At 44.0% G+C, this 71705-nt stretch overlaps 1 protein-coding gene and 2 long non-coding RNA genes across 3 annotated transcripts; 1 reads left to right on the top strand and 2 right to left on the bottom strand.

The window, feature by feature from the left end:
- Window positions 1-31037: 31037 nt before the first annotated feature.
- Window positions 31038-32469, bottom strand: LOC131495439 (uncharacterized). The gene is made up of 2 exons (XR_009253946.1): window positions 32217-32469; window positions 31038-31266 (listed from the first exon to the last, which is right to left on the bottom strand). It is a non-coding gene; the product is annotated as an uncharacterized LOC131495439 (long non-coding RNA).
- Window positions 32426-43653, top strand: SERTAD4 (SERTA domain containing 4). The gene is made up of 4 exons (XM_058700363.1): window positions 32426-32540; window positions 37575-37766; window positions 38963-39078; window positions 41148-43653. Exons 2-4 carry the CDS (start codon window positions 37592-37594, stop codon window positions 41907-41909), a joined length of 1053 nt encoding a protein of 350 aa, XP_058556346.1. The 5' UTR covers window positions 32426-32540; window positions 37575-37591; the 3' UTR covers window positions 41910-43653.
- Window positions 43654-68059: 24406 nt separating this feature from the next.
- Window positions 68060-69326, bottom strand: LOC131496196 (uncharacterized). The gene is made up of 3 exons (XR_009254376.1): window positions 69251-69326; window positions 68625-68856; window positions 68060-68528 (listed from the first exon to the last, which is right to left on the bottom strand). It is a non-coding gene; the product is annotated as an uncharacterized LOC131496196 (long non-coding RNA).
- Between the last annotated feature and the right edge of the window lie 2379 nt (window positions 69327-71705).

The following is a 71705-nucleotide window of genomic DNA, read 5'->3' as shown; positions in this document are numbered from 1 at the left end:
AAAATATTTATAGTTTAGTGTAAATGAGTTTCAAGTACAGATCTTCCATAACTTACAATGGGGCTACATCCCAATGAACTCACTGTAAGTTAAAAATATCATAAGTGTGTTGGGGCACCTGGGTGGCTCAGTTGGTGGAACACCGACATTGGCTCAGGTCATGATCTCATGTTCGTGAGTTGGAGCCACGCGTTGGGCTCTGCGCTGGCAGCTCGGAGCCTGAGCCTGCTTCACATCTTGAGTCTCCCTCCCCCTCTGCCCCTCCCCTGCTCCACTCTGTCTCTCTCTCAAAAATAAAATAAAAACATCAAAAAAAGGTTTTTTTAATATCCTAAGTGGAAAATGTATCTAATACAGCTAATCTATTGAACATCACCGCTCAGCATAACCTGTCTTAAACATGCTCGGAAGACTCACATTAGGGTGAGTGTTCTTAGTCTAGAGTTGGGCAAAGTCATCTAACAGGAAGCCTGTTTTGTAATAAAGTTCAATATCTCGTGTAATTTATTGAGCACTGAACGCTGAAATACTGAAAGTGAGACACGGCATGGCTGTGTGAATACACAATGGTTGGATGCGTATTGGTTGCTCGCCCTTGGTACGCATGAGGCCGACCTGGAGCCGTGGCTCACTGCCACCGCCCGGCATCACAAGAGAGAAGTGCACAGCATAGCGCTAGCCTGGGCAAAGCACAAAATTCAAAACTTGAAGTATAGCTTCTACTGAATTCATATCACGTTCACACCATCATAACGTCCCAAAATCTCAAGTCCAACCATCCTAAGTCAGGATGCTCTGTACACAGCAATCAGCCCGACTCTGAACTACTACAGATGGTTAGTTACAGAGCTTACCCTCTTTGGTTTAGGAGGAGGAGGAGGAGGGGAGCAGAAGGGCTCCGAGGGAGGGGAGGAAAAAAGACGTGGGTCCCAGAGAGGCAGCTCTGCAGAAAGATTAAGAGCTTGGACAGCTAGATCTTGATTCGTGTCCTGGCTCTACCACTCACTGACAAGCATCGTGGGCGAGGTATTTCCCGTCTTTAAATCTCCACAGCCCCTCCGTGAAATGGTGCTTTAGGACTACAATAGAAAAAAAAAAAAAAATGAAACAAACAAAACAAGGAGCTAATCCATGTAAAGTACTTAGCAGAGTGCCCACAGCTGATTTAGAAAGCTTTAACATTACCTATTACTACTGTTAAAATAAGTTACAGAGAGGGAGGCAAACCATAAGAGAGTCAAATACAGGGAACAAACTGAGGGTTGATGGAGGTGGGAATCGGGGGACGGGGAAAATGGGTGACGGGCATTGAGAAGGGCACTTGTTGGGATGAGCACTGGGTGATGTATGTAAGTGATGAATCACAGGACTCTACTCCCGAAGCCAAGACTACACGGTATGTTAGCTAACTTGACAGTAAATTATTTTTTTAAAATAACAGTTTGAGAATAGAAGACAAAACTGGAAGGTGCCACGAACTTGCTGATGGTATTCCTTACTCTCAATTGAGAAGAGATGGAACTTTATCCTTCGTAACCCAAAGTGCACACCTGGCAGCTCTCAGTCTCTTTGGCCCCAACTGTAGTTGCCCTGGGGTTTCTGCAGCCTCACGTGTACAGAACACTGTACCGCTGAGGCACAGGAGTAGGATTGCTGGGTCCTTTCTCAGGGATCTCGGAGTATCACCACCCTAGTCTTGCACCTCCTGAATCTTCCTCCCTCCTCCGGTTCCATCCTTCACCCTTATTCATTCCTTCCCGGGGAAGGGAGACACAGCTTTGTTTCACAGTCCATGTTCGCTCATGCCAAACTTTATGTTCAGGTCTCCAAGCTTTTGTTTTGATAAATGAAGGGAGATCTTGAAACTTAGCTCTCAACCAAGTCTGGCTTTTAAAACTTTTCTCTCATTTCAAGATGCAAAAACCAAGCAAACAAAAACTTAGCAGTCAGAACCGAGCAATAAGTTTGTGTCTGTAGCTGGTATACACTCTCTCTCTCTAAAGCAACGAAATATTGACTCAGAGAGTCAAGACCTCAGTAAGCTTCACATGTTTAAAAGAAATGTAAAAGAACATTGGCTTAAATTTTTGAAAATTGTTACATCTGTGGCAAATGTACAAAGAAAAAACCATTTTAAATAAAAATCCAGGAATTTAAAATGACTTGATATTCTTGCTGAGAGTGAGGAGAAGTAGACCTTTTCATGCAGTTTTCACACATTGCTGGTGGCTGTGTACATTTGCTGATGAGTGACCGTAAGGGTCCAAGAGGACATCTGCCACTGTGTGTAACCTGTTCCCCTCTGCTCATGTCTCTCCTTCTCTCTTTCTCTGAAATCTGAGAGAAATGACAATAAATAGAAATCTCTAAACATGGGGAATATTGAGAAAGAAAGAAATTAATGAGCCAATTTTCTCTTTTATGAATAATTTAGATCACAAACTTATTTAGATACATCAAGGGCGTAACTTTCTGTTTCCAATTATTATCTCTTGAGATTTGGGAGAGATTAGCCAGTCCATCCATATCAAGAAGCATGTTGTTGTGAAATATATAAATTTCTTTTAATTTTGGCTATTTTGATTATATTTTTCATCTATTAATTTAGTGAATTTCTAATTTGCTGTAAATATTGATGCTTGAGGTCTTAAATGTCTATATCCTATATTCATGCACATATATTCTATATTCATATTTTGATTCCAATCTTCTGTTTTCTCAGTAGTAAGCTTTGCTTTCAGAAAATGTAACACTTCCATCTAGTTCAACCCCACAAGCCTAACAGGAAAAATGGTTTCCTATCCCATCCCTTAGAATGAAACTTAAGGAGCAAAAGAGACTTCTCATCAAACATGACAGATTGAACACCTACGTTCACCTCTACTTCCTTCCAGAATCTCACAACATGAAATAAATAGATTTCCTAAAAGACACAAATCAATAAAGGCAACAAGAAAGAGAAAGGAGAGGGCATTATAACCTGGTAGAATTTAGAAAGTAAACAGCTGAGTATAAAATACTTATCAGATAAGAGAAGCTGAAACTTTTAAACCAGCACAAGGCAAAGTAGGATAACCCAGAACAGCAAAGAACCCCAGAATGGTTTAGAAATAATTTAGAAGTTTCAGGTATTATATATCTCAAAGTGCTGGTCAGGTGGGGCTAAAAATGGAAGGATAGGGTAAGTCTGTATAGGAAGAACTTAGAACTCTCAGATCCCCTCCTTCACCCCACACAGTGACTACCTTTTTTCATCCCAGGGCAAGACTGGTTTGCTCTCAGAAGAAGCTCCATCAAGTGGCTCAGGACATAGGACATCAGGAAGCCAAGGGCAGAGATACTGCCTGATAATGGAAGTCTACATACAGAAGGTGAGAATTTCATTGCTTTTCTTTAATTTGGCTCCCTAGAATGCTGGCATCCATGCTGATACCCCCGAAAAGAAGACCAGAAGATTCTTCTCTGAGAAAATTGACCAAACCAAGAGCCTCACAGATACTGACTGCTGGGGGGCACTTATGACACTGTCCAGCGGGGTCCCCTCTAATGAAGACCACCGTTCCAGAAGTACCACAACTGCTCCACCACTCACACAAAGGCTCCCATACAATTTCTTAGTGCCTCGCTCCCAAACTCAATACACAATAGCAGAGAAAGATTGTGAGATAGGCTTAATCTCCTGGAAAGAAAAAAAAAGAGAGAGAGATGGACAACGGGGGAGAAAATTTAGAAGCTTAGAAGACCAGTGTAGAATGTCCAACATCCATGCAATAGGAAGCCCAAAAAGAATAAGTAGAGAAAATGAAGAGGAGGGTGCCATTATAGAAAAAATCCAAGAAAATATCCTAGAACTCAGTGACGTGAATTTCCAGATCACTCCCAAGACACATCATGAAATTTCAGAACCCTGGTAATAAAGAGAAGATCCTAAACGCTCCCAGCTTTTTTTTTTTAATTTTTTAATGTTTATTTATTTTTGAGAGAGACAGACAGAGACAGAGCGTGAGTTGGGGAGAGAGAGGAAGACACAGAATCTGAAGCAGGCTCCAGGCTCTGAGCTGTCAGCACAGAGCCTGACACGGGGCTTGAACCCGAACTGTGAGATCATGACCTGAGCTGAAGTCGGACGCCCAACCAACTGAACCACCCAGGTACCCCTCGCTTGTTTTAAATGTCCTATACAACAAGAACAGGAACCAGAATAGCATCAAACGTCTCAATAATAACAATGGAAACTAGAAATAAACGCAACTGTATTCAACCTGAAGGAAATTATTTTCAACCCAGAATTCTCTGCCCAACCAAGTGTTCAATCAAATAAGAAAATAAGAGGATAGAGACACTTTCAGATGTGCAAAGTGTATCTGTTAGATGCAGGGAAATTTTAATATGAAGAATTCTTAATTAGTAGAAGATGATTAACATGGTAAAAGAGAACCCTAAAGCATATAAGAATACTAAGTGTAGTGGCCGAGTACCCCAAAACAAAGAAGGAATAAACTTGAAAGACCCTCCTCTCCCGAAGGCTGAGGTCCGGACCTCCTCATACAGGGCGCCGCTGATGCCCGTGGGATGGTGGAGAAGTTCACTGGGGTGCCCTGGGCCAAAGCTAGTTCATGGGAAACTGCCCACTGTCGTGTGGCACACTGAAGCCAATGTGTAGGATGCCACCCACAGGAGTGAGCTGGATGGAGCTGGCTTACCAGAAGTCACCACTGGAAGAACTGGAGGCACCTGCTTGAGGGGAGAGGAGAAATTGCTGGAGGGCAGGTACCAATGAGTTCCTTGCACCCTTGTTGACAGCTACCCATGGGAACTAGGAAGAGAAGACCTTTTCTGTGCCCTGCCTTGCAGTGTCTTTCCAGAGCCTTCTGTGGATGAAACCTAACATTGCTTCAGCTGGCAAAGGAAAGGTGTTTCCAGGATCCAGCTCCAGCACCCTAAAAGAGGGACAATAATTGACCGCGGGCACACAAAGTCTCAGAAAATGTACTTCCTCTGTGCCTTTTCTTGGCAAGCGCTTAAAAATGTAATCCACCAGAAAGAAGGAAGTTAGAAGAATATATGGGATTTGAAAAACAAGGGAGAAGGGATTGATCACAGCAAGGAGGTAAAGGAACCCCAAGATGATGATAATGGAAAACCCAGGATGACAGCTGGAGACAGCAGGGTCTCTGATCAACTAGGGTCTAGGGATTGGAGAGCAACTAGGGTCTCTGATTGGATAAGAATGACATCCAGGAAGGATGCCTCACTCATGTGTGTGACAGAGCATAGGTGGGAGGTGGGGGCAGGAGTGAGGAGGAGAGGGAAGAAAAACAGAAAAGAAAAAAAAAGAGGCGAGAATATATTTGAGCATATTGAAAGGACATTTATACTCTGGCAGTGAATTTGCAGGTGCATTACTGACAGATACATAGAAAAGTAAGAAGAAAAAAATAACAAGCAATTATTAATCTAAGAGGGGGAAAAAGCTTTACAAACAAGGAAATGTAGGGGCACCTGGGTGGCTCAGTTGGTTGAGCGTCTGACTCTTGATTCCGACTCAGGTCATGATCTCACGGTTATGGGATTGAGCCCTGAGTTAAGATCAGCACTGAGCTGAAAGCCTGCTTAAGATTTTCTCTCTCTCCCTCTCTCTCTGCCCCTCCCGCACTCGTTCTCTCTGTCTCTCTCTCTCTCTCTCTCTCTCTCTCTCTGACTCTCTCTCTCAAAATAAATAAATAAACTTAAAAAAAAGAAATGTAATTATAGTTTACTACATGGCTAGTTTTGCAAGGTATTAACATAAGAATCTGAATGAATATTCCACTAACCAAAAAAATCATGATGTATTAAGAAAATGAGGTGAGAAGAGGGAAGAATATGGACACCTCAGAGAGAACCAAAGCCTCACCTTCCATGGTAGGCAGCCAAGAATAGATATAACTAAAATGAAAAATATAAGGAAGGAACATTTTAAAACATTATTTAGAGGGGTGACTGGGTGGCTCAGTCGGTTAAATTTCTGACTCTTGGTTTTGGTTCAGGTCATGATCGCATGATTTATGGGTTCAAACCCCCTGTTGGGCCCTATGCTGACAGCATGGAGCCTACTTGGGATTTTCTCTCTCTGCCTCTCTCCTGGTTATGCCCCCCATCTCAAAATAAATAAACATTAAAAAATATTATTTAGAAATGTCAAGGTAAGTACCAAAAGAAAGACCTAAAGTGTCACATGTGGTTGTTTCTGGGTAGCAATAATTGAAGATGGGTAGAGATGGGACAGAAATCATTGGTTTTAGTTGAGTCTTACAGAACTTTGACATTTTAAACTATGGATATTGGTATCTTCAATTAAAAGTAAAGGAAAACAAGTTAGTAAAAAAAAAAAGTTATTTCTTAAGTTTGAATTGGAATCTCAACCTGGGTTAAACATATTCCCTCAACTTATTTCAGTTAAAGGCTGGTCTATCTCCCTGCATTCGACATACTCTCAGAAGCATTAAGTCCTTAGGTGGTAGGGACCCCTTCCTCAAACTGTGTGATAACCAAAACCAATGTGTTCCAGAGGGAATGAGAAACTATAATGTAAGCATGACCCATCTTTACGGTAGAAAGTCAAGTTTACCCCAGGGTAACTCATGTAGATCTTTTTTAGATAAAACCCCAGGACACTGTTAGAGATACTTCAGAATAAAAATTAAAAACTACTGCTAGAAACTATCCATCCTGAAATAGAGGCCTGTATTGGTTTAGCTGCTGACTTATATACATAGTTACACTGTCATTGAAGCTTTACCCGTGTGTCTCATCTCAAGAAGTGATGCCCCTCTAGCTCTTCACAAGCATATTACCTTTAAACTTAGAGTGTCAAATATGTATTGAACACTTAGTGTGTGTGTTCCAAGATGAATTGCATCCCCTCCCAAAATCCGTATGTTAAATCACTAACCCCAGTATCTCAGAATGTGACCTAATTCAGAAATGGATTTTCTTTTTGTTGGAAGTATTTTCCAGCAAGTCAATTTAATTTCAGTATATCTTTTCAACATAATTGCATCATGAATCAAATTGAACCTATACATTTGTATTGGTTGTATATGACAAGTTGTAGGAAGAGATAGCAGAGAAAGAAAATGTGCTCATTTCTTTAGACTGTGTGAATGAACTTACTTTTATAGCAGAGGGTGGAAGGGATGAGACTCACTAAGATTTTCTAGTTGAATTCCTTACTTGATCTTCTGGCTAATTCAAAAGTGCTTTCAGTTTACAGTTTGGTTTGTAAATTTCCTTAAAGCATGACTGCACATAGTTGTGTATAGATTGCTTAGGATTCAGACACTGTAAAACAATGGTAGGCCGGCCTTTTCATTGAAAATGCTCCCCACTCACAAACTACTGAGGGTCTAAAAAGACAACATTATCCTAAGACATATGTATCATACAGAAGTCCAAGTGGTTTAGGGTCTGTGAATACATATGGAATTGAAAATGTTTACCTAAAACAGAAGAACTCTCTAAGCAATGATATGCATGTGTCCTGATGCACAAAGAACCATCAATTTTTATAAAACACATGAAGTATTTCAGTGTGCACATCTGGAGTAGTATCACTAGACTAGGGGACTGAAAGTAATTCTACTCCTCTTGGTATTAAGAAATTTCAATTTTGGCATTTCAATCTATACATTCAAAGTAGAGTTGAGAAATGTGATACAGCTATGCTGATAATTCGAGTTAAAACACATTTTCTTTGATTATCTGGATGTTGCAGGCAAATGTAGCAAACTATTAGCAAGAATTATTAGCCAGAGAATTGACTCAATTTTCCACTTCATTTTGCTCATGTAAGCATGGTCTAAGTCATTGAGTGGGAAATATTCCTAGCAATTAACTACATTTAAAACCTTGGTAAAAAGTCATTTTTATCTAATGGCCAAACATAATAATAACATTTATTCCTTACAAGTGCCTGGTTTTGCAATTTACAGGCGTTTCCCTATGTGGTATCTGATTTGATCTGCTCAGATTTGTTTTTAAGGTGGACAGTGGTGAAAAAAATGAGGAATCTAGAGGTCAAGAGATTTTATGGAGATAACACAATTCAGGATTCATGAGTCCTAGTTCAGAGTTCTTTCCACTATATCAAAGATTAATCTTTTTTTGTGCCATGAGCCTCTTTGGGAATTTACGGAAGCTTTTGGACCCCTTCTCAGAAAAAAAAAATTGTTTTTAATTGTATTTTTAAAGCTCCATAGAATTACAGAGGAAACCAATGATATGAAAATACAGTTATCAAAACATTTTTAAATGTTTGCTACCGTAATACATGTAGTTCTTTATGAATGCATTAAATATCAAGATACAGGAGCAAATCTAAGTCTACCATAATTTCAAAGTAGTGATGAGTGTAAATGATATTTTGAGATATCGACAGCAACTGTAACCCAATATGCAAATATCTGTGGTTTCTGTTGGTGACATAGTCACTGATATGGCTACGGTTAAGACATTGGGAGTTCCCAACAAATAGTAAGCTAAACGGGGTGTGGCATTAGAGTTTTGTTTTGTTTTGTTTTATGAAATTTATTGTCAAATTGGTTTCCGTACAACACCCAGTGCTCATCCCAAAAGGTGCCCTCCTCAGTACCCATCACCCACCCTCCCCTCCCCCCCCCATCAACCCTCAGTTTGTTCTCAGTTTTTAAGAGTCTCTTAGTGGCATTAGAGTTTGAATTGAATTAACTATGTGATCAGTTTCTGGAGTAATTCAGGAACTCTTGCTGGGTTCTGAATAGTGAACTAGGTGCAGGCAGGGTGACATTGAAAGGCCTGGAACCCAAGTTGAATTATCCTCATCCTAGAGGCAGTAAATCTCCCTAAGTGTCTGCTGCCATGTCATTTATTCACTGGAGGCATTTATTCATCCTTTCTTTAGATATTCAAAAGCTGGGGGGCGCCTGGGGGGCGTAGTCGGTTAAGCATCCGACTTCAGCCAGGTCACGATCTCGCGGTCCGTGAGTTCGAGCCCCGCGTCGGGCTCTGGGCTGATGGCTCGGAGCCTGGAGCCTGTTTCCGATTCTGTGTCTCCCTCTCTCTCTCTGCCCCTCCCCCGTTCATGCTCGGTCTCTCTCTGTCCCAAAAATAAATTTAAAAACGTTGAAAAAAAAAAAAGAAAAAAAAATTTAGATATTCAAAAGCTGGTAATAAAAAATCCAGGGACCAACTGGAAACTAAATTGCAGTTAATTCAAGGAAAAGCTCTCTATCTCAATTGTTGGGTCAGGTTTTTCAAGCCAGAGACATACATTCTACTTCTGGTCGTTCCATTGGTTCTGTCAATAATCTTGGTCAATTTGTGTGTGTGTGTGTGTGTGTGTGTGTGTGTGTGTGTGTGTCAATATTTTTATAGACTTTATTTTTTAGAACAGTTTCAGATTTGCAGAAAAATTGAGAAGGTAGCACAGAGTTCCCATATTCCCTGCACAGTTTCCCCTATTAGTAACACCTTATATTAGTATAACACATTTGTTACAATTAATGAACAAATTCTGATACATTATAATTAACTAGAGTCCATACTTTATTAACATTTCCTTAGTTTCCACTTACTGTCTTTTTTCTGTTCCAGGACACCACATAACATTTAGTCACCCTGTCTCCTTAGGCTCCTTTTGACTGACAGTTTCTTAGACTTTCCTTATTTTTGATGACCTACACAGTTTTAAGGACTCCTGGTGTGGTATTTCATATAATGTCACTTAATTGGAATTTTTCTGATGTTTTTCTCATGACTAGACTGAAGTTACAGGTTTTGGGGAGGAGGATCACAGAGGTGAAGTGCTATTTTCTTTTTTTTTTAATGTTTATTTATTTTTGAGAGAGAGAGAGAAAGAGCATGAGCAGGGGAGGGGCAGAGAGAGAGGGAGACACAGAATCAGAAGCAGGCTCCAGGCTCTGAGCTGTCAACCCAGAACTCAATGCAGGGCTCGAACTCACAAACTGTGAGATCATGACCTGAGCTGAAGTCATGTGCTTAACCAACACGGAGCCATCCAGGTGCCCCAACAAGTGCTATTTTCAATACAATGGATCAAGAATACATGCTATCAACATGACTTATTACTGTTGATGTTGACCTTGAACACCTGGCTGAAGTAGTATTTGCCAGATTACTCCCTGATAATGTTACCCTTTCTTCCTCCTGCCAGTTCACTTTTCACATTCATGTAAGTAATCACTGAATAGAAAGAATTCCCATAAACAAGAGTAATAGAGAAGCAAGTGTCTCTAGAAAAGGTTTTAGGAGATTAGTTAGCCCTGACTCTGGTTCCTGTATCCACACCTTCCTGCACAGATGGGTTTCTGGCTGGCCTACTTTTAAAGATAAAAAAGGAAGAGGACCCCACGTTGAAAGAACTCTAAACCCTTGGCAATTGATGTTGCATGGCTCAATCAACAAATACATAGACTGTCCTAACCATGTGCAAGCTGCTTAGATATGTACATAGCCCCGAGGCATTTACACCATCTTAAATCATTTCTGGAACAATGTGGTGTATTCATAAATAAATAAATATATGAGTGGAAAGACAAATGACCAAATAAAACGCAAGACATATGACACAGTGGAAGTCAGTCTGAAAAAATTATACTGGTATGAGCAGAGAATCTGGATTCATACCATCTGAGTTGATGATCCAGGTCTACCCAAATGACGCATACAACTTTAGACAAGCCTTTTAGCCTTTCTAAGCCTCAGTCTCCTCAACTGTAACATGGAGACAGTCATGCCCACTATTAAAAGTTGTATAGGGACACCTGGGTGGCTCAGTCAGTTGAGCGTCTGACTCTTGATTTCGGCTCAGGTCATTATCCCAGGGTCATGGGATCAAGCCCCGCATCGGGCTCCATGCTGAGTATGGAGCCTACTTAAGATTCCCTCTCAACATGGGGAAGGAAAACAAAAATAAGATAAAAACAGAGAAGGAGACAAACCAAAAGAGATACTTAAATACAAGGAGCAAACTGAGGGTTGCTGGTGGGTGTTGTGTAGGGAGATGGGCTACATGGGTGATGGGCATTAAGGAGGGCACTTGTTGGGATGAACACTGGGCGTTATATGTAAGTGATAAATCACTCAATTCTATTCCTGAAATCATTATTACACTGTATGTTAACTAACTTGGATTTAAACTTAAAGAATAAGTTTAAATGAGTTCCCCCACTCAAGTGCACATGTACATACATACACTCATTTGCTCACTCACGCTGCCTCTCACACTCTCTAAAATAAAATAAAAAAAATTAGGGGCACCTGGATTGCTCAGCCAGTTAAGTATCTGATTCTTGATTTCAGCTCAGGTCATGATTTCATAGTTTATGAGATTGAGCCCTGTCTTGGGCTCTGCACTGACAGCATGGAGCCTGCTTGGAATTCTCTCTCCCTCTCTGCCTCTCCCCTGCTCGCGCTTTCTCTCTCTCTCTCTCAAAATAAATAAACTTAAAAAAATGAAAAGTTGTATAAATCAAATAACATTTAGAAAGCATCTGGCATATAGTAAGCCCTCAGGACATATAGCTGTTGTTGCTAGATAGGGAATAATTACACAATCCTGCTTCAGAGTCACTGTAAATTAAATAAGATCTGTTTTAGATGGGTTTGCCTCTGCTGAAACTGAATTTCAGGAACACATTGTATTCTTAGTTTTCTTCCTGCTTCCCACCTTCCTCCACTCCTTTTTCCCTCCCTTGTTTTTCTCAGATTTCATTACCTCCTTTCTGTTTCCTTAGACTGTCTGTGCCTTCATTTCATTACCTACTGCCAAGCCCCTCTGTTCCACTGATATTTCTGAAGGAGCAGAGCTTCTGAGTGACTGATATATACTCCTTCTCCCCCAGGTAGTCAGAGAGAGAGGCAGAGAACTGGCAAGAAGGGGGGAAATGTTTCTGTGAGCAGACTTGGATTCCTGCATTTGTTTGTTTTGTTTTAAGTGGTTGCTTTGCTGATCCTATTACTGTAAAGGGTAATGATATTTGGGAATAAAAGTCTATGAATAAGTAATGATAATAGAAGTAAGAACCAGAACTGTGGGATATAAAGCTTGTGTTAAAAATAGTCTGTCGTTTTCAATTCTGCCTACTAAGCCTTTTCCTAGACTGAAAGACACAGAGCTCCAGTGAGAGGACCAGACAGCATGGGAGTTGTTCCACAACCAACAGGAAACCACGCTCCAGAGCAAACCAGCTTCTCTGTTGTGGTCAAACTCTATCTCCACCACCACCACTAGCTTTCTCTGATACAGGCAATGAAACTTTTTTTTCAAAGCCAAGTAACCAGAATAATGAATGTAAAATGTATTGATTTAAGAATGGAAGCTATCAAATGAGGGTCTGCTTTGGGAACTTTATATTTCTTGAGACACAGTTATTCTTCCACAGAGCATCCATTGTTATGTACATGGCTATAACAGGCAGGCCACCCAGGGAACCAATTAAAGCACAGAAATGAGCAAAGTCTGAACCATAAGGAAATATGAGAAGAGACTGTGGCTCCAGATGAGAATTCAAATCTTAGCATCTGAGACATCATTCATTTCATTATCTAGAAGACTGGTCAAAGTGAAGTCCTAAAACCTCAGCACAAATGACTGCCAAACCCTGGTTCTAGTGAACTAAGGCAAAACAGACAACTGTGTAAGCAAGGGCTCTGTGCTCAAAACAGCCAGCCATCGGTCCAAGAAGACCAGAGCCTTGGACTGTAAGCCAAGACATTACAACCGATGTGAGCAATTGCTCTGGTGCCAATCGTGGCCCCAGATTTATTTGCTTTAATGGGTAAGGTCACAGGCTCAGGCATTCTCCAGATTCTGCTATTGAACCCAGACACCACGGCCCCTCCTGCCTCCCCTCATCAAACACCAGGAGGATTCTGTTAGGGCAGAACTGCACAAATGGGAAACACCCATCAAATGCAGCAGGAATATTAACTTCACTAGGAAGCCTTTATATGCCATTACTTTAGAAAGGATTCCTTGTTAGTCCTACCATTAAACAATTAAATTGTCAGAAATGAATTCTGTGCATGTGTGTGCAGAGCGTGCGTGTGTGTGCGGGATGTGTAATTTCCCACTCAGGTGATGTCTGCGGCAGGTCTCCTCTCTCTCTGTCTCTTTCTCTGTCTCCCTCTCTCTCCACTCCAATTGTGTGCTTTTCCCTTTACACTGTTGAAAATAAATACGTCTTCCTAATGGCATAAGCAGTTTTTGTTATGAACTTTGATATGCCTGTACATTTTATACCACGCAGAAGACAGAAATACAAAATGAAGTGCTCAAACATGAATTTGTCTTTAAGCATTCCCCTGCCAGAACATGATTCCTTATTCCCTTTCCTGACACAGGTTACTGATACAGTCTGTTTACTCTATTAGCATTGTGTACATGGACATGATACGAAATAGCTCTAAATCAAATCAAGGCTAATGCCTACAGATGGGAAGAATGATCACCACATGCTGTATCTCTTTTATATTTTCCTCCTAATTAGAGCTTTATGTCTTCATAACACTGACTTACTTATCCTAGGTCTCTGTTTATAAATTGTGTGACCCACAATTCAAAATCAATTGATTTTCAAAATCAAACATGCTTATGAAAAGTACACACATTTCACTTAATCCCAGTATTGATTATTTTAGTAAAGAGACAGTATCCTACTTAAAACAAATTGAACAATATTTAATAAATGTAATTAGGATCACACTTAAATCTCTATAATTTTTACATAGCTTAAATTTTTACTTAGATTATATTCTTGCCTTTGTCAGCTATCAAAACTCTTTTTTGAGGCTTTAATCTTTTAAAAATGCAAAAAAAAAATAGAATATCTATTCACTAAGATGAAAAGAACTCTAGAAATTACACAGATATAAGGCAAAGGATGAGCCCAAGAAAATACTGCCAATACCTACAAACCTTCCAGCTCCTGAAACAACCATGTTAGATTAATTGTCCATGTGCCAATGCAACTGTTAGTCACTTAATAAATGCTTCTTGGGGTGATGGCATAGTATCATAAATATATCCTGCTATTCTAGCAGTAAGCCTCATAAAATGTTCAGCTTACCTGTTTTATAACAATGTACAGATAAGGCAAATAGGAAAGGGAAGGGATTTTGAAATCAAATTATAAGTGGCTACAGTTTCTCCACAAACTGCCCCTCTTTGGGGTCTCATTCTCCTTGGCTTATGTCTTTTTTAACAGGATGACAAAATTATGAATTTTGGAGCCCACCCTTGTTATATAGTGAAACTTACAAATAAGCTCAGTTGGTAGAACATATAACTCTTGATCTAGGGATCATGAGTTCTAGCCCCATGTTGGGCGCAGAGATTACTTAAAAAAACACATAAAATAAAATAAAATAAAACAATAAAACAGGCTTAAGATTAGCTGGGATACACTCTGCTGTCTAAGTCTGCATCCCCTTGCACAACTCTGCATAGCTTCTCTGGGACTTCACCAAAATCTGTGTTCAGGTTTTGGATGAAACACTACGTCTCCTTCCTTAACAAATCATACTTCTGAGCTAGTGCTCTGGCACAGTGTGGACCTATGTGTTTAGATTTGGGGTCAGGAAAAACTGTATAGGCCCTTCCTCCCAATGAAAGCAAATGGGTGGGGAAAATCTCTTTGGAAGAAAACGAAAATAGAACAAAAACAGGTGATATTCCTAGAAAATATTCATATCTTCATTTTTCTTATTTATTTATCTCAATTTATTTTGTAAGAAGTTTAAACCCACCCCCCAACGCACGCGCGCACACACACACACACACACACACACTGACCATCCCTTGCTCAGATGGAAGGCTCCTCCCTCCTCCTCTCTGGTTATCCAGGCCCACCCACCTTTTATACCAAACTGATGGACCATCTTTTCTCTGAAGCCTTGGGATAAATGTTGAGGTTGATATACATCCAATTACCACACTCTTTCAGCTAATACAATATTAACAGCATTAAAAGTATTTCAATAGAAATGTTTATAACTGCAAAAATTACCAACTATGTTAGAAAAACATCTCTTTAGAAATAATTGGTATGTTTGCTGTAAACTGTTCCTACCTATTCACTAATATAGGCCTCCAAAATAGTACCTTGAACAAGGGACCATATACGTTGTATGATTTCCATTCAGAAATAATATTTGTTGGCTTGTACTATATCTGAAATCTTGTCATTAATTATTAATCACTTCAATTAAGGTTTATGTCATATTTAGGAGACTCCTATTAAAACACAGATATCTCTGAGAGATACAACACTCCAAGCTCATTATCAATGATTTATATATTTTCAGAGATTATTTCAGGATTTTCTGGTGAATTATCAAATCCCTTTCCACCTGTAATGGTGAATGCATAGCTTCAACCACACCAAGAAGCACAGCATACAGGCATGATTGTATTATGACGTCAGGACACCTAGGAGAGACTGCTTGCTACCCCAAATCTACTATTCCATCCCAAATTTCTTCTTTCAAATTTAAGCCCAAAGGGTCTTTAAAGAAATTTTTTTAATGTTTATTTTTGAGAGAGAGAGAGAGAGAGAGAGCTAGCAGGGGAGGGGCAGAGAGAGAGAGAGACACAGAATCCAAATCAGGCTCCAGGCTCCGAGCTGTCAGCACAGAGCCCGACGCAGGGCTCAAACCTAGAAACCCCGAGATTATGACCCGAGCCAAAGTCGGATGCTTAACCAATTGAGCCACCCAGGCACCCTGCCAAAAGTCTTTTTATATCATTAATACAAATATCTCTGAGGAGTTCACACACTAAGCCAAAATATTATTTCATCTCTGAATAAATGCATTTATCAGATTCGTCAAGGTGCTAACCTAAACCCCTTACTCTTAAATGCTCTGTAACGTCTTCAACTATCTCATTAAGTCCTAAGACTTCAACCTCAGTAGTTATTGAAATAATACTAAATTTTTATAATTTGCTCTTCAATTCTGTCTTCATCTAGACAAGAACATTCAGCTGTCTCCCAGATCCCTCCATCTGTCTATTCCATAAGCACCTCATTCTCAGCATAGCCAGAACCAACACGTCGTATTCCCTTCATTTGTTACGGGTTCACTTAGCCACAGGGTGACTCAATGAGGAACCCCAGAGTCATCTTTCACTCTTCCCTTCCCCACAACCAGTCAGTGATTATACCCTAAAGATTCCAACTCTGCGATAGCTCTCATCTGTCTCCTTGCCATCAAGGGCTACTACCCTAACACAAACCAGAGTTTTCCCTCACCTAGACTGTTGGAATAGCTCCCTGACACTGCTCTCCACTGCACGTTACACTTCCTAAAACTTGACTTTGATCCTGGCATTCTCCAGTTCAAAAACTTAAAATGTTCCCCACTGATTATTAAATTAAAATCAAACTCATCTCGTTGTTCAACGCTTGTTTTCATATGGCTGCATCTACCTTTGACTTTCACGTACTTTATCACTCTAGTAAAACTGGAATGCTTACTAAAGATGCCCTTTGCTTTCCATCCTATGTTCCTCAAATGGTTTCCTCCACTTGAAATACTTTTCATCTATACCCCATGTCCACCCATTGAGAACCTACTTATCCTTCAAAGTCAACTTCAGATTTTAATTTCTTAAGTAAGTCTTCTGGCTTCTCTCAGCAACTTCTGGCTTCTCTCAGTAACTTCTCTCAGCTGGATTTGATTTGTCCCACCACTGAACTCCATGGCATCTACTATGCCCTGAATTACTAAATAGTGCCATTATTTCTATGCCTATCTTTTGCTACTCACAATATTGACAACTCTGTAAGTGTAGGAACAGTATCTTATTCATTTATACTTCACCTGCAGTGTCTAGCTCAATGCTTGTATATAAAATGCACATAATCATTGAAGTGTTTCTGAGCAAATTTTGAAGTAGGTTTAGAAAGACAGTGGAGGAGTTCCTGGCTTCTGAAAGGGTGGCTTTGCCAAGAAGTGATGTTACAGGATCCTGGAGAGCAAGTCTTTACACAATTCGTAATTTTCAGACTATAGCTTAGGACAAGCATCTTGGCAATGAATGAAAATCTGCACTGGGGGAAAGGAGGGTTGGTCCAGAGCACCACCATCCACTTGGATGAGGTATCGTACTGGGGACCCTCAGGCAGGCAAATCAGCGCAAAACCATTTGGATGCTTGAAGATCTTGGAACGTCTTCAGGTCCTGGACCTCTGCAAAGCAGGTAAAAGCACTGGACCAGAGAATTCTAGAAGACACTAAAAGACACAAAGGAGTTAGTGAGAAAACAAACTGCCTGCTTCACCATTCTATATACTATAGACTCTAGTGGCTCTATTTTAGCCTTTGGGATTCTGTACAAATGTGAAACTAACTTGTCAGTCAATAATGCTCAATCAACACATATTTGTTGAGTGTTTTCAGTGTGTCAGTCTCTGTGCTGGAGATAGAGGGGTGAATAAAAAAGACAAAATCCCTGCCTTCGCGGGCCTTAATTTCTAGTAGGCAGATATAGTAATAAATAGAATAAATATATAAAATATAGAGCCTATTAGAAGGTGATAAATCTTGTGGCCAAAAATAAGATATGGAGATGATTAGAATTTTAAGCAAAGTGGTCAGGTTTTGTTAAGAAGGTGGTTTTTGAGCAAAGACTTGGAAAAGGTGGAATACTGATCTGTGCCACTATCTGCAGAAAGAGAATTCCAGGAAGAAGGAATAGCCAGTGCAAGTGTCCTGTGGCAATAAGCACAGGCCTGACGCATTGGAGCCAGAGTAGCTGGAGACAGAGTGAGATCAGAAAAGCAAAGGGAGGGGCATGTGGATGGCTCAGTCGGTTAAACGTCAGACCCTTGATTTAGGCTCAGGTCATGATCTCATGGTTCATGGGATTGAGCTCCGCACTGGGCTTCTTGCTAACAGTGCAGAGCCTGCTTGGGATTCTTTCTCTTCCTTTCCCTCTTTGTCCCTCCCCCGCTCGCACACACGTGCGCTCTCTCAATCTCTCTCACAAAATAAATAAATAAACTTAAAAAAATAGTTCTGAAAAGAAAAAAAAAAAAAAAAAGAACAGTAAAGAGATACTTCCAGCCTATGGAGGCCATTGTAAGGATTTGGCTTTTACACTGAATGAAATGGAAGGTCTTAGGAAAAATCTTAGCAAAAGTGACATTGTTTTCTGTTGAGACAGAAAGAGCCAAAGACTGAAGTAGGGAGGCCAGTTAGGAGGCTGTTGGGATATCCCAGGTGAGAGATGGTCATGGTGGATTGGACCAAGGATGGTAAAAAACGATCATTCTAGAAAAGCGTTAAGGTTACCAGACAGGAGGTGGGTAGGGGGATGTGTAAAATAGGTAATGGGGATTAAGGAGTGCACTTGCTGTGAGAAGCACAGGGGTTGTGTGTGGAGGTGTTGAATCGCTGTATTGTACACCTGAAACTAATACTATGCTGTATGTTAACTAACAGGAATTTAAATAAAAACCTGAAAAAAATAAATAAATCTTCAAAGAGTTCAAACCCTTGCTCCATAAAAAAATAAAAATAAAAATAAAATAAAGATAGAACCTGGAGGATTTTTTTGATGTATTAGATGTAGGGCATAAAGGGAAAAAAAAGAGTCAAGGATGACTCCAACATTTTTTGTGCGAGCAACTAATAAAATAGTATGGTTTATTAGCTGGAATGGGGAATATTAAGGATGGCAGAGTTGAAGGAGCATAGACAGTCAGGGGTTCCGTTTTGGATCTGCAAATCTTGTGATGCCCATTATACATTTAAGAGGAGTCTGGAGATCAAGAGTGAGGTTAGGACTGGAGAACTAAATTTGGGGCTCATCGGAGTATAAGCAGTATTTGAAGCCATGAGACTGGATGAGGTCTACAAGAGAGTGGCTAAAAGATATTGACAACTTTCAAGGGACTGAGCCTAAAGCTTTCTAACATTCAGAGGTCATAGAGAAGGTCACCAATAACGTGGGAGGCAAACAGGTGTGTATGTTTGCCAAGCAAGCAGGATAAAATGTATTTCAAGGAAGAGAGAGTGATCTGCTCGGTCAAATGTTGCACACAGGTCAAGGAAAATGAGAACCAAGAAAAGGTTTTGGATTCAGCAACATGGAGGTCATTAATGACATGGACAATAACAGTTTCAATGGATGGAATGGAAAAGCATAATTAGAGAAAGTTTGAGAATGAGAGAAGGGGAATTGGAGAGATTGAATATAGACCCCTGTTTTTGTTGTAAAAAATGTTACACTTTTTTTTAAAGCCAGTAATTTTGACTTTTTATTAATCCAATTGGGCAGTGTCCACAGTAGTCTGAAAGAGTCAGATTTTACTTGGGAAATCTCCCTTTCAAATGATAAAAAGTTGGGGCACCTGGGTGGCTTAGTTGGTTAAATGTCTGACTCTTGATTTCAGCTCAGGTCATGGTCTCACAGTTTGTGGAACCGAACCCCAGATCAGGGCTGACAGCACAGGGCCTGCGTGAGATTCTCTGTCCCTTTCTCTGCTCCTCTCCCCTGCTCATGCTCGCTCTCTCTCTCTCTCTCTCTCAAAATAAATAAACTTAAAAAAAAATGACAAAAGTTTTCATGAATGGGTTTCAGTAGTTTTAAGTCTGGCACTCTGTTGACTCTGTTCACTGTCTTCAGTGAATTTGCAGTTCAAGATATCTTAAGGTTTATAATCCGATTTCTGTCTTGGGACTTCATACACACATATCTAAAACTTGGGGCGCCTGGGTGGCGCAGTCGGTTAAGCGTCCGACTTCAGCCAGGTCACGATCTCGCGGTCCGTGAGTTCGAGCCCCGCGTCAGGCTCTGGGCTGATGGCTCAGAGCCTGGAGCCTGTTTCCGATTCTGTGTCTCCCTCTCTCTCTGCCCCTCCCCCGTTCATGCTATGTCTCTCTCTGTCCCAAAAATAAATAAAAAACGTTGAAAAAAAAAATTAAAAAAATAAAATAAAATAAAACTTAATGACATCATAGTTTTTGGGTTGGATATTGCAACTCATAAATTACATTTACTCATTTCAAATATTTCATTATTGATTTATAGTTAGTTCTTTTCTTATGCCATAGCCACCACTTACTCACTTAAAATTTTTATTTTTATTTATTTTTTATTGAGGTATTACTGACATACAACATTACATTGCTTTCAGGTGTACAACATAATAACCTGATATTTGTATATATTATGAAATGATCACCACAATATGTCTAGTTAATATCTGTCACCATACATAATTACAGAAATGTTTTTCTTATAGATGAGAACCTTTAAGATTTAGTCTCTAAGCAACTTTCAAATATGTAATGCATTATTATTAACTATAGTCACTATGCTGTACATTACTTCCCCATGGCTTTTTATTTTATAACTGGAAGTTTGCATACTTTGATTCCCTTTACCCATTTCACCCACCCCCAGCCCCTAATTCTGACAACCACCAATCAGTTCTCTACATCTATGAGATTGGTTTTTTTTTGCTTATTCCACATATAAATGAGATCACACAGTATCTCTCTTTCTCTCTCTGATTTATTTTAGTTATCATAAAATCAAGATTCATCCATATTGTTGTGAATGGCAAGATTTCATCTTTTTGTCTGAATAATATTCCAGTATGTGTGTATATCCAGGTTTTTTCCTAAATAGATGTAGAGATTTATAACAGTTTTATTTATTTGTTTATTTATTTATTTATTTATTTATGTTAAGTAATCTCTACACACAACATGGATGCTTGAATTCATGACCCTAAGATGAAGAATTGCATACTCTACCCACTGAGCCAGCCAGGTACCCCTATGTCACAGTTTTTTTAATCCATTTATCCATTCATGTGCACTTACATTGTTTCCACATCTTGGCTATTAGAAATAATGCTGCAATGAACATGGGTGTGTCTATATCTTTTCAAGTTAATATTTTCATTTTCTTTGGATAAATACCCAGAAGTGGAATTGCTGGATCATATAGTAGTCCTATTTTTTAATTTTTTTTTTTTTGAGGAATCACCATACTCTTTTTCATAGTGGCTGCACTAATTTGCATTTACGCCAGCGTTGTACAAGGGCTCCCTTTTCTCCACGTTCTTGCCAATACTTTTTATTTCTTGTCTTTCTGATAAGTCATTCTAACAAGTGTGAGGTGACATCTCATTGTGGTTTTGATTTGCATTTCTCTGATTATTAGTGATGAGTGGTGTTTCATGTACACATTAGCCATTTGTATGTCTTCTTTGGAAAAATGTCTATTCAGACCCTCTGTCCATATTTTAATCAAACTGTTTTTTGCTATTGAGTTGTAGGAGTTCTTTATATATTTTGGATATTAATCCCTTATCAGGTATAGGATTTGCAAATAATTTCTTCCATTCAGTAGGTTGCCTTTCATTTTGTTGATGGTTTCTTTTGCTTTGAAGAAGCTTTTTAATTTAAGGTAGTCCCACTTGTTGATTTTTGCTTTTGTTGCCTCTGCTCTTGGTATCAAATCCAAAAAAATCATTGCCAAGACCAATGTAAAGGAGATTGCCACCTGTTTTTTCTTCTAGAAATTTATGGTTTCAGGTCTTACATTCAAATACTTAATCCATATTCAATTAATTTTTGTATATGGTGTAAGATAGTGATCCAGTTTCATTCTTTTGCATTTTGCTGTCCTATTTTTCCAAAATCGTTTATTAAAAAGACTACTTTCTACATTGTATATTCTTGGCTCCTTTGTTGTAAATTAATTGACTATATAGGTGTGGGTTTATTTCTGGGCCCTCTATTCTGTTCCATTAATCTATGTGTCTGTTTTTAATGCCAATACCATACTGTTTTGATTACTATAGCTTTGTAATATAGTTTGAAATCAGGGAACATGGTGCCTCCAGCTTTGTTCTTTCTCAAGATTGTTTTGACTATTTCGGTTCTTTTGTAGTTCCATATGAATTTTAGAATTGTTTGTTTCAGTTCTATTTAAAAAATGCCACTGGAATTTTGATAAGGATTGCATTGAATCTGTTCATTCCTTTGGGTAGTACGGACATTTTAACAATATTGATTCTTCCAATCCATGAGCACAGAATATCTTTCCATTAATTTGGGTGTTCTTCAGTTTCCTTTATCAATATCTTATAGTTTTCAGTGATCTTTCACTTCTTTGGCTACATTTATTCCTAAGTATTTTATTCCTTTTGATGCAGTTATAAATCAGATTGTTTTCTTAATTTCTCTTTCTGAAAGTTTGTTATTAGTGCATAGAAATGTGCCCAATTTCTGTATGCTGATTATCCTTCAACTTACTGAATTCATTTATTAATTCCTATAATTTTTTGGTGACATCTTTGAGGTTTTCTATATATAATATCATGTCATCTGCAAATAGTGAGTTTTACTTCCTCCTCTCCAATTTGGATGCCTTTTCTTTCTTTTACTTACCTAATTGCTGTGGCTAGGATTTCCAATTCTATGTTGAATAAATTGGTGAGAATGAGCATCCTTGTCTTGTTCCTGACCTTAGAGTATGATGTTATCAATGGGCTTCTCATATATGGTCTCATACTGCATTGAGGTACATTCACTCTATACCCATTTTGTTAATAATTTTTGTCACAAATGGATATTTCATTTTCTCAAATGCTTTTTTGCATCTATTGAAATGATCATATGATTTTATCCTTCATTTTGTTAATGTGGTGTATCATGTTGATTGATTTGTGGATATTGAACCATCCTTGCATCCCTGGAATAAACCTCATTTGATCATGATGTATGATCCATTTATTGCATTGTTGAATTTTGTTTACTGATATTTTGTTGAGGATTTTTTTCATCTATGTTCATCAGGAATATTGACTTGTAATTTTCCTTTCTTGTGGTGTCCTTGTGTGGTTTGGTATCAGGGTAATACTGTCCTTGTAAAATGGGTTTGTAAGTGTTTTTTCCTCTTATTTTTCAGTACAGTTTGAGAAAGATTTATGTTAGTTCTTTGTTTGGTTGTTTTAAAAATTTTTTTGTTTACTTTTTTGAGAGAGAGACAGAGCATGAGTGGGGGAGGGGCAAAGACAGAGAGAGACACAGAATCTGAAGCAGGTTCCAGGCTCAAAGCTGTCAGCACAGAGCCCAACATGGGGCTCAAACTCACAAACCATGAGATGATGACCTGAGCTGAAGTCAGACGCTCAACCGACTGACCCAACCAGGCACCCCTTATGTTAGTCCTTTGAATGTTTGGTATAATTCACTGATGAAGCCACCTGGTCCAGGACTTTTTTTATTTGTAGGGAGTTTTTAAATTACTGATTCAATCTCCTTAATAGTAATTGGTACATCCACATTTTCTAATTCTTCATGATTTAGTCTTGGAAAATTGTAAGTTTCTAGGAATTTATCCATTTCTTCTAGGTTGTCCAATTTGTTGGCATACATTTTTCTTAATAGTCTCTTTTGATCCTTTGTATTTCTGTGGTATCAATTGTAATGTCTCCTTTTCATTTCTGATTTTATTTATTTGGGCCCTCTCTCTTTTTTTCTTGGTGAATCTAGCAAAATGTTTGTCTTTTTTTTTTCTTTTTTATCTTTTCAAAGAAACAGCTCTTGGTTTCATTGATCTTTTTTATTGTCTTTTTGTCTCTATTTCATTTATTTTTGCTCTGGTCTTTTGTTATTTCTTTTCTTCTTCCATCTTTGGGCTTCATTTATTCTTCTTTTTCTAGTTTCTTGAGGTAGATATAAAGGTAGCTTGTTGATTTGATATTTTTCTTATTTTTTGAGGTAAGCATTTATCACTGTGAAATTGCCTCTCTTCCTATACATTTTGGTATGTTGTATTTTCGTTTTCATTTGTCACAAGGTACTTTTTGATTTTGCTTTTGATTTCTTTATTGACCCACTAGTTTTTCAATAGCATGTTGTTTATTCTTTACATATTTGTGAATTTTCCAATTTTCTTCTTATAACTGAGAAACCCCCTAGTTTCAAACCATTGTGGTCAGAAAAGATACTTGATATGATTTTAATCTTCTTAAATTTTGTCAGGCTTGTTTTGTGGCTTAACATATGTTCTATCATGGAGAATGTTCCATGTGCACTTGAGAAGACTGTGTATTCTGCTACTTTTGGATAGGATTTTCTGTATGTATCTGTTAAGTCTCTCTGGTCTAATGTGTCATTCAAAACCAATGTTTCCTTACTGATTTTCTGGCTGGATGATCTATCCATTGATGTAAGTGGGGTATTAAATTTCCTTACTATTATTGTATTGCTGCTTATTTCTCCCTTTAGGTATGTTAAGATTAATTTATATATTTAGGTGCTCTTTTGTTTACATAGATATTTACAATTATTACATCTTTTGTTGGATTGATCTCTTTATCATTACGTAATGCCCTTCTTTTTGTTTCTTGTTGTCTTAGCTTTAAAGTCTATTTAGTCTGATGTAAATTCAGCTACCCCAGCTTTCTTTTGGTTTTCATTGCATGGAATTTATTTTTCCATCTGTTCACTTTCAGTCTGTGTGTGTCTTTAGATCTGAAGTTTCTTATAGGCAGTATATAGATGAGTTTGGTTTTTTATCCATTCAGCTACTCCATGTCTTTTGACTGGAGAATTTAGTCCATTTACATTTAAAGTACTTTTTGATAGGTTTGTACTTATTGCATTTTGTTGATTTCTGGCTGTTTTGTAGTTTCTCTCTTCCTTTCTTCTTCTCTTGATCTCTTCCTTTGTGGTTTGATGATTTTCTTTAGTGTTATGCTTAGATTCCTTTCTCATTATCTTTTGTGTATCTGCTATAGTTTTTTTGCTTCACTTAGACTCATAACAGTGTATAGATCTTTCTCAAATTATAGTAGGGTTACATCTCAATAACCCAGTATTAAGTTGAAAGTATTGTTAATTGAAAATGCATTTCAGGGGCGCCTGGGTGGATCAGTCGGTTAAGCGTCCGACTTCGGCTCAGGTCATGATCTCACGGTCCGTGAGTTCGAGCCCCATGTCGGGCTCTGTGCTGACAGCTCGGAGCCTGGAGCCTGCTTCAGATTCTGTGTCTCCCTCTCTCTCAGACCCTCCCCCATTCATGCTCTGTCTCTCTGTCTCAAAAATAAATAAACATTAAAACAAAATTTAAAAAAAAATAAAAATAAAAATAAAAGAAAGAAAGAAAGAAAGAAAGAAAGAAAGAAAGAAAGAAAGAAAATGCATTTCATACACCTAACCTACCAAATATCATAGCTTAGCCTAGCCTACCTTAAACATGTTCAGAACACTTCCATTAGCCTACAGTTGGGCAAAATCATCTAACACAAAGCTGATTTTATAATAAAATGTTGCATAGTTTATGTAATTGATTGACTACTGTATAAAAGGTGGTTGGGTACAGAATGGTTGTAAATATGTCAGTTGTTTACCCTCATGATAACATGGCTGATTGGGAGCTGCAGCTCACTGTCCAGCCTCATGAGAGTGGATCTTACTGCATATCCCTAGGCCCAGATGCATTCTAAAGTCATACATTTTTACTACATAGCCTCCCATGATTTTGTTTCTGATGTCATATTTTACATCCTTTTATCTTATATATCCCTTAACTAATTATTGTAGCTACAGTTATTACTACTTTTGTCTCCTATTTTAACCTCTAACTAGCTTGATATGTGTCTAATCCACTATCTTTCCTATATATTTACCTTTACAGTGAAATTCATACTTTCATATGTTTTCTTGTTATTAATTAGCACCCCCTTTTCTTCAACTTAAAGAAGTCCCTTAACATTTTTCTCTGATTTAGTGGTGATAAACTCCCTTAGCTTTTGCTTGTCTGGAAAACTCTTTATCCCTCTTTAAATTCTGAATAATAATACTCCTGGGTAGTGCATTTTTGGTTGGAAATGTTTTTCTTTCAGCACTTTAAATATATTGTGCCACTCCCTTCTGGCCTGTGAAGTTCTAGCTAAAAAAACCTGCTGATAGTCTTATGGGGGTTCCCTTGTATATAGCAAGATGTTTTCCTCTTGCTGCTTTTGAAATTCTCTCCTATTTAATTTTGATATTTTAATTGTAATGTGTCCTGGTGCAGGTCTCTTTGGTTTCATCTTTTTTTGGCTTCCTGGATCTTAATGTCTGTTTCCCTATCCAGGTTAGAAAAATTTCAGCCATTAGTTCTTCAAATACGTTTCCCACTTCTTTCTCTTCTTCTTGGACCCCTACAATGTGAATATTAGTCCCCCTGATGTTGTCCCATAGATCCCTTAAGCTATCTTCACCTTTTTTTTCACTTTTTCTTTTTGTTACACTATTTGGGTCCGTTCCTCTGCCATCTTTGAGTTCATTGGTCCTTTCTTCTGCTTCATCTAGTCTCCTGTTGAATCCTTCCAGTGTATTTAGTTCAGTTATTGTATTTTCAGTTCTGTGACTTCTTTTTGGAACTTTCTTATATTTTCTATCTTTTTGCTGAAGTTCTCACTGTGTTCATACATTCTTTTCTTGAGTTCGGTGAACATCTTTATAACCATTACTTTGAACTCCTTGTCAGATAAATTACTTATTTCCATTTCACTAAGTTTGTTTTCTGAGGTTTTATCTATCTTTTGGAACATATTTTTCTGTTTTTTCATTTTGTTCGACTATGTTGGTTTCTATGCATTAGATGAAACAGTCACCTCTCTTAGTCTTGAAGGATTGGCCTCGTATAGAGATGAAACATTGTTCAACCCTGCCTTAGCTCTTGGTTGTCTCTCAAACCTTTGTGATTTAAAAAAAAATTTTTAATGTTTATTTATTTTTGAGATACAGAGAGAGAGGGAGTGGGGGAAGGGCAGAGAGGGAGGGAGACACAGAATCCTAAGCAGGTTCCAGGCTCTGAGCTGTCAGCATAGAGCCCGATGTGGGGCTTGAATTCACGAACCGTGAGATCATGACCTGAGCCAAAGTCAGACACTTAATGGACTGAGCCACCCAGGCACCCCAAACCTTTGTGATTTTTGAAGCCACCTATTTTATTTTTAATAGGTCCCAGTAGTTGAGGGGGTGCCAAGGCTAGTCAGTGTCCCAAAGGAGAGCGTGTCAGTCAGCATCCAGATTGAGGCTTATTGGAAGCTAGGCTATTGGGCAGCAGCTTTTAAAGAATGTTCATGTATGCAGGCCTATGGGACCATAAGCATATAAGCCCCATGGGCCCCCCGAACCAAGAAATCTGAAGGCGTTCCCTGGTCAGCAGTTACAAAAATCAGGGCTCCAAACAAGTGTACAAGCTCCTTTCTGGGAGAGACTAATGACTTGTAGTGAGGGAGTAGGGAATCACAAAGATGGCGTCCCATGGCCTATGTGCCCTAAGAACACCTCCAAAGTCTCTAGATGTGTGCCCAACCTGAAGCCTGCCCCTACAGCCAAAGCTCCAGGACTAGCAACTAGTCTTCCTTCACAGAAAGACTGGGTGTCTGGTTCAGTCTGCTGTCTGTGCTGTGTCCTGGAGGTGGAAGTCTGCCGAGAACCGTCTTTCTGGTTGTTACAATCCCCTGGGACCCAGGAATGCAAATCCCCTGCCCACCAGAGCTCAGCAATCCAGGGGTATCCTGTGAGCAGCAGTCAGAAAAACCAGGGCACAAGTAATAAAAATTGGGGTGCCAGACGTGTGTATGAGCTTCCCTCCAAGAGACGCTCGAGCTCTGGAACACAGCAGAAGGAGAATGCAAAGATGATGCTCACATCTCTGAAGTCTCTGGAAATGTTTATAGTCATCCCTTAGAGGTGTGTTTAATTTGAAGCCTGCCCTTCGTGCTACAACAATGATGAGCTAATAGGCCTCTTTTGTGGAAAGATTGAGCTCCTGGGTCTGTGGCCTCTTGCTGGGCCCTGGGTGTGGTAGCTGTTTAAGAACTCTTGGTTGGTTCCATTCCTGTGGGACATGAAGCAAGTATAAGCTCCACTGTTCACCAGAGCCAGGCCCTGGAGAAATGTCCCCTGGCAGCAGCCACAAAAATCAAGGCACTAGACAGGGTATAAACTCCTTTCTAGATGATATCAGCAAGATGGAATGAGGCAGAGGGAGAGGGCAAAGTTTGTGTTCCACTGGCCTCTGTTTCCTGAGGGCACCTCCATAGGCTACTGTAAGTATGCAAACCAGAAGCCTGCCCCTCAGGTCACAGTTCTTGTGACCTATTTGCTTAAATAGGCCTCTTGCTAAGGAAGACTGGGAGTGTTTCTATCTACGATTTGTGCAGTGTGCTGGGAATGACAGTCTGCCAGGAACTCTCACTCCAATTGCTGCAGCCCCATGGGACCCAAGAACGCAAGACCCCTGGGCCACCAGGACCAGGCAATCAACGACCATTCTCCGGGTGGTAGCCACGACAACTGGGGTACCAAATGTAAAACTGGAGCACCAGATGTAGAAGCTCCCCTCCGGGAGATACTGGGGCTCTGTAAGTGCAGCAAGAGGGAGAGCGTAAAGATGGTGCTCACTGGCTGGAGCAAAGCATAGGGGGAGTGAGAAGACAGCACCTGCTAAAGAAAAGGAAGAAAAGGAAGGAAAAGGGAAAAAGGAAAAGAATTACAGAGGGAGGAAGAAGAAAAATGAAAAAAGGGAAAGAAAGAAGGGAAAAAGTGATGGCGCTTGCCAGCTTTAGCAAGGCAGAGGGAGATCATGCAAAATGGTGCCCGCTGGCTGGAGCATAAAGACGGCACCCATGGGAAAGGGAAAAACAAGTGGCAGGGACAAGCTTTAGCAAGGCAGAAGGAGAGGAAGAAGGTGGAACCCACCAGCTTCCAACCCTGGACAATATCTCAGCAGGCCCCTTCCCCTCCAGATCAATGCTTTAAAATTAGGAAATGTGTCCCACTCACATACAGTCGGGCTGTTTTTCAAAGGGTTGCTTCTGCCTTGGGCCTTGGGGTGAGTAGAGTCTGTGCAATGGCCCTTTAAGAGCTGCTTCTCAGCTCACCATGGCCAACTAGGTCTGGTGGCAATGAGCCAGACGTTTCGGGGGTCATCTCTCAGATGCCAGCCTTAGAAGCTGGGATGAGGGCATCCGGATGGCTCAGTCGGTAAGTGTCTGACTCTTGATTTCTGCTCAGGTCATGAGCTCATGAACCATGAGATCAAGTCCCGCATCGGTGCTGTGCTGAGCATGGAGTCTGCATGGGATTTTCTCTCTCCCACTCTCTCTGCTCCTTCCCCACTCAGGCCTGATGTGCAGCACAAACACTTCAACCCTCCAGGAGAAGCTCTGGGTTGAGTTCTCTCCTGACTGTGGGTCACTGTACCAGGGATGGGGCTTCTGGTCTACCACTTCGATGTCGTTTCCCTCTTCTTTGGCCCCATGCAAAGGAGTTACTCCACCAGTTTTTAGATTTCTTTTCAGAGGAGATTGTTCCACACTTAGCTGTGGATTCCTTGTGTCTGTGGGAGGTGGTGAGTTCAGGATCTTCCCATTTTGCCATCTTCAACAAGAAACTCACTTTAAACTTTTAAGTGATATTTCTCCTTCCATGGAGGTTTGACTGACTTTTCTACTTGTGGACATTAGTTCATGTTGTCAACAGTTGGGCATTGAATCTCAGAAAACATTAAGCTTGAGATTAAAAATTAGGGCAGGGAAAGCTGTTAGTAAAACATGCTAACCTAACATATCTGAACAGGACACGATCAAGTTCATACTCAAAACCACAAGGGTGCTGTGAAGTACAATGATTTCATACTTGTGTTGTGAGGTCATTTTGTTGTAACATTAAAGCCAAGAGCCCTCCCCACCCAAGGGCAATGCCAATTTCCCAGAAGGCTCATTTCTCAGAGCCAAAGCTCCAGAAGATGCCAAAGCAACCCATGCTGATACTTAGTCTCATGTTATTTCTCAATTTTATGCTTAATTTGCTCCTTTTGGTTTTATGTATTTTGACAGAGCCAAGTGTATGTGGGGATTTCCCCACAGTCCTTTAAATGCTATAAAACTTTAATATAGGAAGATAAAAACAATAATAAGCCATGCCTCCAAGCCCTCACATTTAGTTCTTCATTTGAGTTAGACACTAACTAGTTGTAGGTACTGATACAGATTTTCAAGTACTCACACTGCTTTAAATGCCCTGTGCGTTTCCTTGCCCTCTTCCCTCTACCCGAATGAAAATTATATTCTGCCCATAAGCTGGGCATGCAACACCCAATGATTGCACAAAATGGCATCTTTACAATTCTTTTTTTTTTTTATGTGTATTTATTTAAGGGAGAAAAAAAAAAGAAAAGAGAGCATGAGCAGGGGAGGGACAGAGAGAGGGAGAGAATCCCAAGCAGACTCCACACTGTCAGCACAGAGCCCAATGCAGGGTTCGAACTCAGGAACCGTGAGATCATGACCTGAGTTGAAATCCAGAGTCAGATGTTTAACGACTGAGCCACCCAGGGGCCTCACCTTTACAATTAAGTTATTCTCATAATGGCCAGTGTCCTATGTGAGCAGATGCAATTTTTATAAAACTTTTCAGTGTATATTTTTGACAGGGAGAGACAGAGACAGAGCATGAGTGGGGGAGGGGCAAAGTGAGAGAGAGACAGAAAGACAGACCCCGAAGCAGGCTCCAGGCTCTGGGCTGTCAGCACAGAGCCCAATGCAGGGGTCGAACTCATGAGATCTCGTGAGCCCTGAGATCCTGAGGTGGGCTGAAGTCAAACGCTTAACTGACTGAGCCACCTAGGTGCTCAGAGCCAATGCAATTTAATATGGTTTTAATATGGTTCAGAATAAAGCCAAGATGGCTGCCCAATTCCCAACTTTAGGCATGCAACCCTGAAATGTCTTTTTGGAAAAAATGAAATCATGCTCCTGGAAATCTGTGGAGTTAGGCTGTTTTCAGCATAATTGCCTTCTCTCAGCTTCCTAATACCCTTAAAACCTCTGAGAGACTTTAAGTGTACAAAGTTCAACAAAAATACCTTCAAAGTAGATTAGTTCTAATTATGTCTAATATTTGTTTGCTGCTTTATTGAATAAACTACATTTGTTTAAAAAAGAAAAGAAATTCACTTAACTGCATGTCAGTCACCCAAATTTTAAGTGTACAAATGAAATGGAAAACATTTATTACACAAATTTAATTACAATTCTAAGAAATAAACATGCAAATTAGATAGAGTTCAATTTGCAGATGCTAATCGTCGTCCTTGATCTTACTCCTTCCCTCTCTGATTTTCAGTCTGTGCCTCTCCTTGATTCCTAGGGAGCCAGGCAGCAAGAGGTTTGGTTTTTCACAGTCGGAGGATCACTGTTTTAAAGAAGTGTTATATTTAGCACATCTGGCATAGTAGCAGTAAACAAACATTATAGTCTTTGTAACACTTTTGTGCAGGTGCCTTCCCCCGGATTTTATTAGGTCTATGCCTTCCAAGCCTCTGTGTTCATTACACCTGAAATGACCCATCTCGACTATGGAGGAGTCCCTAGACAGAAGTTATGAATTAATGTTTCAAAAAACAAACTCCAATTGAGACTAATACAGGGGAAAATTACTATTTGCAGAATAATGTGATTCCGGGGCTTAAATTACATTCCCTTGACCAAGGACAACGTCCTTTATTACTTTTTTATTTCCTGGAGGTATTCCCTCGAGGCTCCCCACCCAGAAAGAGTTGCCAATTCAAGTTGCAGTAGGACCCATGTTGCTTTTTTATACACATGCAGCTCGGGAGGGGAACGGGCGGGGGCGGGCGGCGAGGGGAGAATAACTGCTTGGTCCTGCAAAGACATCTGTTTCTCATCTCCGTTTGCCGTGGCAAAGGAGAAGAAAGTCTTTTCAAAGGGTGGGAAAGGCACAGATTTTTTTTTTTTTTTTTAATCACACGCACACACAACAACAACAGAACCAAACCAAATAAAAAAAAGAGAAGACATCTCAGAAGGTTGCAGAGTGAATACGTTATCCGGCTGGAGCCGGGCCCCCAGGGCTAGGGCGGGAGCCGGGGAGCGCGTGGGGTCTGGGCTGCGGGCTGGAGCTGGGCCCGCGTGTCCCCGGGCACCGGGAGGGGAGGGGAGGGGAGGGGAGAGAGGGGAGGAGAGGGAGGAGGGAGGGCGGGAAGGAGGGAAGGAGGCAGGGGGCGGGCTGGGGTGGGGGTGAGGGGAAGGCGCCCCGTGTGCTGCCTGAGGAGCGGCGGCGGCGGCGGCGGGAGCAGAGGGAGGGCGGGAGAGCGGGCGCGCTTGTCATGTTCCCTCTCTCACCCTGGGGGCATCCTGCAGAACCTCTCCTCGGAAATCCACGGGGAAATGGCAAACAGGATTGACGGGTTTCACACGCTCCTCGCTAGACAGAGCCGCTCATTACCATAACCGTCTGCAGCGACGGCGGCGCGGCGCCCCAGTCGCGGCGGCGGGACCTGCCGGGACCCTCGCCCGCCGCGCACCAGCGTCCACCGTCGACCGGGCCACCGGGCCGCCGGGCCGGGCCCCGCGCGACTGTGCACCGGCGGCCGGGCTGGCGCCGAGCCCGGAGCGGACCAGCGGCAGCGCGAGCGCTCCGGCCGCCGCCTCCCGGCTGACCCCGCGGTAAGAGCCGGGCCGGGCGCGGGCGGCGGGGGCGGCGAGGCCCGGGCGGGTGGAGGGCGAGGGCCGGTCCCCGCGGGCAGAGTCTTCGCGCGCCGAGTGGCACCCGCGCGGCCTCCCGGCACCGGGGCCGCGCCGGGGGCGCCGAGCGGACGCGCACCGGCCGGAGCGGGACCCCGGCAGCGCGGGGGCCGGGACGCCGCCGGGCGCCGAGGCGGCGCGGGCTTTCCCCGGGGCTGGCTTGCGCCGCGGGGCCTTCACCGGGGCGGGAACCGCTGCCGCCCGCGCGCACCCAGCCGACTCCGCGGGCGGGTGGGGATGGCAGCCCTGGTGAGCCCCCAGGGCCCGCGGCGGCCGCTCCCTCCCTTTCCCTAGGGAACGGGGGGGTGAGTAGGAGGGATGCCCCCGGGTCTGGTCGCCGCGACGCTGGGCAGGTGGAGAGGGAGGGGTTGTGGATGTCAGGAGCGCGCGTCTTCGAGAAAAGGGAAGAGCTGCAGGAGCTGACACCTTCTGTCCTCCGCCACCTCCGCCCCCGCACTCTCCTCCCCGGCAGCCGAGCCTCGCTGCGGGCGGCGGCGGCTCCTCTGTCCTCAGCTCACCTCCCCGGCGGACTCGGCTGCTGCCCGCCTGGTCCACGCCTCCGCCTCTCTCTCCTCCCTTCCTCCCCTCCCGCCTCCTGGGCCCTAGCAACTTTCCGGAGTGCCCGGCTGGGGCCGTGGAGGCGGGGGGAGAGGCGGCCCCCCCAGCCCAGGGTGGCGCGGACAGAGCGGACGCCTGCGGGAGGTGCGGGCGCTGTCCCCGCCGCCCGGGTCCCACGGCCGCGCTGGGCGCTCCCGCAGCCGCGGGCTCCGAGCGGGCTTGGCCGGCGAGGGAGGGAGGGAGGGCCAGGCAGGCATCTGCTGCGGGCTGGAGCGCGGGGACGGGGCCAGCCTCGCCAGAGCCCTGCCAGCCGCTGTGAGTCATTTCCTTGGAATCCTACCTTTGGTGTTTATTTCCCTTAGAAGGAAACTTGTTAAAAAAAAAAAAAAATAAGAAAAAAGAAAGAAAGAAAAGAAAGAAAGAAAGAGTAATAATAGCTCTTATTCTTCAGGAGAGGCGCACGGCTCGCGCACCGTGGAAAGACAACTTGCCTTTGTTCCCAGACACTTGGGGTGTTGTTTACTTTCTCCTGCGGCCGCCGGCCGGCAGGGCTCTGCTCCCTACGTGAGAAGGGACTCAGGGGCCCAGGCACCGACCCCTTGGGGTGTGTCTGTGCCGGAGTCTCCCGGACGTGGTGCCTGCAGGGGGGTCGGTTCTCCAAACGTCGCGACCCCAGTCTTGGCCCTGGGATGGGGAGACCTGGCGCCAGGGCTCGGACACCCGGACACCTCATCTTCCCCCTCAGGCCCAGCACCGGCCCTTCTCGCCCTAGGACCTGACCTAAAGCTCCTGATCTCTCGAAGCTACAGCTGAGAAATGCACTTCTAGGGCAGACAGGTGTACTGCAGCGACTGGCAGAAAAGCGACATCTGTCTATTCGGAAGGGTTGAAGGATTTTATTCCACCCATTCAGCCCCTTACACCACCACCAGCAGCAGCGGCAGCTGGACAAGCTGTTGGGATCTTGTTAAGGACAAGGAGGAGGTCGGGTTGGGGGTGGGGGTGGGGTCTTGGTCCACCTGGGCAACACATTTTAAGACTGGCAGCATTGAACATACCAGCCCTTCTCTGCGTTTCAGTGTTGGAATCAGATCTCTAACTGCTGTGATGCTTTTAATGTTCTCTAATTTCCAATGCTGGGGAGGGGGAGGGGGAGGCAAAGAATGATCAGGAGCCCCTCTTAGATTCAAGGTGCCGCTGAACCTGTAGCCACCCTGTTCTATGTGCCTACCTCTCCTATTAGCGTTATAATGGCTCTGAGGAAAAAACATGCGTAAGTCATCTGGAAAAACCAAACTGTATAGCAATGCCTGGTAACTTTACTATGAATATTTCCTGAAAAAGCATGACATTTTAGTCGTTAGCCTTCTGGGAATGCGTGAGGTGTCATTCTGCTGCGTCCAGTTGGGTGACAAAACTGACCTGCAGGAACCTGGGAATAAGAGGTTAGGACCTTTTTATTTTTTAAACCCATGTGTAGACAAAACACACTTTAACAACCTTCTTTTGAATCCACTCACCTCTGATGTTAAAAAATACAAATCTTACCATAAATGTACATCTTTGTGGTTATATCTAATAATAACAGCACATGAATTTGTGGATTTAAACTTCTGAACTCAGTAGCAGAATTACAATGTAAATCTCATCGTACAGAGAATAGTGACAGTTTGGATCTGCACATATAATACAAATAGTCATGTGAAACATTAGTGCTTAGCACCGCACACTCCCAATTCTTCCTGAACATTGAACTTGCCTTCTTAATTTGTTAACATCCTGGTGTAAATTCTAAATAGACTTCCTAGGAAGACTCCATTGCAGAATCTTCTCCCAGCCCCCAAATAATCCAAAGTCACTCATATTTTATTCAGACTTACATAAATCACTTATGGAAGGAACTCAGCTTCTCCAGCATATTTGTGTGTACAGGTTTCCAGTTCAAAAAAGAAAAACTTACAGAAATTAGATTTCACGAAGGAAAGAGCCAAGATAAGACAACTATGCCGTGTTTCAAGTTCAAATGTGTAACTGATAGAATTTCATGTGTTGGAATCAATACTAACAAGTAGAAACACTGAAATCCTTAACCAAAAAAGCTACAACAATAAGTTATTAATACATAAACAAACTCTTAGGAACATAAAACAGCACAGGGCCCATATAATGTCCTATTAAACAAAGGTAATTGCTTCTAGGGGCCTACAAATGCTTTCTTAAGAGGAGTGGATTTGTCAACCCTCCTCTGGTTTTATGTAATAAAAGTTCAACAGACAAAAAGCTTGGGTCTTATTCCCAGAATCCAGCACAAAAGTGAATGTGAATTTCAAGCTGGAAACCACGACTGCAGTCAACGAGAAAGGGCTACTGACCGAGAAAAAGCTATATAACTCGCGTGCTCCTGGAATAGCATTTACTGAAACAACTGTCTTTTATCATAGGTTGAGAAATTAGACCATTTATGAGAGTCTCCCAGGGAATCTGTCATCGTGAGGCTTGATAGCTTGTTTGGTTGCCGAGTTTGAGGGGTGATAGAACAGCTTCGTTTGTTAAATCAGGGTAGCCCTAAATTTTTTGATGACTCAAGAGCAAAATAAATGGTATGTCCCACTATTGCCTTTTAGAGAATTAATCAAACACCTCTTTTTTTTTTTCTTCTGATAATGTTTAATAAGTCCTTGCTGCTGCCTCTTTGCAGGGAGGACAGTGTAAAAGAGAAGTGGTAGGTCATTTAGCAGCCCAAATCATTTGGGTCCTCCTTCCAGCCACTGACGTGGACACTTCCCCCTGTCTGTCAGAAGGCCTGGCTTCATTGTTCAGTGAGGTTGGGACAGAATTTAGGATCTCCAAGAGAACCCCGAACAAAGAATGGAGTCCTGGCTGCCAAGAGCCGCTCTGTTAGCCAGAGGACATTGTCTCTTCAGTGAAGCTATTTTCCCTTCCCCTGGTGTTTTTCCTTCTGTTACCTGGAAGTGGACCCTCCGAATAACATGTAGGTAATCACAGTCTCCTAGACAGCAGGAGATTCACCCTTTCCCCACAACATTACAAGCTGTATAATTTGGAGAAGGAAAACGTGAAGTAGACCTTTGGCGTATGTTTGAAAGACAGTCAGTCTTCAGAAAGCAGACCTGACATCACTCCTTGTGACAGTTCTTTAAATGGCAAAGTGGGATAGTGGAGGTTCAGGTCTTGTAAAGGAATTGGCAGCTAATAAAGGTGCTGAGGCCTCTCTGCCTTCACCACTGATCTCTGGCCCATAGGTCTTTTTGCTTTAGTATCAAACCCTTTTCCCCCTTGAACTCACTCTTCACCCTGCCTCGAGCCTTGCTCAGGACCAAGTGGAGACACTGAGCCCCCCTGGAAGTGGCCTGGTCCACCTGAGTTAAGCAGGGGCCCAGCGCTGCATCACAGAGCAGAGAGGCTCCCAGTCTCCCCGCAGGCCCCAGGCAGGGGCGCGAACTGGAGAGGAGGGCAGTGGTGTGGTGCCTCCTGGAAAGTTCTGCCTTGTGTCTGGGCCTCACCGAGGAAAGAGTTGCCGGCTGCCTCTGGCCCTGAAGCCCTGGCTCCTGTTTAATATTCTGCCTGCTCCGTTGATGTTGTGCTTGGCTCCTGTGGGGCTGCAACTCCCGGCTTGAAACTGGAGCCAATTTTCTGTCTTCATCTCACAGTGTTTTGACTGGAGGCAGATCCAGTTCAGGCCGATCAGGGCTGGTGGAAACAACTACCAAGTGTGTCTCTGTCTGCTTCGTTTTGGGAAAAGAAAGTGGAGGGAGCCCCGGAATGTTGTAGAGGAGCTGGCCCAGCCGAAAGGAGACAAGAGGGCCAGCCACACAGACCAAACCTGAGCGCATCAGTAGGGATTAATGGTGGAGATTTCTGCCTCCCCACCCTTTCCTTTTGATTGATTAGCGGATTTCATCAAAGGAGACTCTCTGGGGACTGACTAGAAAATTGATTTTGCCTTATTAATAGAAAGGAAGCGCAAGGGTCCGGGACTTGCCTCTTAGGGGTACATTTTGTGCGGGAAGGTCAGGGGGAAAATGTGTTAGGAGGCAAAGCAGCTGTCTCAAAGAGGGCTGAGGGGAATCTGAGAACAATAAGAAATGGGATTTTAAAGATCCGCCCATGAAATGCAGATTGCCGAACACAGAGGCTGAGCTAATAGCAGCAAGAGAGTTTGCTGAGGTTTTCTTTGAAAAAATAATCAAATGTTTCAGGGTGAAGGGGAGGACTGAGAAGTAAAAGTTTCCCAAAGCAAAGGAATGAAAATGCCAAGGCCATTCCCTGGCTTATTCTTGATTAGGGCTGTTTTCTTTCTTTCTTTCTTTTTTCTTTTCTCTTTTTTTTCCTTTTTTCTTTTTCTTTTTCTTTCTTTCTTTCTTTTTTTTTTTTTAGATCTGAGGCTGTCAGAGATGACTCTGGTTCTGTCCATGAATAGATTCTGCGAGCCCATTGTCTCGGAAGGAGCTGCTGAAATTGCTGGGTACCAGACACTATGGGAGGCTGACAGCTACGGAGGCCCAAGCCCCCCTGGGCCAGCACAGGCTCCTCTGCAGGGAGACCGGGGAGCCGGTCCCCCACTGGCAGGTACTGCCCTTGACCTTCCCCTGCTGCCCTCTGCAGCTCAGCTGCCAGACTAGTGGGCCGGGGTGGTGTCTGGGGCGCCCTTCTGAGCTGAGAGAGCTCATGTTCCAGGGACTTCCCAGGCTGCCTGTACACCTCTCATAAGTGAGCCCAGGGCTCCCGGGAGGGGACCAGACGTGATACTCAAGTTGCATTCAGACCTGAGGCTACGCAAGCTGCTGCTGCGTGTGTATAAGTCATGCACCTATATTTTTAAGAGAACCAAACCAGATTTTGAAACTCTTGAGTTTGGGTTTTGGTTTTTCACCCTGTAGCACTGCATGGCTCTCAGAGCTACACAAGTCCTGGTGAGCTTGACAATGAAATTTTTATCCTATGAGACATAAAGGAATCTACACTTTGGGCCAGAAGCTGTGTGTCTCTTCTTTTTATTAAGCACACAACTGGCTTTCATATTCAGGGGGAAAATTTTTGTAATCTAGATATATGTTCTTCCTGATTCTTTATTCTTATATTTTAAGGTAAGTTCCTTGGGTTTTTGTGTAGTACCCCTTAAAAAAAAAAACGTATAATGTAAAATAAGTACTCTTTGAAGTTTGTTTTGGATTAAAAGCTCTGTTCTTTAAAATTTAAACCCTACTTTTATTCATGGCTGACATACTACATTTTTGAGAGGAAAAAGGACTTTGGATAGCCCAGATTTTACTTTTAAATTAAAAAGTTTTTAATTTCATATATTGAAAGAAGGAAAATTATAACTCTAATATGCAGGTAGTCATTTGCTTCCTTACCTACAGCCGATAACATTTTAAAGTTATTTGGTTGTTAGTGCTGACAGTTAAAGATGTATACATTTGAGCAGTCGTGTTATGTTATCATGGATTTAATTAAACACTTTGAACAAATACTGTTCTTTCCTTTTATGAATTTTGCTGTTTGTGCATACAGTTAAGATTCTGAGTGTTTAGTAAATGCTGAAATAGGTCATTTTCCTTTATAATTACCTCGAAATCCTTGCCTAGCCTGGGTCACAATTCTGTATGATAGCAACCATTAAGACAAATGTTTATTTTTAATCACCACATGTACAGACAGATACGTAGCCAACTTATCTTCTGTAAGGAAATTAAAGGAAAGTATTTTGTTTGGAGAGTCTGGCAAACCGCATGTCATTTGTCATATCTGATTTATTACCACAGGATCACATTACAGGGGAATTTCAACTCCTATAACAACATCCAAGATCACATACTTTAAGAGGAAGTATGTGGAAGAAGAGGATTTTCACCCACCACTCAGCAGCTGTAGCCATAAAGTATGTTTTTTTAATAGTCATTCTTTTTATTAAGAGTTTAAGATACTTAGTAACAGTTGCTTGATCCATTTCCAGAAATTAAATCGTTCCACCCAAGCAATGAAAATGAGCCACTTCTCAGCAGAGCCATATTAATCGTTGTCCCTTCTTTGGGTCCTGTGTTATTTTCACAAGGAATTGAGGAAAGAGCCAGCAGGAGCTCCTCTACCCAGAAATAACAAAATTACATAATCCAAGGAACATCTTTTTTACAAATGATTTGATTTTTCTTAAGTTGCATTAATGGTTATGAATGGTGTGTGCTTTCACGTGTGCGCAGAAAAGCACTTGTTCTTTCCTGACATTCCCCTTCCCCAAGCTCTAGCTCCAATGGCCAGTGCCACTTCTGTGGGTGCCCACCTGGGAGCGGTTCCCCAGGGCTTCTCGGGACCCTTTACAGGTGGACTCCCCATCTGTTGAAAGTATGCGTGGAAGTAGAAACATGCACTTGTACACTGGCTGCATATGTTTACTTTGTTAAAATATGTAATCCATTCCCAAGAAAAGACCACAGCCAACTCTTTTGCGTAGATAAGAAGAAGTAGGAAACTGGCCACTAAGCTTTTCAAATACCATTTATTTTTCTTTATGGTTATCCTCCTTTAAAAACTATCTACAGATTTAATCGAGGGAGGGTATAACCCCAGGGCTTCTGGGTGGCCCCGGTTAAGCGTCTGACTCTTGATTTTGGCTCAGGTCATGATCTCAAGGTTCCATAAAGTTCAAGTTCGAGCCCTACCTCAGGCTTCTTGCTTATAGTGCAGAGCCTGCTTAGGGTTTTCTCTCTCTGCCCCTCCCCTGCTCACTCACTCAAAATAAGTGCATGAACTTAAAAATAAGAAAAGGGAGGGTATAAGCCAAAGCATAGTTGTCTGAAACACGGAGAGGATTTTAAATTTTTTGATGCACTTCCTCTCTGTCTCCTCTTACCCCATCTCCCCACCACCCCACAAGCTTATCCTTCAAGGTGTTGGCTTTGGCCTTGCTCATAATGACCTGGGCATGCATTGGTAGGCGCTGAGCTTTTCTCTGAATGTATAGTTCCTGCCTTTGATCCTGGGCTGGCTTTGTTCATAGCTCCTCAGGTCATGCTAACAGTTCCTTTTTTTTTTTTTATGGCCTGGAAGAGGTGGCCCCCAGGACACAAGCTGTTTATTTCCTCTTTCGTTTTTGTGTTATGGTTGCAGCGAATTTCTAGTTGCCTCTGGATCTGTACCAATCATCACATGGTGATGGTAGCACACTGCTCAGAAGTGAGTCTTTCTCATTTCTTCCTTGCATCTCTTCTCCTGCCTGGCTCCAGAAGGAAGCCTACTTTGGCCCTTCAACTGACAGATCCTTTCAGGGGAAAGGCTGTTGTCCCTCGTTCAAGCAAAGATAATTGCAAGTGTTAAACCCACAGGGACAGCCCTGAAAGCAGTTCTCATGCTCCTGGCCAGGGTTTGAAGTATACTTATGATGACCTGCATTTTGCCATCTTTCAAAAGACATTTATTCCCATGTAATGTATGAGTATATGTGTGCGTGTATGCATGTGTTTGTATACACTCACATAAAAGCACAAGTGTCTTAAGGGTACAGCTTGATGGATTTCACACAGTGAACATACCCACGTAACTAGCACCCAGATCAAGAAACAACATAGCAACTGAGAACCTCTCTTCGTGCCTCTTATTACTACTTTTCTGCCCCCCCCCCCAAGAAACTGCTCTCCTGATTTTTAGCAGTGTAGATTTGTGTGTTTCAGCATCTCCCTCACGGGGGCCATATAAGAGCGAACAACCTGACCTCCCCCTGCTGAGGTCTCCATTGTGACTGGATTCCCAGGCGCTTGACCACACCAGGGATTCAGGAATGGGGGTGGGGGGGGGGAGACATCAGTAACACCAGGGACGGCATCCCTAAATGAATTTGGGAGAAACAGGAGCCCAGTATTCCCAGATCCAGAGACTACCAAGAAAGAAATGTACTGTGACGACATTTTCCTGTAGCCCATGACCTAAGTTTTCTCTCCCTTTTTTGACTTTTAGACCATCTCAATTTTTGAGGAACGAGCCCACATCCTTTATATGTCATTAGAAAAGCTAAAGTTTATCGATGATCCTGAGGTATACCTGCGAAGATCTGTCCTTATAAACAATTTGATGAAAAGGATCCATGGAGAAATCATCACACAGAGTAACTGGTGCTTTCCTGCCTGCTCTTTCAATGGCACCTCTGCTCAAGAGTGGTTCATGGCTCAAGACTGTCCCTACCGAAAACGACCACGGATGGCCAAAGAGGAGTGTGAAAAATTCCATGCCTGCTGCTTTTACCAAGAATGTGGTGGTCACTACCTAAATGTACCCCTTTCTGTCCATGCTAGCGTTGGAAGTGCCTCCACCACTGTCCCCTCTTCCTCCTCATCCTCCTCTTCCTCTCCCCCTCTACCTTTACCGAGTTGTTCCCACCAGGTGGATTTTGACGTAGGCAGCGCACCTATTTACAAGGGTGATGGCCAGATACCTGCCAATGAAATCTTTGTTACTAACGTCAGGTCGCTAGGTGTTCAGGAAAAGGCCACCGTAAGTGATGAGAAAGCAAATCATGACACCAACAGGGATGGTGGCCCCATAAGCCATGAACCTGTGGGAAGTGACCTGGCTTTTGAGTGCAAAGGCCAATTTTATGATTATTTTGAGACTGCATATAATGAAAAAAGCAATGTGAGCGAGTCTTGGAAAAAATCCTTAAGGAAAAAGGAGCCTTCACCAAGTAACAAACTGTGCTGCAGCAAAGGGAGTAAAATATGAGCCATCTTTTCACCGAAACTCTGAAGCATGCACAGCATGATCAATTAGCTCTCATAAATTTTATTTTGAATGGATTTTATAGTTTTGTACAACTGATAAAATTATGCCATGAACATGCCGTGTCGTTTTAATGCCTGGAGAGCAGATTGCATAAAACATCTGTATAGTAGGCATCAGCGAGCTACTTATAAATGTGGTGATTTTGCCCAAAAACCAGCTGACTTAATGCTTAAAAGTAGACCTTAGTTTTCTTATGGAAAAGGTCAGTAGATTAGCCTGGGGGCAGTGTGCCCTTGTGATCTTTCCATTACCCCCAAGGAATCTGTCACTAGCTAAGAAACTTCCAACATGTTCGCCAACTAATTAGGTAGTTTTTTGGTAAGCAAACCAAAACAACCAGCAAAAGATGCCTGCTTCTACGTGACTATTTTTTTTCTGAATAAAAGACTGAAGACAGGGAGCTAGATGAAGTGGCCTCGTGGTGCCGTTAAGTATTTATATTTAACAGTCTTGCGTGACAGATGAAAAGAGGATGGAACGTAATGAAACACCAGTCTTGGGTGGCAATCAACAATATGTATAGAGGGGTGATCCCTGCAAGTTCCTGGCTTGCCTGTGATGGGTGATTCGGCTGTTAAAGAGAGGTGTTATACAGGGCGATTTTTGGTGCCTTACTTTATCTTAATTTTTGCCAATGTGCAAATTAAGGATAAATCAGAGTTACAGCAGGGATTTAACAAACAGGAAAAAAAAATACACAGGGTGGATCAATATCGTTTGGAAACCGTTAACTTCGAAACTATTGCGTTCAACTTTTGATTCAACATCTCTATCCTTTCTTTGTTTTTGATGCCCAATTGCTTTTGGATTTGGCATTTTTAGAAAGGGATGGGGGCAACAATAGAGCTGTTAGAAGCCAGCACTAAGCTGCTTGAGCTTTTTCTATGGCAACGGTCTGTTGCTGGGGTTTGGGTTTTTTGGGTTTTGGGTTGTTTAGTTTTGTTTTGTTTTCTTGTCCAATGAAGTTCATGAACCAGTGGCATGCATTATACTTTAATCTGTTTTGCATCATTTCACTCGTTTAGATTATGAAAGCATGTGGTTTTTTATATATGACTTTTGCTGTTGATTAAGAAGCACAATGTTAAATGATGTGGTGATCAATAAGGTTTTATCTTAAAGAATGTAAAGATTTTAGTTTTTGGAAAGTTATTTTGGAGAAATGGGACTCGGCTGGCAATAGCTACCATGTATTTGGTCAACATGTTTCTCAGTGATTTCTTTAATTTGTACGTTTGCAAGAGCGTGTTCAGAGTGCCCCTCTGACCGTCTGCCCTTCTCCAGCCAACTTCTTCCACACTGTATTGCAGTTTCCAAGGTTGCTAATTGACTTGGGCCTCCTTAAACAATACTTCACAGGAACCAAATGCCAAATGGAGGAAATAAGTACGTCCTCCCAGTTTCTCCAAGATAAAGCTTTTTTATTATTGCTATTAATATTAAATATAGGTCTCATTCATACAGTGTATGAGTAGGATCATTTGGACAATGTCCACAAGGACCAATTTTTAAAACATGTTCTTGTGTTATGGCTAAATAGTCTAGTAATGTTTTGTCCTTTATTTTCAATATTTGATAAACATTTGATGTTGAAAACTTAGATGATAGATGCTTGTATATGACTGTGTTGTTGTAATAAAGTGAGGTTTTCTTGATATATATTTATTAAAATGATCAAAATTCATTAAGATTTTGTTATTTTAATAATCCTCAGCAGTGTTTCTCTTTTCCATTGCTCTTTCTCCTTTAAAAAACTCTAAATGTCTAGTGGACAGTGGCCATGCAGGTGTCTTCAAAATGAAAGACTACTTTAAGAGGTCAATCGGACAGGTATTTTAGAATGATGCTAGTTTGTAAGTTTAGGTTCCTGTGGATTAAGAGGACAGTGTTTTGTTTTGTTTTTTTTTTAACGTTTATTTATTTTTGAGACAGAGAGAGACAGAGCATGAACAGGGGAGGGTCAGAGAGAGAGGGAGACACAGAATCTGAAACAGGCTCCAGGCTCTGAGCAGCCAGCACAGAGCCTGACGCGAGGCTCGAACTCATGGACCACGAGATCATGACCTGAGCCAAAGTCGGACGCTTAACCGACTGAGCCACCCAGGCGCCCCAAGAGGACAGTGTTAATAAATGATGTGGTTGGTTGTCAAGGCTTCATCTTAAAGAATCTAAACATTTTCCATTTTTGCAAAGTTTCTGACGAAAACATAGCATAATGTAAACCCTGAGTAAATCCTAGCTGATTTCCATTATGAAATGCCAAATTGTCAAAAAGATGACTTGTGTCAATGGTTGAAACCGCCATAGATCATTGCTAGTGTTACTCCATACGACTCTGTATTAATGTTATTCTTAGAGGCTAATATTTCATTTGATAAGAGAAGGCTAGTTGAAAGCTAATTAATTTGTCGAACATAGCATTCTTACTCTGTCCTACATCATAGAGATTTAAATATGAAAGAAATAACATCCTTTTGCTTTTTAAAATCCCCCAGCATTATTAATGTTTCTCTTGATGGCCAAAGCTATAAAATGACTGAGTTGGTGATTTCCCACAGCACTCACCTGAGCTGGGGTTCAGGCTTCCACTCTCTAGAACCCACCAGAGCTTCTCTGCTGGAAGATCAGTGCCTTTGAATTCAGCAGCATTAAAATTTGTAATTTTTAGTCATCAAGTTTTTGTTTCTAGGATATTTCCAGCATACCAAAAGACCTGCTTTCTCTTTCCCCTGCCTCCCCAAAAAACTCCTACTAAACACCCATCGGAATGAAAATGTTCCTTTTGTTGGTGTGAGAGTGTTAGGGCCTCCTGTGTGCCTAGATTGCCATGTCTACTCAGAAGATACTCAGATTTTTCCAGAGAGGCCAAGACAGGTAAATCTAGGGACTGGGTTCTATAGCTGCATCCTCAGAGGCTGGTAAAGCTAAGACACTCTTCACCCCACACACTGTGTCTGTCTACCTGGAAGGAGCACCTTTTCTCATTGCTGTGCTTTGCTTTAAGGAAAACCTGATAGGGCAAGATTCTGGACTTTTAAAAGTTAAATGAAGGGAAATACTTAAGAAAATGACCCAACTCCCCCCAAGAATGCCATTAATTGCTACTCCCTGAGGCATCTAGGTGCATCTCATTAACCAAATCATTCACCTTTGTCTCTGGTCGTTCCTCTCTAAAAGTGGAGGGGAGGCCCTTTAAAAGAGCAAAGATACCGTAGTCCTCCTAGCTTCCACTCTCAAAAATCCTATTCTGTGCTTCACCTTGAAGGGGTCCCAAGGACAGGATTACAGCAGCCAGGATGTGGGAGGAAGGTAGAAACACTCAAAAACTTGAGGAACTGGGGCGCCTGGGTGGCGCAGTCGGTTAGGCGTCCGACTTCAGCCAGGTCACGATCTCGCGGTCCGTGAGTTCGAGCCCCGCGTCAGGCTCTGGGCTGATGGCTCGGAGCCTGGAGCCTGTTTCTGATTCTGTGTCTCCCTCTCTCTCTGCCCCTCCCCCGTTCATGCTCTGTCTCTCTCTGTCCCAAAAATAAATAAAAAATGTTGAAAAAAAAATTTTTTTTAAAAACTTGAGGAAGTGACTGCTGACCAATTAGTAATTAGGGTCAAACATCTTTGGCATGATCTTTTAAGACAGTGGTGATTTAGAACATTTTGTTTCGTAAATGGTGAAGCCAGCGAATGAACATTTAGTTTTGGAGATCATAGTTAACTCCATCAAAGCAGGGCTACCCACCCCTCCAATCATGAACTTGTATTACAGCTCCACTGAATGGCTTCCTTTCTGTATATCTAGAGAAGAGCTGGGAACAACTTGGCAGCAGACATGGGCGTTAAGAGATGTCAACCTCACAATAAACATCAGACAAGGATATAAGGATTCATATGCAACGCAGCTCAGGCTTTTATATTCCTCAAACAAATTGTGAGCAGAAAACGTTTTTGAAAATAATTAGTTGTTCAAATCCATTTTCTGTGACAGCCCCTGAAGTTTGAAGCCACTTCATTTCTACTGAAGGTTATCCATGCCAATTTTGCTAGGCCTTTTCAAAAACAAGGAGTCAGCAGGCCATGAACAGTGATGGTTTAAATGAGATGCAGAACTGTCCCAGGAAGAGGGGAAGGAAATCAATAGTTCGGTAACAAAAGAGACAATGTATGGTTTCTAGGAATTCACATTAGGATTGCTGTGTTTTGATTGTGGTTTAAAATAAAATGCATTCAGGATCTTGCAAGTTACTACTCACTGCCTCCATTGCTCTCCTAGAGTGTGTAAGCAAGGTAGATTATCTCCACGTGGCTAAAACTTCTCCATTGGATGTGAGAGCTACATGACCAAGGGTGAAACAGTTACCAGTTGAGAGATTGTTTCCAGCCCTGTGTACATGCCACATTTCAGCTGGGGGAATTCACTTAGGAAAAGCACTTGCAAAGATGTAAGTTATGAACACTTGAATCTCGCATCCTGCCATAAAGTGCATCAGCAAGTGAGTTTAATAAAACATGCTGTTTAAAATAGTCTGTAATTTCCTGTTTCTGCGTTTTCCTTCAGTATGTGTGACAAGCCGAGGAACCATGACTACACGAAGGGCATTTACACAAGCTCGTCTGGTGGTGTTTGCAAACCATTGCCACGAGCTTCATCTTCTTTGGTAAACAATTCTCTGGTGGGCTGTCTATGATTGTTGGTTTTTTTCCTTGGTGTTGGTCCAATTTGTTAATTCTGAAAATGCAAACTACTTATTCATAGCCTGGAAACACCTGCTTTTGACCGCAGTGAAACTGATAGAACGTATGGAGATGAATTAGTCATTTCTCATGAAAGTACCCACGTTTTTCTCAACCCCATTTTTATAACTGTTCCCTTGATTTAAAATTATAAAATCTTACAAAATGCCAGATCTTGGGAGATAGAACACACATAGAAAAGAACTTGCAGAGACGGAAGTTGTGATCTTGCCTCTTGCCAAGATGCCAAGACAGTGGACAAAGCAAAATTTGGGAGAGGCCCAATCCACGAGAAGGCCTGTACTGCCCAGACTGGCTTGGCTTTCAGCAAGCACTCCCTTCATCCAGGTCATTCCATGGCAGCAGCTGGATTCAAAGCACAGGCATGTGATGCTCCCTGCCCCCTGATACTAGCCTGGGGTACTTCTAGACACAGTGTTTTTTCTGCAGATGTTTTCTGAGGTGACTGCAATGAGCTACGATCAGATGTGACATAACCCTGTATCCTGGTGATCAAGAAGTGAGCAGAGCTCTCTCAGTGCACCTGGCCCAGAACTCAGGCATCTATGGCTTCCTCAAAACTCACAAACACCTCTGTGCGTGATTGGGGAAAGATGGAGAATGACAGATTATAAGGCAAGGGAATTCAGCAAAAGGTTAGGAGTTGCTCTCTGATGGAGTAGAGTGTGAGAAGTCTGAGAAACACAGTGCCCCATGTGCATTGCAGAGTGAGCTCACTTTCTTTAAGGAAAAGTGTAAAGATCCAAACAGAAAGAAGAATTTCCCTGGGGCGGGGGTGGGGGGGCTGGGGGGGTGGGGGTGGTGGCGAGTCAACCTCTTTAGGGAGATAGGAAAACTATTTCAGGGACTAAAGGATTTCCTTTACGTTTTTGCAAGAAGAGAGAAATGGTTTGTTTGCCCTTTCTGGGAGCTGGGTGTGTTTCTCATTGTTTCCCAAGTCCATAGATGCTGTGCTTTTCAATTAATCCACCAAATGATCTTTGTGACTAGGTATAGTTCTTAGCCTAACGTACCTCTCTCCTATTCAGTTCAGGCTCAGCAGTTGTGGTTTTCTCGTGAGACTGGACTATAGCAGAGGGTTAAGAGTGGGATTTGGAATCCCGCTGCTTGGATGCATCTGTAGCTATGCAAGCTTGACCTTGGCCTGCAGCCACTTCACTTCCTGGTGCCTTGATTTCCTTGTCTGTACAATGGGGTGGCATAATGTACCCACCTGACAAGGTTGCCAGGATTAAAGTCTTTATTTAATATTAGGGAAGTGACGCACCCTTGCCTAGATGCACATGATGGGTATGCAGTGACGGTGAGCCCCCATGACTTCTTCACTAATGTCCCTGGATGCCCTGAAGGCTGGACCTTGATAAAACCAGATTCTCCTTTTTGTGGAAAGCGCTCAGCCTTTTGGGTTCCGTATAACAAGCTTGAAACAAATAGAGGTGTTGTCAAACCTGGGGAACCAAGACCCTTAAACACCTATAAAATAGTCCTTGGTGTCCTTGAGATATTTTTAACATTTCAAAAGGTTTACTGGAAATCAAAATTTCTTGAAAGCAGTTGCATAGACTAACCCATGGCAGATTTCTTTACTGTTACTTGGAATTAAACCAACTCTGGGTTAACACAGCACAAACTGAGAAGAAACTCTGGGAAAATGAAAGCGTTATCCTTAGTAATTACAATTGGTTTCATAGATAGAATCTCTGAGAACATGGACTATATTAAGGGAATAAGAGGTATCCCTTATAAGTGAAAAGATGAAAAACTGCTAACCTCTGACTCATCCCTAGGATTTGTCCAAGTTCAAGTTAATTCAATTGCTGTATTAAATAATTCTCTTAAAGTTAGTTTTTACTCAGAAAAAATACAGTTTTTAGTATTTATATAATGTGGATAATTTAGACCCAAAATGATTCCTAGTGTTCTTACATCTGGTAATGGAGGCCAAAGCAGTATTTTCCGGACAATCCTAATTTTGGGGGACATGGCCTATCATAAAATAAGTAGGATACAGTTTCCACCTAGAAGATAGAAGTTTAAAAAGCAGATCAGCTAGGGAGTAGTTATTCCCACTTCAAAATTTCATCTTTACCTATGTCGCCTTTCAGCTCAGAGCCCAACTGATGGCTTCAACATAAGATTCCCTTTAACAAATGAAATTTCCACTCTCTCAACTTTCCGTAAGCGTTTGTTTTTCCATGGGGCAAAGTACACTTGTAGTGATGCTTGCTGACTGGTAAGTCTTCAAAGACAACCAAACTGAACCATACAGTTTGCGAATGAGAAACAAGCACCTGAATATAGTGAAAGACAATGGCAGTGCTGTGCCATGACCATTCCAAGACTTCTCCACAGCAGGTTCTCCTCCTACACTACCAGGCTCTTAGATCTCCTGATTGGCACCACTAGCTGCCATTTCAGCTGAGAGAGGCACTGGGAAGCCAGGACACCTCATTGTGCCCAGGGAGATCTAGGCTGGCCATCTCCAGACCCTTGTCCTCTCTGTATTTGGAAACTCAGCAGCTAGGATAGATACTTTTATTTTCCTGTGAGTAGAATAAATACCTACCAGCAAGGATGATTGATTAGAATTCTCAACCAGTCCAGGGGTGCCTGGGTGGCTCAGTTGGTTAGGCATCAGACTCTTGATTTTGACTCAGGTCATGATCTCATGGTTCGTGGGAACCCCATGACAGTGCAGAGCCTACTTGGGATTCTCTCTCTCTCCCAAAATAAATAAGTAAACTTAAAGAAATTATATTAAAAAAAATTCTCAACCAGTCCAGCCTTAACCCAAGCTGGTTGTAGCCAAGATGACTTAATGTAGAAGGGCAGTGGGGGATGGGGGCTGGGGAGCATCTCTCTGTCAGAAAACAGGATCAGTCCCTGCACTGAAAGGACCCATAAAGAAATCCTGGGGCCATCAGTCCATCTGGGTATTGTAATGGATGAATAAATAAATACATGCTAGAAAGAATCCTGGGATGGAATTTGTAAGAACCGACCGATTTCCAACTCTTATTCTCATTACAGATCAAACAAGGTTTATAATAACTCAATCTCTAAGATTTTCTAACTTTTTATTTTCTTGAGGTCTATTGTACTGATTTCTGATCAAATGACTTCTGTTTCTTAACAACAAAATTATTACCAAGTTAATGTCGCGCATGAGAGTAGGAATTAGGAGACAGGTTCTTGCCCATTCCTGCCACCCACTAGCTGTCTAACCATGACAAACCCCTTAACATCTCTGGGTCTTAATATCCCATCTGTCAAATGGTGAGGCTGGACTCAAAGGGCATCTAAGATCTCCCTCCTTGGGAACTAACATTTGTGATTCTAACAACCAGTGGATCTTCCTGAAGATTTTTCACCCTCATTTTCTACACGTCACCCCATCCTTTCCTTCCCCAGGATGCCTCCCCACCACCCCTACACCCCCGCCACCAGTCAAACCGGGAAACTGCTTCTGGATGTTACTTAAAAGGAATGAATCTCTGAGTTTTCCTGTCCAGAATGATTTTCTGCATATGGCTGCTAACCTATTGTCTGAAATACATTCCTCCAGATATGCCATGCTCCCCCCGCGGTGTCTCAGTACAGCCCCCTCGCTCTCCCCCCCCCTCCCCGGAGAGTATCTCCCCCCCCCATCCCATTAGCCCATTAGCTCCACACATCCCGAGCCAGCCAGCCACAGACAGCACTGTTCCTCCTGACACAAAGTTATCTTCCCCTTCAAGCAACCAGCCTGCCTGCCCTACGCAGGCAGGAGATCCGCGAACCCTCTTTTCTCTCCTGTTTATGAGTAATAAAATAGCGGACTTTCCCCCTTCTTTTTATGAAGACAGTCCTTGCAGCTGTGACTATAACTGTTGGGTTTTTTCATACGAGCCAAGATTATGGTCCCATAACCCAATTAGTGTCATTTGGTGGTGGTCCAAGTGCTTCCCCTGCACGAGTTTTAATTTGGGGATCCCCGGAGGCTGCACTCCACATCTGTAGCCGGCCTGTTCTTCCTCTCCCCTTATTTGCTCGAGGTTTATGGGAGGATTAGCTGTGTGGTCTGGGAGGCGGCTGCTTCTCTTTCATCCGCACTGCTCTCGAGCCGCCGAGGAGCCTTTTACTTTTCATCAAGCCCTGGCACCTGGAGGGCGGGCAGCCGGGGCGACTGGAATGAATCAGTGGATGCCCTACAGGCCCCGAGGGGCGCGGCCCTGCGAGCGTGGGGGAGGGGAGGACGCAGGCAAGGATGCTTATTGGGCCGCTCACCACCTCGCCAGGCTGGGCCAGGCTAGGATCCCGCGTGCAGGGCGCGGAGCCCCCACCCCCACCCCGCCCCCACTCCCTGGCTGGCGAGGGCTGGCGAGGGCTCCCGGCGCTCATTGTGCAGGCAGCTGGCACCAGCTGGGAAGGGGAATTAGCATAACAAAGAGCCGGAGCGAGCGCGGCGCGGCCCGGCGGGGGCTCTGCGGAGCGCCCCGGGCCCAGAGGAGCCGCGCTGTCACCGGCAGCAGCGCGCCCTGGGCCGCGGGGCCGGAGACCCTCGGAGCGCCAGGGTATCCGCGCCAGCCGGAGGTCTGCCGGGGTCCCGGCCGCAGGGCTCTCCGGGAGAAGACAGGCGGTGTGGGTGTGAGTGTCCGTGACGGCGCGAATGGGCGTGCGTGTGCGAGTGTGTGTGTGTGTGTGTGTGAGCGTGGGTCCCTCCGAGTGAGCGTGCGTGTGTGCATGAGCGTGCATGTGGTTGTGTCCGCGGGCATGTGAGTGTGGTGCGAAGGGGCCACCTGCAGAGGGGAGAGGACCCACCTGCTCCCTTCCCTCCCTCCCCACCAAAGCCTCTTTGTTTATTCCTTCCGCGAAACTGGTTCTCAAGTCTGGGAGCACCGAGGAACCCCCTGGGGAGCTCTGACGAGACACCCAGGCCCCAGCCCCACCCGGGAGACAGGCGGGTAGTCGCCCCCCGCTAAGGTCTCAGATTCATCTTGGGGCGCTGACCTGCCTGCCCGAGAGCCCCCGTGCAGGGAGGAGCCGTCTGAGCCTTGAGGTCTGGCCTTGAAGCTTCTGCACCTGCACCTGACTGACTGTACAGTCCACTGACCCTGGCGCTTGGGTCACCAGCTTCCGACTGGGCGACCTCACCGCCCTGGTTGCATACAATCCTTACAGTTGCTCCGTGGGAAGAAACTAAGGCTCAATAGAGCCACAAAAGGTCACAAAGCTAGTAATTCGGCCGACCAGCCTGGAGCCCAGGGCTGTGGGACTCAAAAGCCCACGTTCTTTCCACTGTAACACTTTAAAATCTTTTTAATAAGCTGCGGACCAGGTTCCTGGAAGGACCCGGGGAGGACAGTGGGGAAGGGGGAGTCAGAGCACGTGGACTCACGGCCCCTGAAGACATACACAGCCCAGACGACGTCCCTAAAAATTCCCCGGGGCCTCTCTTCACTTCCGCATTGCTGCACCACCTTCGATCTGAGTTGTCCCCTTCCGCGCCCCCGTCCCGGGTATTGCTTTAGGTAGCGGTCCAATCCTCTCCAGGCTCTGGCTCCCAGGCTCCCTGCAGGAAAAGATGACAGCCGTTCGCCCTCACCCGGGAGTTGTCGGCAACTGTGCAGCCGGGGGCGGGGTGGGGAAGGGTAGGGGAGAGAGCCTCGGTCGGGGACCCAGGGACCCGGATATGGGGGATCGCAGAGCTACACCTACACGCCTCGGGCCCGGCGCCTGGGTCTCGCCTCGCTGCACAGCACCCCGCTTCTTCCTTGCGGGAGGCAGGGCGTCTCTGAGGCTCCTCATGCGTTTCGCGACAAGAGTGCCTTGCCTCGGCTGCCTGCATAGCCCTCCCGAAGAGGGAGGGGAGGAGAACCGCAAGGAGCTGCGTGGCTCTGCCGGTCCCAAGCTCCCGCATTACCCAGAGGTGTGCCTTTCCGGGAGTGAAGGCTCCATCAGATGCCTTAGCATCGAGCTCCAAGAAGGGTAGGGACCTCTGAGGCCATGCAGCCCACCCACCCTTTTGACACATAGTCTGGGAGGCCGAGACCCAGGGAGATGGAGTGAGGCCTGAGGTTTCACAGCCTGCCTGCCCAGCTATGCTCGGTGCGCACCAGGCTCTCTGACAGGCAAACCGCCCTGCTTCCATACTCTACGGTAAGAACCCTAGTGCGGGAGGGGGGTGGGTGGGAAATGAGCATCCCTAGCAACGCAGGCAGCATGTGGTCCTGGAGGCGCCTGGAGAGGGAGGGGTTTGAAACCCTGGGCCCCCAGGCAGAGTACCACCCCATTTGAATTCAGGAATGGGGCAGGTGAACTGGTGGCCCACAGGGCTGCTGATGGCTGCTGTTATTATTATTAAGAGTGCAGAATTCTCCTAGGTTCTAACAACTGTGTTCATTCTCAATAAATGGTTTCTTAATAATCATTTTAATTAGCAAAAAGGCTGTCTTATTAAAGCTAATTAAAGGCAATTTGGGAACCTTATTTTCATACAATCATAAAATTAGAGAAACAAGAAGCTGGAGAAGTGAGGGATGTCTCCAGCTTTCTGCAGAGGGGGTGGGGAGGAGCTGGGAAGGGAAAGCCCAACCCCAGGTCCTGCTCTGTAGGGCAGGAGTGCCCGGTGGGTGGGTTGGAGCCTCCAGACTGGGATGAAGCCTATGCCCTTCTGGGGGGCAGCTACTGGGAGACATCCTCTGGTCACATCTTTGAAGCCAAATCAGAGTCACCAGAACTTCAATCCCCTGTGTTTCCACAATTGGTCACTTCCCTCCCTCTAGTTACCTTTAACTTGAAAATGTACTACTAATCTTACTATGTAAGATTCCCCCCTCTCTATAATGAGTTTTCAATGAGACTCATAGGTTTTTGGGTTTTCTTTTGTTTTTAACGTTTTGGTTTTTTTTTTAATTTATTTTTGGGACAGAGAGAGACAGAGCATGAACGGGGGAGGGGCAGAGAGAGAGGGAGACACAGAATCGGAAACAGGCTCCAGGCTCCGAGCCATCAGCCCAGAGCCTGACGCGGGGCTCGAACTCACTGACCACGAGATCGTGACCTGGCTGAAGTCGGACGCTTAACCGACTGCGCCACTCAGGCGCCCCTTCTTTTGTTTTTAGAAAGGCATTAAAAGTGGGAATTAATCATGGGTTTTTGGAATCAGAGATCTTAGTTACTAGCCTGGTTTCACATAAATTTGTGACCACAGGACAATGGTTTATGGGTACATAAATGTACCCTTTCTATAAATGTCTTGTGTCTAGCAAATGACTTCACTAAGCTCTGGTTTCCTCATGAGTAGAATGAAGCTCATGATAAAACCTACACCCCTAGGTTGTTGGGATGTGTAAACAGATAAAGGATAGAAGTCACTTTACACAATATAGCCATACAATACTAATAGCTCTGTGATTCTTGTCCTTGTTGATATGGGCACAATTCAGGGAGCACATCCATGAGGGAGAGATAGACCACAGTCAGGGATTCCCTGGCTGCCTGCCCTACTGTCAGCCTCAGTCTCCAGAGGTTTGGGTGCCTCAGTGCCTGCCCTGCATTCCTTCTCTGTGGGGTCCCTTCCAAACCCTAGGACAGGACTCTCCCCAGTCATCCTTGGGACAGTGGTTTATGGGCATATACCTAATCTCAGTGTCTATTGTCAGAACTCAGCACAAGAAGGACACTGGGTAGAGGCTCAGTTCCTTGCCTTCTTGCTTTAAGCTTGTCAACAGCCATCCTCAGCAACCCTCCCAATAAATGAACCCTTTCTGGCAGGAATCTAACAGTTTAAAAGAGCTTTCCAGTTGGGGCACCAAAGTGGCTCAGTTGACTAATCGATTAATTGATTAAGCATCCGACTTCAGTTCAGGTCCTGATTTCGCAGCTTGTGAGCTCAAGCCCTGCGTCCGGCTCTGTGCTGATGGCTCAGAGCCTGGAGCCTGTATTGGATTCTGTGTCTCCCTCTCTATCTGCCCCTCCCCCGCTCTCTCTCTCTCTCTCTCTCTCTCTCTCTCTCAAATAGATAAACATTAAAAAAAAATTTTAAAGAGATCTCCAGTAAATCCTACCACAACACCAAGAATTCTTGCCTGTCCTTGAAAGCTCAGGTTGGGGAAATATATAGATTTTGCACAGGAGGGCTTGTGCCTCTCCTTATCTGTTGCTTAGGCCATGGGACATTGAATGGTCATGAACTGGCAGAGGGCTCCCCTGCTGTCCACCCCTGAGCACCTCTGGATGAGGCCTTAACCATGGCAGAACTGACTGCAGAGAAAGGACAATAAGCAGATCTATGACATACTAGTGTTCAGCTGCCTGTTCTCAAAGTAATTGTTTAAGTAGGGACTTCTATCTTGATAATAACTATTATCACAGGCCTTATGTTTATTAGCCTCCTCACCAGAAGGAAATGCAAACCTATAGCCTTCCGATTTTGATAAGCAGTCCACTTTCACGTAGCAGGGGCTGTAATCAAAGCAGAAATGACACACAAATTAACCAGCAATCCCCTGCATATCAGATACAGTGTATATTTTCTTCATCTCAGCCAAGAAAGGGACTTATTTCCCATCTGTGAGCATCAGCGGATTGTTAGCCCCACCACAGCTTCCGATGGGGCCGGGACTACCCTGACATGTCTGATTAAAGCTCCATGTTATACAGCAGTAGCTGTGTTTTCAAGGAGACGGAGGGAAGCTCACAGGACCCCTGGGGCAGGACACAACACTGCTCCTCTGAAAATTCCCTTTAAAAAAGTTGTCATGAAATCCAATTAACCAGCTGGAAGGCCAGCGTGGGCAGCCCTCCTCGGGGTTAATAAATAATAGAACACGCCCTGCATTGCAAGGGCTATCTCTCTTTTCTGAGTTGGGAGGCTGTGACAGCCTTCCTGGCAGGAAGAAACATGTACCACCACCACCCAGGTCCCTGAAACCTCAGTGGGTCCACGAGACAGAATGCCCCAGAGTCCTGGGGACACCTTCTCCCTGGCCTCTGCCCCAAGCCAGTAGTTCAACAGCTCAGCCCTGAGAGTGAGGGAATGAGTGAGGCTTGTCTTGAGGGATTTGAGCATTGGAATGGGCATCAGGTGTTCTGCTTTCTAGCTCCAGTTCTGGCTCATTCTCTTGTAAACTCTTCAGAGGCTCTGATCCTAGCTGAAGTTCTGTGAGGTAGGCTTTCCTTACTGGAGTACTCTGTGAGTACTGTGAGGTAGGCTTTCCTTACTGGTCCTCTCTCCAAAGCTGAGTGTCCTGGGTGGGCTTTTTGCTTTGCTTTTGTAGGACCTGCACTCTTCAGTAGAAATTTAATGTGAACCACATATGTAATTTCAAATTTTCTAGTAGCCACATCTAAAAAAATAAATTCAAAGAAGTGGGTGACATTAACTTGAATAATATAATTTACTTAACCTAATATATACAAAAATTATCATTTTAACATATAATCAATATTAGAATTATGAATGAAATATTTTTATATTCTTTTTGTTTGGCATTAAGTCTTAAATCTAGTGTGTATTTTGCATTTACAACACATATCACTTTGGACAAGATACATTTTAAGTGCTCGATAGCCACATGTATCTGGTGGCTGCCATATTGGATGGTGTAGTTCTGGACCCTTGGCCCAGGGCAAAGGCCTGGCTGTGGGTTGATCTAATGTTGATCACAAGGGTCTCCTTGATCCCTTGTGCAAGGAGACATGCAGCCCCCCCACCCCCCGACTCCCCACACCCCCCCCCCCTCCCCCCTCCCCCCCCCCCACCTCACAACAACATCCCTTCTCCTCTCTGCTGCTTGGGCACCATGATCTTGCTTCTTGGGGAAGATCCCCCCGTTCTCTAGTTCAAGGCTACAGAACCACAGAAAGGTATTGAATGCTGCTGCTACTCCCAGAGATTATCCAGAGAAAACTTGCAGGCACTGGAGAGTCAACATCCTGGGGTGTCCTGGCTCTGGTCCATTCCCTCCTCACATCATCCACCCTGCCTGGGAGGGGAGATATGTGGAGCCATCCCAGAGTGAGTGGGACCAGGACTGTGGGGGGGCAGGTAGTGGAAGAGGCTGCAGGCAATAATGTTCCCTGGGGTGGCAAGGGCCTTTGTTAGGAGCAGAGCGATTGTTAATCCTCTCTGCTACCAGAGAGGGAGGATGTGGGTGGCAAGTAAAGTCTTGTCAGGGAAAATACCGGCAGGAAGGTGAGCCACATGCCCGAGTAACCACCAACTCCACCACTCCTCTTCTTTGATGTAGTGCCTTGGTGCCGTGCAGGCCGGGTCAGGCCTGTGACAGACACAGCCCTCCCCAGGTGAGTGTGACTGTGTGTGTGTGTGCGTGTGTCTGTGTGTGAGTGTGTGTGTGCCCTAGCCTCTAATCAGTCTGCACATGCCTGTCTCTATCTCTCTCCCACCTGAGAGTACCATCCCAAGGAGAAATGAGTCCTGGGTTCATATGTTCTGAGCCCCAAGTTTAGACATGTGGTCTGAGAAATGAGTGATGGAGAGGACCACAAGGCTGAGACAGATGTCACCATGCTTGCTGCATCCATCCACACTCTCTGACTGCTCTCCGCCATCTTGTAGAATAGAAGTAGATGAATGATTATGTGCCTGTCCTCAAAGGGACAGGGTCTGAGAGATGCCACCCTAAGTGTGTTGAGCGGAGGGGGTAGGCTGCAAGGAGCAGAGAGCTTTGAGGGAAGCCATGTTCAGGGGCCTGGACTGTGGAACGTGATGCAGCCTCAGTGAGGCCCCACAAGTGGGGAGAGGGCCACCTGTTGGTAAGAGAACTTCGGAGGGGTCCAGTTCTCATGCCAGGAACTGGGAACTCTGACTTAATGTCACCGCCATCCCCCAGATGTTAGGAAAAGCATGCTGGCTAATTGATCTCTCAAAATTATAAAACATTTTGTAGCTGACAAAACCCTTTTAGCTCAGTTTTGGCCTAATTCTCCTAACAATTCTATATGGTTGCCCAGGCAGGTATTACGTCAGAGGATACAATCCCTTTGAAATTTTACAGAAAATATCTTGTGTGCATTGTTGAGGGGTGGAGGCAGGGACAGGAGAAAAAGGATCAGATTTTTAGTGGAGTCTATGACATCCAAGAGGTTAAGAATTAGCAAGCTGTTCCAGTTTCTTCATTTAACAGGAAAGGGAACTGAAGCCCAAAGAAGATCAGTGACTTACCAAGGATTACTCTGCCTCAGGGCAGAGATAGGACTCGAAATCTGAGTCCGACTGCTCTTTTCACTGTACACCAAGCTAATGCAGATGGCTGAGGGGCTCAGGGCTCCAGGGATTCCTGGCTTGGGAAGCACCGGACTCCTGAATATAGAGATGGAGGCCGAGAGCAAAGGCGCCATCCCGGGTCTACCCTTAGCCAGCTGCACAACCATGGCCAAGACCTCACCCTCTCTGGACCTCAACTTACCCTCCTGAATGATAGAGAGACATGTCCTCTGACTCTCTACGTCTGAGGGGCAGTGTAAGGACATGTGGACAGGAAATGTGATGGAGCTCCAGAGATGGGGGCAGGGAAGGTGGGGAGGGCAGAGGGAAGCAAGTGGATATAGACCCAGGTGGAAAGAGTGACTGGTCACTGGATAAATGGGATGGTTTGTCTTATAGTTTCATTTCATCCCCTGGGGCTAAATCTCTCCTGGGGGGGTGGGATGAGCCTCAGCCCTCACCTGGTATGTTACAAAGAGCCCCTCAGATTTTGCCTCTGAATCATCTGAATTGATCAGTCTTTCTTTAAAGCAAAACAAAGAAGCTGGAACCTTTTCCATCTGGTTTAAGCATGAAGAGACTTAGTAAGGATATTGGAAGGACTGAAAAACTAGACTCCAGGCTGAGTTTTTAGGACGTTCCCAGAGTCACACTGTAGATCTGGCTGCCAAGGGAGATGCTGCCTGTCAGGAGCAAGAAGCCGCTGTGATCTGGTGCCAGCAAAGAGGATGACCCCTACCATGTCCCTGTCTCCAGGTAATTCTGTTCTGAGCCAAAAGTGCATCTGACTGGTGGCCGAAATCACTAACCTGCCCCCTCACGGCAAGGAAAACTGGAAAGTGTGGGCAGTTTCATTTTGCCTTACTTTTCCCTGGGAAGGTGGCAGGTATATCTTGAAGAATTATTCAAATATCAAGAGGGCATCCAAACGATTAGGGCAATCACAAATAACATACATCTGTGATAGCGTCCCTTGGGATGCTAAGGTTTTCGAGGTCTCTCATTTTAAGTTAAACAATCTTTGAGGGGCGCCTGGGTGGCTCAGTCTGTTAAGCGTCTGACTCTTGATTTCGACTAAGGTCATGATCTCACGCTTTGTGAGATCGCACCCCACATCTGGCTCTGTGCTGACAGCGCAGAGCCTGCTTGGGATTATCTCTCTTTCTCTCTCTGCCCCTCTCCCGTTCAAGTGCTCTTTCTCCCACACTCTATCTCAAAATAAAAACAAAGTTTTGAAAAAAAAAAACTTTTTGAAAATTCGTTGGGGTGCCTGGGTAGCTCAGTTGGTTAAGCAGCCGACTTCAGCTCAGGTCATGATTTCACGGTTCGTGGGTTTGAGCTCAGATCCTGGAGCCTGCTTTGGATTCTGTGTCTCCCCCCTCTCTGCCCCTCCCCCACTCATGCTCTATCTCTCTATCTCTCAAAAATAAACAGTAAAAAAATTAAGAAAAAGAAAATTCATGAAACTCCTATATTATATGGGTATATATCTCTGTTTAGCTATCTATATAGACAGAGATGTATGTCTATACATAAATACACACATACTATTCATAAGTACATATGTGCTACATACACACATATTTTATTTAGTATATTAATCATATTTGTCTAAAAATCTTTGAGCACAACTGAGGCATTGAGGAGGATATTTGAAGCTAATTTTCAGTTTCTTAAAACCTCAGCTGCACACACACCTAGACTCGTAAAGATTTTAGGAAGGGAGAGTAGCAAAGTGTCCTGGTTTATCTGGAATAGGCCTAATTTATGCCTGTGGGCCCAGCATAATTACCAATAACATTCCTATCTGCCTCCAAAGTGTCCCCATTTAGATGATAAATTATACGGTCATCTTATTCTTGGGGACACCTGACGTGACTGGTTTCTGGCCTCTGGGACGTGCTGACAGCAATGTCACTGCAGTTTGAATCTCTCCGGGAAAACTTGGCAGTCAGTGGACTCGTCTTTATTTTACTGTCAGATGTTGGACATCCAGGCCCTGCCTCACTACCTCCAACCAACCAAACTGAGACCTCTGGGGCTGTGGGCTTCTAAGTCCTGCTCCCTGTGAACTAAGAACGTGTAACAGACTCTCACACAGGCTATTGTCCTATTGTTCTTGCTAAGCATGTCCCTCCTGCTGCTCAGAACTACCCTCCTCCAGGAACCATCCCTAAACTCATCTCACTGTAAATAAAGTCCTTTAATACACCTTGTCCTCACTTTGCATGAAATTAGCTGAAGCCTGCTTTCATGCTAATTTTGTATGAGTTTGATAACCATTTCATTTACCAAGGCTCTGCCCCTGACCACCGACATGGACTCCCACGTCCCCATCAGACTAGAGACCCCGGGGTCAGGGCTATCTACTGGGGGTTCCTAAGAGCAGAGATTGAGTCTCCCGCATCACTCCTGCATCACACCCGGCTCCTTAAGGGCAGGGAACTGCCTCCCCTATCAGGGGCTCCCGAGATCAGGAATCCTGAAATCTGGAAGACAAAGATTGAATCTCCTCCTCGTTCCCACCTTTGCCTTCTGTGCCTGAAGTCGCTCCCAAGGTTCAAGGGAAGGTATAGGTATGAGTCTTTTTCTCCTGATTCCTCACCCACTTGGGCTGGTGGAGGGGTAAGGTTTGTCCCTGCAAGTCCCCCCCCCCCCCCAGTCCCCCCTACTTAAAGCAGTTCTGATTTTTCCAGTCTGCCTGGGCCTCCAGGCTGCAGAGCACACTCCGTGCTTAATGAAGCGCATTCTCCATCTGTGGTCTGGCCCTCCTGGCAGCTCCAGCTGCCTGGGGCCTGGCTTTGGGGAAAGCAGTCAAGAAGTTCCCTCATCCCTGCCCCCCCCCCGCCCCCCACGTACACACCAGGGGATCCACTCCCCCACAGCCTGCCCTACCCCACCCATTTTAGGCTAATGAGATCCAGACCTCACACCAGAGCTGCTCTGACTGGGTTGACCTATTTAATTAAAACAGCAGCTTCCAAAAATGGAGGTTCAGCTCCAAAAGCTCTGCCCCTGGCCACAAAGACAGACTCTGGCTGTCTCTGGCCAGCTCGGACTTTGGCATGCCTTGTCAGTCCCTGACTTTCTTCTCTCCCTCCCACCTTCCCTCTCTTCCCTTTTCCAACATCTGTGTCCAGAAAGGAAGAAAAACCCTGTTTGGACTGGCCTCCTTCCATCTGTCATTTTTTCCCCCCTTTCAAACGTCTTGTCTAAAGCAGAGTCAGTTACATAAACATTCCACCTCTTTCCATAAATTGGCCGCAGTTTCTGAACAATAGGGTTACTGTGAAGGGAAGAGAGAACCCAAGGCCACACCCCACAAGTGCTGGTCCCCCCCCCCACCGACTCCCCCTCTCCCCCCAAATAGAACCAGAGACTTATTCTTTGAAAGAACCAAAGAGGAAATCCAGAATCTTCAGGCGAGACCTTTTCTGTTGTGCTTGGAACAGTTTCTTCACCAACTCCCCTCTTGGTCTGCCCCTCCCGCTGCCGTTCCTCTCCTCAGCTTCAAGCCCTTTGAGCTAATGCCCAATTTCTGTTTTTCCCTTAACTGCTTGACAGTGTATGTCAGTGTGTGTCCCTGTCCCTAGGGCAGAGCGTGTGGATGATGAGGTTGGTGGTGGTGGTGGTGGGGTGTCTGTGTGTGTGTATGTGTGTATGTGTGTGTGTGTATGAGTCTTCTGGCATGATTTTTGGAGGCACGCCCTGAAGATTTTGTTGCCTTTTTCTTTAAATAGAAACAGTTGGACCTTGCTAATTCAGACCAGTTGGAGAAAAGTCCAGAAGGGAAGGGAAAAAAGTCTGACTTAACAGAGTATGCTTAAACGTAGGCCTTCTTATTTCTCCTGAGTTCATCCAGTCACTGGAACTGGACTAACCACATTTGCAGATACGGTCCTGCCAGGCCTGCTTCACGTGTAGATGAAAATCGTTCTCAGCATCATCTTGAACATCTAATTAAATGTGAGGGCTACTCAGGGTGTGAAAACACATTTTTCCTTAATAGGTCAGATGTCTTCAACATTAGTAACTCTTCTCATTGGCTTAGTGAACTGGCTTCTTAGCCAGACTGTGTGCTCTTTAAGGACACATTCCATCTCTCTTTTTTTTTAAGTTTATTTATTTATTTTGAGGGAGACAGAGCGCACAAGCAGGGGAGGGCAGAGAAGTGGGGGGTGGGGGAGACAGAGGATCTGAAACAGGCTCTGTGCTGATAGCAGAGAGCCTGATGCAGGGCTCAAACTCACGAACTGTGAGATCATGACCTGAGCCAAAGTCAGAGGCCTAACTGACTGAGCCACCCAGGCATCCCAAGGACACGTTCCATCTCTTAATCAATTTGCTATCCAGTGCCTGTTGTAACTCCTAGCACATAGTAGGTGTGCACAATCGATGTTGAGTAGGGGATGGATGGATGGATGGATGGAAGGAAGGATGGGTAGATAGATGAAATGAGTGAAGCAGGAGTAGATGGGGAAAGAGCGTTGGTATGGGGTGGTTAAAGCAAACTTCTATTGGCCTTACCCTGATGAGTGGGAGGAGTGGCAGAGATATGCATCAGAGCAAGAGCATGGCACTGAAAACACAGTCATTAGCCCCCACAGAAAGTGATAGGAGACGGTGAAGGCAGAGATGGTGGGGATGTGGCTGGGGCAGTGAATGAGTATTGAGAGCTCATGCAAAGCAGGGGTTAGGAAGGCTAGGATTGAACAGAGCTGGCAGAGAGGTGTAATTGTGTGAATGGGTTTGTGAGAAGGTCTGGGGTTAGAGGCAGATGTGGGCATGACAAGGTATAAAGAGATTAATCTCTCATGGGTAACAAAGATCACTGGGGTGCTGTATCAGTGCTTTTGGCTGCAAATAACAGAAAGTTTAGTTCCGTTGGTTTATACCAGTGGCTCTCAAGCGAGGATGACTTTATCCTCTAGAGGACATTTGGCAATAAAGGGAGACAATTTTAGTTGTCAAAACTTGGCTTTGGGATGCTGCTCAAATCCAGAGGACAGAGGCCAGGGGTGCTGCTTAGTATCCTACAGAGCCCAGAACAGCCCCCACAACGAAGAATTATGCTTCCCCAAATGTCAGCAGCGGTGTTGTTGAGAAACCCTGGCTTAAGCCAATTGGAAACAGTTTTGTCGCATATCACAGTTTCAAGTTGGTGATTTTGTCCACTCATTGAAAAGGTGGGTTCTCTCCATCGGTAGGCTTTACCTCTGCCATTTACAGGGCCTGTATCCTCTCAGGGCCACAAGACACTACCGTGGCTCCAAATGTCACATCTTCATTCAAGAGCATCTTCCTGTCCCTGGTTAAGGCTCAACTTCCCTTGTCATCTCCCTACCCTTGTGTTTCATGCCTTTTACTAAATCAGTCCTGGGCAAGAGGATTGCCCTGATTGGTTTAAACTAATTGAAATCATTCACCTCCACCCCTGGAACTGGTGCTGGGGTCTGAAACCTGAAGAAAAATGATATTTTGTTAGAAAGAAAAAGTGTCTTATGGAGAGGGGAAAGGGGCTGCATAGTTCATGTCAAAATCTCCCCCAACTTACTAGGTTCATAAAACTAAGCAATGAGCTGCTGGCCCTCAAAGCTGGAGCTTGCTGCTCAGTCATTCACTTTGCATCCTCCCCCACCTCAACCAAATCATTTATTCCAGAAAAAAATAGATACTTACAGAATGCCTTCTGACCATGCTAGTGACAAAACAAACACGAGTGCTACTGGCTTGGAGCTTGTGGTCTTGTAGGGGACATATTAATCAAATAATCTCACACGTGATATGTAATTATAGACAGAAATATGCTGTGATTAAAAAGTAGCCAGAAGGGTGCCTGGGTGGCTCGGCCAGTTGAGCATCTGACTCCTGATTTCAGCTCAGGTCATGATCCCAGAGTCATGGGATCCATGTCAAGCACGAAGCGTGCTTAAAATTCCCTCTCTTTCTCTGTCTCTCTGTCTCTCTGTCTCTCTGTCTCTCTGTCTCTCTCTCTCTCTCTCTCTCTCTCTCACACACACACACACACACACACACACACATGCACACAAAGAAAAAAAGTAGCTGGAGCTATGACAGCATATAACAGGAGACCTTACATGGGGAGTGAAAGAGAATCAGGAGAGGTGTTCTTGGTTGGGCTAAGATCTGAAGAATGGAAAAAATTAGCTACATGAAAGATGGGGGCAGAGGAGATTTTCTGGGAGGGTGGCCACATCTGCACATCCCTCTGTTGAGAAGAGCACAGCTCAATCCAGGAAATATCCTAGAGCAAAGCACAGGTCTAGGGGAAGCTGGCACAAATATTGAGAGGTTAGGCAAAGGCTAGATCTCCCAGGGTCCTGCAGTGCATGCTAAAGATTTTGCTCTTGACCTTCACAGCAAGGAAAAGGCATTCAAATGCTCGACAAAAGGATCACGTTGGTTGTAGCATGAAGAACAAATTGGAGAGAATCAAGTGGGATTTGAGAAGACAGGGAACCACTGCAGGGATGAAGGCAGGTGAGAAGTGATGGTGGTTTGGACCAGGATGGTAGTGACAATGAGGACAGGTTGTTAGATCAAAGAGACATTTAAGAGATAAAACTGACAGAATTTACAGAAGGATTTGTTGTGGATCAGGGGAGACAAGAAAGCGTTAAGGATGGGTTGTACAATTCTGGACTGTGAAAATGGTTAGGAAGGTAGAGCCATTTACTGAGAAAGAAAACACTGGAAAAGGAGCAGACTTGTGGAGAAATTAGAGTTTAGTTTTGGACATGGTGAGATTGTAGTTCCATTAAGACATCCAAGTGGTGATGATGAGTAGGCATTTAGATACATGGATCTAGTGATCAAAGGAGAAGTCTGGGGTGGAAATATAAATGTGGGAGATACCAGCATACATGGTGTAGTGTTATCTATTGCTGAGTAACAATGACCTCAACACTTAGAGGCTTAAAACAGCAATGATCATTTATTATCATTTATTTATCTCTTATGGTTTTGGTGTATTGGGACTTTGGACAGGGTACAGAGAAGATGACTTAACTCTGCTCTACAATGTCTGACATCTCAGCTGGAAGACTCAATGGCTGGGAGCTGGAATTATCTGATGTTGATATTGGCTGTTGGTTGAGACCTTAGTTTAGCTGCTTAGCTGTTGGCTACAACACCCACATGTGGCCTCTCCATGGGGCCTGGGCTTTCTCACAACAGGATGGATTGGTTCCAAAAATGAAACTCTTAAGAGAGAGAGCCAAATTGGGGCGCCTGGGTGGCGCAGTCGGTTAAGCGTCCGACTTCAGCCAGGTCACGATCTCGCGGTCCGTGAGTTCGAGCCCCGCGTCAGGCTCTGGGCTGATGGCTCGGAGCCTGGAGCCTGTTTCCGATTCTGTGTCTCCCTCTCTCTCTGACCCTCCCCCGTTCATGCTCTGTCTCTCTGTCCCAAAAATAAATAAAAAAATGTTGAAAAAAAAAATTAAAAAAAAAAAAATAAAAAATTAAAAAAAAAAAAAAAAAAAAGAGAGAGAGCCAAATGGAAACTGTATTTTTTATATGACCTAACCTCAGAGGTCATATAGTGTCACTTCCACCATACTTCATTGGCCAAGGAAGTCATAAGGTGCCACTCAGATTCAAGGGGCGGGAACTCAGATCCCACTTTTTGGTGGCAGAGTGTCAGTTGCATTGCAGAGGGGGTATGTGGGATGAGATAGATGCATAGATGTACTTATCCTTATACTTATCCTTATCCTTATACTCTGCCACAGATGGTAATTGGGAGGTAATGGATAAGACCTCCCAAGGAAAGAGAATATAGAGAAAAGAGCCTACAATGGAAACTTGGAGTGATCTCACATGGCAGGATGAAAATGAGTCTACAAAGGAGGGGCGCCTGGGTGGCTCAGTGGGTTAAGCATCCGACTTCGGCTCAGGTCATGATCTCGCGGTCCGTGAGTTCGAGCCCCGCATCAGGCTCTGTGCTGACAGCTCAGAGCCTGGAGCCTGTTTCGGATTCTGTGTCTCCCTCTTGCTCTGACCCTCCCCCGTTCATGCTGTCTCTCCCTGTCTCAAAAATAAATAAACGTTAAAAAAAAAATTAAAAAAAATGAGTCTACAAAGGAGATGGATAGGAGCAGGGAAGGAGGTAGGGGGAAAATTGGAGAGTATGACCTTACAGAAACCTTTGGAAGAAAGTTCATTCATTCATTCAGCACGTTCTACACCAGCTGCTCTAGGTGTTGGAAATATAGGAGTGAATGCAAAATTTCCTGATTTTGTGATGCTTACTTTCCAAGAGAGAAGTATCCAGCTACTTGAGAACTGCAAAGATGTGCTTTGGAGATAGTCACAGGAAGGTCACTGGTGACCTTTGTAAGAATGACTTTATTTAGAGTGATGGGGTGGAATGCAGATTGGAGTGGATTGAGGAATGAGTGTAGTAAACGGGTTGGGAAGGCAAAGATATCTCTGGTTTCCTGAAGGTAAAGATGTCTGCCACAGAACGCCACCCTGGGCATTCCATCTTCTGTGTACCATGACCTGCTGTCAGGGTGCATGTCTGCATTGGTTCTTCATGCCCAGGGGCTCAGAAGTTGGAAGAGGCTGAAGCCCCATTGTAATTGGTAAGGAACCTGGATGAATTTTCCCTTGGCTCCATTCAGTGTTATTTGAGAGCGAACTAAGAGAATGTGCTGCCTTGTATAGACCCAACCTCCAAACCCAGCCATACTGGCCTATCACAGGCTATGCCTGTTCCTACCTTCCTGATGACTGGACTTCCATCCTTCTTTCTATTCCCTTCACCTCTTGAAGCCCACTTCAAGACTCCTTCTCCATGAAGAAGTACACGCTCCAGTCCTCATGGATCCCCTCCCCCACCGAAATCCTGCCCCAAGCTTGGCCCTGCACCTGGTATGGATCTGACCCATTATGGGCCCATAATCTATGTGTCCTATTTAGTCTCTTCATATCACACGTAACCTTCCTAAAGAGGACCAGGATTGAGATGTTTCCTATGTCTTCACAGTGACTGAGCAGAGCTCAGCATTGGGCTAAACTAATAGCAAGGGACTGATATTTGTCGCATCTACCAAACGAATCAATGCAAAGCCTGTCCGTGGCCTCCCACACTTGCCCCAGACTACATGCCCCTCATGTCCAGTAGCTGGATCTGGGAAAGGAATGGGTCTGACTTTTCAAGAGTCTGCTTGTGAATCTCTTGGGAAATAAACAGCAGGAGAGAACCTCTCTATACTCAGGAAGCTTCAATATGGGGAAGGAGGAAAAGGGACCCGGTCCCTCATTCCCAGAAGAGTGCCCAAACCAGGTAGCAGAACACATCAATTCACAGCAACAGCTGAACAAGTCCATTTAGTTACAGTACATAGATACAGAATAAAGGACTGACTAAGGCAGGATGGTCCTCTCTTTTCTGGCAATATTTTTTCTAAGTGAAATGCCTTAAATTTGCTGTGGGAGAAATACAAACACCACTGGTTAGCTGTATCACCTTGTGCAAACTGCATAACCCATCTGATGCTCAGTTTTCCCATTTTTACCAGGGCAATAATAATCCCACTACATGGGATCATTAGAAGAAGTGAATGAGACAATGTACTGTTGGTTTGTATTATTTGCAGACTCCGTAAGTTGCAAATTCACCAACTCACTAAAATTTATTTGTAACCCCCAAATCAATCTTTGCAGGACTCTCAGGATCATTCTGGAACACATACAAAGAGGTGGAAAATTTGAGTCATCTGACACACGTTTCCAGCTGAAGTCGAACAAGGCACAACACCTTCTCGTTTCAGCTCTCATACTGTAAGCCAGTGTCCTTTTTGTGACCAACTTATTGCCATATTTTTGGCATTTTTGTGTTTTTTTCTTTCACTGATGATTTTGCTGTTTAAATTTTTTTTTAACGTTTATTTATTTTTTGAGACAGAAGAGACAGAGCATGAACGGGAGAGGGTCAGAGAGAGGGAGACACAGAATCTGAAACAGGCTCCAGGCTGTCAGCACAGAGCCTGACGCGGGGCTCGAACTCACGGACCGCGAGATCGTGACCTGAGCCGACTTCGGCCGCTCAACCGACTGAGCCACCCAGGCGCCCCTGATTTTGCCGTTTAAAATGGGCCTAAGCAGAGTGCTGAAGTGCTGTCTACTGTTCTAAGCACAAGAGTGCTGTGATGTGCCTTGAGAGAAAATACAGGTGTAAGGTAGGTTTGGTTCAGGTGTGAGTTATAGTGCCCCTCAGCCGTGAATTTGATGTTAATGGATCAGCAGTATCTATTAAGGAAACACAAGCACGCATACATAAAAGGAGGTTGTGTATTGATGGGTTGATGAAAATGTAAGCAGGGGCTCTCAGGAACTTAACCCTGCAATTCCCCGTGAAACAATGGTTCGGTATTTGCTAGCTCAGTGAGTGTTTGCAGTGACTGTATAGAACATAACTACTGGGACTAATGAGAATCCACTGTATATAGAAGCTCCTACACATTGTGTGGTGACGACAAGGCTTCAGGAAGTGTTTATTCTGAATCTCAGTGAGAAGGCAGGAAGCACTCCGGGCAGGTTTTTGCCACAGTTGTTCAAGCTTTGCCAGGAATTTGGTTCTGAAAAGAGTCAAAAAGGAATTTTCACATATCCCCACACCATGCTCTCCTGTCAAATACAGTATAACAACAATGGGTTGTAACCACCCCTTATACCTCAGTCACTGCTACGAATAATGTGCTCTTGTTAATAAGTTTCTTACTCCTCTTCTGCCCTGTGGGTGCCTCACGTTTCTGCCCCCAGAGAGGGAGCTCTAGGCTGAGCCGTGTCTCCTCGCAGCCTGAGGGGTCTGAAGGGGGTCTCGTCTCCTCCTCTCTGGGTGTTTTCTGCCCTCCTTTTCTCTCTGTCCCGACTAGCTTGTATTTGTTGCTTCTGCTTTCATTGACCCTGGGGGAAGCAAAAAGCAATCAAAGCCTTGTCTGGATCCTGGCTCCCTGGCAGGGTGACAGGGCGTCTCTAAGCATAGGTGGTGGAGCAGGACGTGTGGAGAGGGTGAAGGGACTCTGGCCACCAGGTTTCTCCCCATAGGAAAGGCCCTCCCCGATCAGGCCACTGCTGGCCCCCACCAAGGTGGGGGTGGAAGCAGCAAGAACAATGGGAAGCTGCAAGATTTACTCTACACCTGGGTCTGATTAGAGTCCCATTCCTGAGGCTCTCCAGGCTGAACACTTTCTCCCCAGGCAGCCAATTGGAGAAAATCTGCAAACCTGTGCTGAGGCCAGGCTTAGGGAGGCAGCCCTCCCCCCTCCCACCCCGGGTGAAATGGAAGGGCTGTGGGTACTTGATCTTTATCTGAGCCCTCTCCGCCTCCCGGCCTCCTGCCAGCAACTAGTAGCCCCCAGCCAGGATCCTCTAGGAATTCAGAGCCTGGTGATTGTATTACCTTCTGAATTCCGTTAGCACACGCTGGCTGGGGAAGGGATGGGGGGGGGGGATAGGTGGGGGGACAGGAAAGTAAGGGGAGCCATCCAGCAGTGCTTGGTGCCAAGCAGACACCTTCCTTTGCTTGTCTCTGCCTTTCCAGCTTCAAATCCGTCTTTGCCCCCATCTCTCATGCTCTCTGCAGGGAAGGACATGGATTATGTATATGTAAACTAAAAAAAATAAGAATTTTACAGGTTGTTCATAGGAAAACAGAAGTTAACAGTAATAGTAATCATAGGAAAACTATGTGCCAGGAACTGATTGAATTGCTTTACACATATTAGCACCTTTAATTTTCATATCTCTATTTTACAGATGAGGAAACTGAGGCAGAACTGTATGACCTTCAGGATGTCAACACTTCCCCATTTTGAACTGCTGTTTCCTCATAACTATAAAGAGGCATTAGACAAGATAAATATACAGTACCTCCCATCTCCATTTTTTTCTTTTCTTTTCTTCCTTTTTTTTTCTTTTTGGTCTCTTTTTATACCAGGAAGGAGGAAAAGGAAGGAGAAAAGAATTTATTGAGTCCACACTACCTTGGGTTCTATAGCAGAGTTGGTAAAGTTTCTCATAGAGGGCCAGAGACTAAGTTTGTTAGACTTTGAGGTCCATCTAGTCTCTGTCACAACTACTCACCTATACTTTTATAGCATAGAAGCAGCCATTGACAACATATGAATAGATAAGCATAGTTGTGCTTCAATAAAACTTTATTTAGCCAAAAAGGCAGAGGGCTGCATTGGCCCTCTGGCCTATTTAGCTCTATAAGAATCTGATTATCCAGTCTGGGGTCCTACCTTCAGAGAGCTTACACTCTGCTCCAGGCTTCGTCATGAGCTCCATGGCTATGACTGATCTATTCCATCTGTGAACATGCAAAATATACAAAACATGTATACACACACACACACACACACACACACACACACACAGTGCTCCCCAGCCTTTGTCCATTGCACAAGCCAAAGGTCTCTTTTACACATTGTTTGGCAGTTCGTACGTCCAGAAGGACATTTACTGGGCATCCACTGAGTCCCAGGCACTGTACTTAATGCTTTCTTATACATTATCTCAATTCAGTAGGAATTATGATCCCTGTATTAATGTTTTAGGTCTACCATAACAGAGTACCACAGATGGGATGGCTTAAACAATGGAAATTTATTTTCTTACAGGTCTACAGGCTAGAAGTCCAAGATCACAGTGTTAGCAGGGTGGGTTTCTTCTGGGACCTCTTTCCTGGTCTTGTAGATGGCCACCTTCTCCTTCTCATGGTCTTCACTTTCTGCTTGTCTTTGCCCTAGTCTCCTTTTCTTATAAGGACACCGATCGTATTGGATCAGGGCCCACCCATATGACCTCATTGTACCTTCATTACCCCCTAAAAGACCCTATCTCCAGTCACATTCTGAGGTGCTAGGGGTCAGGACTCCAACACAGGAATTTTTGGGGAGGACAGCTCAGCCACACATTTCCACCTACAGAAAACATAACAGAGACTCTGAGGGGCCAGGTTATCTACCCAAGTTCACACAGTAATTTGAATGCCTAACTCCAAAGCCCCTGCTCTTAATCTCTTGGAGGTAGGTTGTTCATCATAGGAAAATCACAGCCTTTTTTGAAAATCAAAGATAATAGTTTCAGGGAGCTTTATAATTAAAGGCTTCTCTATGGACAATCTTTCAAGTAATAACTAAACACCAGCTTGGCCATTTCTTTGGCCACTAGAAATGTGATAACTTTCAAAAGAAGGATGCTGTCTCCTCCACTGACTGCCCTACCCATTAGGAATTGTCTTGTAGCCCACTGCACACTACCTCTTTCAGTCCTTCTCACCCCCAGCTTCTCCCTCCTCTCCCTTACTTAAGTGTCCTCTCAGAAGTACAGGTTTCATCCTAAGTGCCCGAAAAAAGGCACCAGGTCCCGAGAGAACAACTGCTGAGACAGAGGAGGGCTTTCCCAGGACCGCTTTAGCCACAGCCCCACAGGGACAGGCCCTGCCCCATGAGATTGAGTTTCAACAAATGACCACCATGCTGTACGTCTGCAGTGGCCACAGGGCAGACCCAGGACAACCATAGTCACTGAAGTAAGTAGGCATGGGGTTGTTTGGCTAAACATATTTCTCAGATGAGGAAGAATCACCCACATTGACTTTCATTAAGTTTTGCAGAGTGTTCTTTTATGTTCTCTATATCCTATCCAATCTTCAGACATCTGATTAGATTCTTGACACTCCTCCACAAATAAGACATTTCTTCTTATCTTGGTCCTTTTTTTCCCCTTCTAAGTCCATGTCTTTCTTA

The sequence above is a fragment of the Neofelis nebulosa genome, chromosome 15 (genome assembly GCF_028018385.1).
Source record: "Neofelis nebulosa isolate mNeoNeb1 chromosome 15, mNeoNeb1.pri, whole genome shotgun sequence".
Classification (NCBI taxonomy): domain Eukaryota; kingdom Metazoa; phylum Chordata; class Mammalia; order Carnivora; family Felidae; genus Neofelis; species Neofelis nebulosa.
This window is presented reverse-complemented; position numbering and strand designations above follow the sequence as displayed.

Excerpts from the sequence above, each read along its gene's own strand:
- SERTAD4 (XM_058700363.1), top strand. The coding sequence starts at position 37,592 with ATGACTCTGGTTCTGTCCATGAATAGATTCTGCGAGCCCATTGTCTCG. Across the intron at positions 37,767-38,962 it reads AGCCGGTCCCCCACTGGCAG|GATCACATTACAGGGGAATT; the intron begins GTACTGCCCTTG and ends TTATTACCACAG. Across the intron at positions 39,079-41,147 it reads TCAGCAGCTGTAGCCATAAA|ACCATCTCAATTTTTGAGGA; the intron begins GTATGTTTTTTT and ends TTTGACTTTTAG.